The sequence below is a fragment of the Nicotiana tabacum genome, chromosome 2, assembly GCF_000715075.1.
Source record: "Nicotiana tabacum cultivar K326 chromosome 2, ASM71507v2, whole genome shotgun sequence".
In the NCBI taxonomy this organism is placed as follows: Eukaryota; Viridiplantae; Streptophyta; class Magnoliopsida; order Solanales; family Solanaceae; genus Nicotiana; species Nicotiana tabacum.
In genome coordinates this window covers 58009450-58081538 of record NC_134081.1, presented here as the reverse complement: position 1 = coordinate 58081538, position 72089 = coordinate 58009450, and the positions used below count along the sequence as shown (strand labels likewise).

The following is a 72089-nucleotide window of genomic DNA, read 5'->3' as shown; positions in this document are numbered from 1 at the left end:
CAAACATTTGATAGTAAGCGATTCAATTAATTAAATGAACCAAATGAAGTTTTAGTGGCGGCATGTCATTTCCCAAAACTACCAACCGGTCGTGATGGTGCCTAACTCACTTGCTAGACAAGCAAAACATAACGAAGGCGAAATAAGATAATAGAATTAACGAAAATAGTATAAATCCAAAGCCAACTGACATAAATAAACTGCGTCAATACATAAAATTTTCCATAACTAGTAGTACGGAGTCATGAGCTCTACAAACAAATACTAGCCTAGAAATATGAAATACCAATACTGTCTGAATAATAATAACAGCAACTGAAATGGAGTGAGACACCATGGACTGCAGTCAGAATGCAGCTCTAACTTGTCTCTCAGCAAGTTTCAGCAGAATACGGACAATTCTGAACTGGGTCCAACACCTGGATCTGCACAATTAAATACAGAGTGTAGTATGAGTACAATCGACCCCATGTACTCAGCAAGTATCATAACTTACCTCGGCGAGGTAATAGCAACAAGAATTATCAATGAAACTCGCTAATAATCTTCTCAGTTCATAAATTTCACAAGTACACTACAATAATACCATCTAATCACAAAAACATAGATAAAGTCACCTTGGTACACAAAGAATAATGTACCAAGTCATGTATCAATTAACAATCCGGCATATAGAGAAGATATGCATCTACTATCAAGTCTCGGTGCACATATAGACATATAAAGAAGATATGTACCATGCTCCGACTAATCAAACCAAATAGCATAGACAGAAGATATGCACAACGAGGCATGTATACATTCCGGATCTAGCATATAGAGAATATATGCAAATAAAACATGTATACATCCAAGAAAATTGCAAGTAGAGAAGAAATAAAATAACCAAACTCTGATCAGTTTTTCTCATACCTCGTGTACATCATAAAGAGAGAAAGATGAGAGGGTGACCCTAGGGGATGGATCCTTATCCACACGTTGCACGGATTACTCACGTGCCAAATATAATAACCGCATGGACCACTCACGTACTATCATAACCTAGATCTGCATGGATCACTCACGTGCTATCAACCTAGTATATATCACATAGAAATCATATACAAGAATACATGTACATGATCAATGGATATCAAATTACATACTCATGGACTGATATAATTGGTATGCTAAGGTGCAGGCATGTGCAAAGTATAATACCATAGTTCAAATTAGGCGATTATGCCACAAAAATAGCAATTAACATATTTGGATAGGATATTAAGCTAAGAATAACCTCTAACATGATTCAATTATCTCAAAGAGGGTACAAACATGACAAGCATGATAGCGTGAAGCTTAGCAATCAATTCAAGGCATACCATAGTCTAAGCGCTACCCCGAGCATAGATAAAACCTCAAGGCACGCACATAGGATCAACCCCTCGCATGTGCGCCACCCATAGCACGTAGCCAACACTAGTAACTTAGGCAACTAGTGCCTCAACCAAGTTTAGGTAAGATACTTACCTCATGTAAGCCAAATCAATTCTCTAGAAATCCCTTCCCACGCGAATCGACCTGCGAACGACTCGAATCTAACCAAAAATAACTTAATAACATCAATAAAGACCATAGAAAATAACCCCCAAACAATAAGGCTTTGATCTTGATACAAATATACAAAGTCAACTAAAGATTCAACTCAGGTCCGTATCCCCGCAACCCGACAAAAGTTACAAATCTTGAATACCCATTTGAATACGAGTCCAATTATACAAGTTTCATCCAATTCCAACTCCGAATCGGGGTTCAAATCCTTATTTTTCATTTTAGAAAAGTTTTGCCAAAACCCTTAATTTTTCTCACTTAGATCAACCAACAAAATACTAAAATCAAGGATGGAATCGAATAATAATCAAATCCAAGTAAAGAATACTTACCCCAATCCAATTCGTGAAAATCCCCTAAAATGATAAAATGTGTAAAAGTGTAAAGGTCACGAAATGCGTCCCGAAATATGATAAAATGTGTAAAAGTCCCAAAATTCGTCGCTTAAAAGGTCTGTCCAGGTGTTCCCTTCGCAAACACGGCACGTGCCTTGCGTTACTGCCTCTAGAAATGCCTTCACGTTCACGGACATGACCTCGCAAACGTGATGAAGAACCCACCTAGTCCTATGCAAACGCGACCATGTCCTCGCGAATGTGCAGTCCAACCACCTCCAACTACTTCGCTACTTCGCGAACGTGGAATCCAACTGTGAATGCGATAACGGGCGACTGACCAACTCATACTTCGTCACAACACAAAATCCTAACCTGTCGTGATGGCACCTATCATGGTACTAGGCAAGCCGACATTTATGAAATAACTCCAACACTTAACAGAAAACGAATTTAAAATAGTTTAAATGATAACAACTTCCCATAAACAGGATAGAAATCCAAAATACAATGCGAAAATTTCGAACACCGGGGTGTCACTAAGTACATGAGCATCTATACATCATAAGTCCAAAAAATACTGTCTATAAAAATCTGAAACCAAATACAATAAGTGGAAAGATAGGAAAGGAGAAACAAGGTCTGCGAAACGCCGACAGCTACCTCAAAATCTCCAGAAGATCAACTATGCGCGGAAATCAACACCCACTGTGTCCGGGAACATCTGGATTTGCACACAAAGTGCAGGGTGTAGTATGAGTACAACCAACTCAGCAAGTAACAATACTAAATAAAGAACTAAAAGTAGTGACGAGTTTCACAATTATAGTTCAACTACAGTGATTTCAACATAAGAAAGTAGGCATGCTCTCAAGTTCGATAAATTAGGTCAACAGTTATTCCATGACCAGTTCAAGTGAAATAGAGTGTAATATCTTTCAGAAATTTCAAACAATGATACATGGCAGTTAATGCAACAATAATAAAATCAAATGCATCCTCTCAGGGCCACACTCACTCAACCTTCCCATTCACTCAGCACTCAGCACTCGCACTCAATAGGTACCCGCGCTCACTGGGGATGTGTGCAGACTGCGGAGGGGCTCCTTCAGCCCAAGCGCTATAATTCGCACGGACAACTCACGTGATGCACGGACAACTCACGTGCTGCACGAATAACTCATGTGCTATAGTATAATATCCGGATCCGCATAGACAACTCACGTGCTATAGTATAATATCTCACAACCAGGCCCTCGGCCTCACTCAGTCATCAACCTCTCCAGGCTCTCGGGCTCTCAGAAATCATAATAAGCATCCCAGACAACAATAATATGATGCATAAAAAATGAACAATAGAGGCTGAGATGTAATATACAAATAAACTGTGACTGAGTACAAACAACAATTAGCAGAAAATCCAACATGTACGCGACCTTTATGGGTCCCTATAATGCACACACATAGTCTAAACATGATTTGTGGTTCAATTTCTCTAATAAATGGAGAATAAACAGACAACAACAGATTATTCACTACACAGTCCCATGGCATTTGACCGTGTTACAATTCCTACGGTGCACGCTCACACGCCCGTCACCTAGCATGCGCGTCACCTCAAAACCAAATGCATGACACGTAATATGAGATTTTATACCCTCAGAACCAAATTTAGAACTGTTACTTACCTCAATCCGAGCAAATCTCTACTACAACATACCCTTGCCTCACGAAACGGCCTCCGAATGCCTCGAATCTAGCCATAAATAATGCGATATAATCAATACGGGCTAAAGGAATCAACTCCATAAGAAAATTCTAAGATATTAATCAAAATAAAAAATCGGCTCAAAAGCCGGCCCCCGGGGACACGTCTTGAAATTTGATAAAAGTTACAAAACCCGGAAGCCCACTCAACCACGAGTCTAACCATACTAAATTTATCAAAATCCGACACCAAATCGTCACTCAATCCCCCAAATCAATCTCTTCAAATCACTAGCCTCAAACTCCCAATTTACACCTTAAATACACACCAACTAGGTGGGAATATCAATGGGGAAGCAATACTATTGATAAAAAATGAGCACAAAGGACTTACCTCAAGAATCCCCTTGAAAACCCTCTCAACAATTGCCTAAACTGTGCTTGAAATGTTAGAAATGAAGCCAAAATCGTGAACCCTTGCTTTTAACATTCTGTCCAGTCTTTTCGCACTTGGGACCACATATCCGCACCTGTGGAACCGCTTCTGCAGTAAATTCTCTATTTATGTGGAAGCCACTTAAATCTACTAGGCCTGCATCTGCGCTCCATGTTCCGCACCTGCGAAGCCTCTTTTGCGGCCTTCCATCCGCTTCTGCAGAAACAGGCCCCCCTCTCAATTCCACATCTGCCTCGCTCGCACCTACGGGCTCGCAGATGCGGTAAATTCCTCGCACCTGCGCCCTTTCCAGGCCAGCCTAACTCCGCTTCTGCGTAAACCCAACCACATCTGCAGTATCGCAGGTGCGGAAATGACCTTGTGCCTGCAACCTCTACTCACCTCCTCCCTTGCCGCTTCTGAAGTTCACCTCTCACTTCTGCGAGATCGCACCTGCGATCCCCACTCCGTAGGTGCGATTACACCAGAAGCTAGTAAGCTTCAGCACTTCCCTCAAACTTCAATTTGTTCCGTTAGCCATCCGAAATCACCCGAGGTCCCCGAGACCTCAGCAAAACATACCAACAAGTCTTAACACCTCATACGAACTTAGTAGAGCCTTCAAACAACCTCGAACGACATCAATAACACGAATCACACATAGATTCAAGCCCAATGAACTTTAAACTTCTAGTTTTTACAAACAATGTCGGATCCTATCAATTCACATATGTTTACCCCAAATTTTGCACACAAGTCATAAATGATACCACGGACCTACTCCAACTTCCAGAATCGGAATTCAATCCCGATATCAAAAAGTCCACTCCCGATCAAACTTCCTAAAAATTTAACTTTCGCAATTTCAAGCCTAATTCAACCACAGACCTCTAAATCACAATCAGGACACGCTCCTAGGTCCAAAATTACCTAACGGAGCTAACGAAAACATCAAAACTTTGTTCTGGAGTCATTTACTCAAAGATCAACATCCGGTCAATCATTTCAACTTAAGCTTTCAACCTTGAGACTAAGTGTCTCATTTCATCTTGAAATCACACCGGATCTGAACCGACTACCCCGACAAGTCACATAACATCTATAATGTATAAAATGAGCAGTAAATGGGAGAACGAGGCTACAACTCTTAAAATGACCGGCTGAGTCATTACATACTTACTCTCCGCGGACACGACTACTTTGTCATGAACACGATAAAGAATCAGACACCAGCAAAATCTACATTTTCCAAAATGCTCTGGGTGGTCCGAAACCCACCCGAACCTCCCGAAATATCATGACCCAAACTCCCACCGGAGCCGTGATGGCACCTCACAATGCTTTCTAGGCAAGCCAAAACTTTTACAATAACAATAAACTCAATTAACAGAAAATAATAACCTCAATAGCGAAATAATCATAAAATATCTAAAAATAGCAACAATAACGCAACTACAACCATCCAATGATCTGATGTCAACAAGTACATGAGTACTAAAGAATCTCAAAATACAAAGTCAAATCCTCAATATAGAACTGTCTGAGTGATAGAACAATGATAACAGAAATAAACAAAATAGAACTTCAAGGTCTGTGAACAACATATCAGCTACCTCGTAGTCTCCACAAGTTAGAACCGCTGCAAACTCTAGCAATCACTACGCCCAGTAGTACGTGACTATGCACATAAAGTGCAGAGTATAGTATGAGTACAACCGACTCCATGTACTCAATAAGTAACAAACCTAACCTCGGGCTGAAAGTAGTGACGAGCTCGGAAGAAGGTCAGTGTCCAACACCAATAATCAATAACAACACATAATATAATGATGACAGTAAAAGAAAACACTCAAGAGATAACATATTCAACTCGTTCACAAATACGGAAAATTATACATGCTTTCCAAGTATAACAGTTAAAACCCCAATCTTACCACCAAAATCACTAAAACATGAACGTATTACGAAAAACATTTCAAAACTTACAACAATAGATAAGACATTTTATTTTCCATCTAGCATGAGGAAAATACATCTCTATGCCTACATGTCAAATGTATATATCAATTCAATAAAATCACAATGAAGCTATCGGGTGTACTCTCACTCAGCACGTTCACGGTGCCTGGCACAAGTGCCCCTCACTATCACACTCACAACCACACTTAGAATTGTATGGGTGCCTAGCATAAATGCCCCTCACCAAAGCACATATATGACCATGTGTATGCGCTCACTGTAAATACCAGACTCTGGAGGGGCCGATCCATGCCCAATCGCTAATTGAATATAAGACAACCATCAATATAACCATTGCGGCATGTAACCCGATCCAAATATAAGTCACAATACGGCTCCATGGCCCACATAAGTCATCAACCGCTCAAGTCTCAATTAACCACATCTCACCATACTAAGTTCAACAGTGTTACACATATGAGGCATCAACAACATGTGAGAAATCACAATAAGAACACAATGAGACAGAGATATCATATACGGATATAGCATTATGATTGAGAGTATGTCCACAGTTAAGGAAAACAACTCAAAAACAGAAAGAATAGCCCTATCATGTCTCAAAAAAGTAAGCACACAACCTATACATGATTTCAAATATGAATCATAGCTCAAGTAATCATACACGTAGAGAAAATACGGATATGATGAGGCATGACAGAAACCAAGTCTCATGGTAGCCTAAAGTCTGCCTGGATTATGAATACCCCGGTGTATGCACACACGCCCGTTACCTAGCCCGTGCGTCACCCCCAACACATCTCATGTATCTTATTTCACGTGGATAATTACCCTCAAGACAAGTTTAGATATATTACTTACCTCAAATCGTCTGAATCAATATTCCAAAAAGCCCTTCCCACGCGAATCGACCTCCGAGCGACTCAAATCTAGTCAAAATAACTCAATATCATCAATAGAAGACATAGGAAACAACCCCAAATAATAAAGCTATGACCTTGAATCAATTATGCAAAGTCAACCCGAAAAGTCAGCCCCGGGCGCGTACCTCAGAACCCGTCAAAACTCACAAATCCTGAACACCCATTCTGATACAAGTCCAAATATATGTGTCTCATCCAAATCCAACCTCAATTCGACTTTCAAATCATCAATTTTCACTCTCCAAAACCATAGTAAAACCCCCCCCCCCCAATTCCACCCTTAATTCACATAAACTAGTGTAATAATCTATGAGTAATAAATATCTAACAACAAAATCGTGTTAAGATTACTTACCCATTCAATTGAAGTGAAATCCTCTCGAAAACTCGCCTCTAGTCGAGCTCCACAATTACAAATAATGCAAAATGACCAAAGCCTCGAACTCATATAGTCTACCTAGGGATTCCGCGTTTGCAGTCCAAATTACTACATCTGCGATCAAAATCTCGCATCTGCGAGTTCCACTTAAAAACCGACCAAGAGCATTTGTGGTCCTCCAAGCGCATATGCACTTCCTCTTCTGCGGACAAACGTCGCATTTGCGGACCTCCTAATGCCAAGTTAAACTTGCACATGTGCATCAAAGGCCGCTTATGTGGCTATGCATCTGCGACAAAAATTTTGCAGATGCAAAAACATCATACTCAAAAATCTTCAGCCATGCCAACTTAATCAAAAATGATCTGAAACTCATACAAAACACACCTGAGGCCCCCGGTACCCCTTCCAATCATACCAACCAATCCCAAAAATATAATACGGACCTACTCGAGGCCTCAAGTCACACAAAACAACATCAATACCATGAATCACACCTCAATTCAAGCCTAAGGAACTAATAAACTTTCAACTTCCATAACTCATGCCGAATCACATCAAATCAACTCAGAATGACCTCACATTTTGATACAAGTCCCAAATGACACAACAGACCTATTCCAACTCCCGAAATCACAATCTGACCCCGATATCATTGAAGTCAACTCCCGGTCAAAATTATGAACATTTCAATTTTTGCCAAATAGAACCAAATAAACCTATGTAAATCCAAATTCAAAATCCAGACATACACCTAAGTCCAAAATCACCATAGAAACCCATTGAAATTATCAAAATACCATTTCGGGGTCATCTACATAAAAGTCAAACTCCGATAAATTCTTACAACTTAAGCTCCCGGCCAAGGGACCAAATTTCCTAATTAAATCCAAAACTTCCCCGAAAGTACACCAACCGCCCCGCAAGTCAAATAACAACAAATACACACGAGGGCATCAAATAGGGGAAACAACGCTAAAATACCCAAAATGACCGGTCGGGTCATTACATTCTCCACCTCTTAAACAAGCTTTCATTCTCAAACATGTCTAGAATTATACCTGGGGTGTCAAAAAGTGAGGATATCTGCTCCGCATCTCTGGCTCGGCCTCCCAAGTAACCTCTTTGACCGACTGACCTCTCCAATGAACCCTTACCAATTCAATATTCTTCGACCTCAACTTTCAAACATACCAGTCCAAAATAGCCACCACACCGTGCTGAAGTCTAATACATACTATTTGGACTTCATAATCATTCAAGAGCATGGAAACATGAAACACTATTTGGACGGATCCCTATAATACTTCTAGAGCATGGAAACATGAAATACTATTTGGACTCCCAATAAACTAGGTGGCAAGGCAAGTCTTTAGGCTACCTCTCCAACTCTATTTAGAACTCAAAAAGGCCAATATACTGAGAGCTTAACTTTTCCTTCTTTCCAAACCTCATCACACCCTTCATAGGTGAAATTCTAAGTAGAACCTTCTCACCCACAATATATGCCACATCACAAGCCTTTCTTTCAGCATAACTCTTCTCCCTGGACTGAGCTGTACAAAGCCGCTCCTGGATCAACTTCACCTTTTCTAAAGCATAAGGAATCAAATCAGTGCCCAACAACTTAACCTCATCAGGCTCAAACCAACCAATCATAGAACAACATCGCATCTCTTATAAGGACTCATATAGAGCCATTTGGATACTCGACTAATAGTTGTTGCTGTAGGCGAACTATGCTAACGGCAAATATTGATCCCACTGACCCCCAAAATCAATAACACAGGCTCGTAGCATGTCATCCAAGATCTGAATAGTGCGCTCAGTCTGCTATCCCTCTAGGGATGAAATGTTGTACTTAGCTCGACTTGTGTGCCTAGATCAATACTTATCTTCAAAAATGCGATGTAAACTGCATGCCTCGATGCGAGATTATAGATACGGGAAAATCATGATGATGAACAATATCCCGAATATAAATTTGAGGCAGTTGTTTAGAAGAGTAACTAGTCATTACTAGAATGAAGTGTGTAGACTTGGTCAGTCTGTCCACAATGACCCATACTGCATCAAATCTGCTCAAAGTCTATGGGAGTCCAACTACCAAATCCATGGTGATACGCTCCCACTTCTACTCCAAAATATCTAGCCTCTGAAGCAAACCTATCCGGTTTCTGATGCTTGTACTTCACTTGCTGACAATTCAAACACCGAGCAACATACTCAACAATATCCTTCTTCATGCTCCGCCACTAATAGTGCTGCCTCAAATCATGGTACATCTTTGCGGCACACAGATGAATGGAATACCGCGAACTACAGGCCTTCTCTAGAATCAACTCTCGCAACTCATCCATATACGGAACAAAAATCTGACCCTGAAGCTCAATACCCCATCATCTCCAATATTAACCTCCATATCACCACCGTGTTGCACTGTTTCCCTTAGTACAAGCAAGTGGGGATCATCATACTGACGCGCCTTGATGCGCTCCAACAAGGACGATCGTGATTGATTATTGGCTATAAATGTATGTTTGTAGTGTATTACTTGCCTTATATTTTGGTGTTTTAATTATAATATGTGCGACATTTTGGTCTTAATTTTGTTGTTTTTATGTGTTGGATAGTTGAAGGATGAAAACGAGTGAAGGTTGCAATCAAGAATGTCAAAAATACATAAAATGAGCACGATAAGGCACAAATCGGGACAAGGACAGGAACCAGGCGCCAGGACAGCAACGCCTACCTCCAAGTGAAGAAGACAAGGTGAGGAAGCAGGCGATGCGAACTCTAACGTATGCCCCAGGTCAGGCCTCGCGAACTCCGAGGCATAGACCATTTCCAGTCCGTGCATTAAACGTTTCCCACTTGGTTTTGAACTTGGGGACTCCGACCCTAGCCTATAAATAACTCTTAAACGTTATTAGTTAGGGGTTGGTCAATTTTCGAAGGTGGCAAAGGCTTAGAAATAAAAATGGTGCACGGAATTCATTGAATCTTACATCCTTCATCTAGTATTCATAGCTTTTATGTTTAAAAACAATACTTTGATTATTATTATTATGAACACGAGTGGCTAATAACCTCATTATTCTGGGGTTATGGGTTGTTATTGACTATTATTGTTTGATGGTTGATTATTTTGCTTGAGTTATCATATTAATTTTCTTATTCAATCTTGCACTTAATTATTATATTACGTAGTTAACAATAGAATAGTATCTACGAATTTATAATTGAACTCAAAAGTGGGAACTATAGATTGCATATAAGATTGAGTTGAGTTAGTTATTGAATCTGGGCATCAGAGAATAGATTCGCGATTAGGATATATATATTCTAGTTGCCTTACTTGGTTATTTTCGTAGGAAATATACATGCAATTCTTGTTAATTCTAATTTTATAGACATATAGTATTAGGTTGTCTTGAATAGGCGAGCGAAGCGTCGAAAGAACTTCGTGAGTATAATAAACCTTATTACCCAATAAATTAGATAAATCAAGTAATTAAATCAACAAGAAGACTGCAATAAGAGAGACGTTAATCCCATAACCCAGGAATATTCCCATCTTATTGAACTCTTCCCAAGTGTCGGCATTTTTGCTTTGCACCGTTGAATTTATTGCTTGTATAGTAATTTCGTAGTAACTTTTAGTATCAAAAATCACAAACATCTTCTTCACAACCCCTTGAGAAATTACTTATAATTGTTTAGGCTAGACGAGAGTTAATCATAAATCTTCGTGGGACGATACTTTCTCATCACTTTTTTACCTGTCGACCGCGCATACTTGCGTGTGCGTTCGGACCCAACAAGTTTTTGGCGCCATTGCCTGGGATTTAGAAATTAGCTACTTGTCTGAAATAAGATTTTATTTGTTGTTGTTCGAGTTTTAATTTGTTTTATTGTTTCTGACTCTACATGTGTTCACATTGAATGCTAAGAAGAAGTAACAATTTGAACAATCTTTCTTTCCCTGATCCTAAACCCGAAAGACTTTTTCATATGTTAAGAAGGGAGGCACAAGAAAGAGCAAGAACTGCAGAGTTGGGCATCGTAGTCCAACCACAATCAATAAAGATGGTAGAGAATGATGAGAGACCGGTGATTGAGGCCACAAGGACTAGTCTCACAAACATGACTCAGGCTATCGTGAAGCCTGACATAACTGGTTACTTCGAGCTGAAATAGTACATAGTGCAACCAATTCAATCCACATGGCAATTTGTAGGTTTATCGAGTGAAGAACCGCAAAGGCACATATAAATTTGTTTTGGAGATTATAGATACATACAACTATTTGAATGTCTCCAAGGACTCTATCAAACTAACCTTGTTTCCCTTTTCTCTGTTGGGAGAAACAAAGGAATGGTTGAACAAAGAGCCAACAAACTCAATCCACATATGGGATGATCTAGCACGGAAATTCCTCATCAAAATTTTTTTCACAAAGAAAACAAAGTCACTGAGAAGCCAAATTCTGGGGTTTGAAAAAAAATATATGGCGAGACTCTATGTCAAGCTTGAGAGAGATATAAAAAACTACTCAAAGATTTCCCGCATCACTGTCAAACAAATGAAGTGTTGGGTCATACTTTTGTGGATACGTTAGACGAGATTTCCAAATTGAATCTAGACACAGCTTGTGGAGGTAGTTTCATGCAAAAGCCATACAGTGAGATTCAGACTCTACGGAATAACATTGTGAACGATCATAACTGGCAAGGTGAGGGTGAACCACAAAGAATTATAAAATAGAGAGTAGTAGGTACAACTGTGCTTGATGAGTTCTCAACCATGAGAGCAGATATAGAAAAGTTAGCCAATCAAGTGAATAAGATGTCGATGCAACAAGCACATTAGATGCAGCATGTGCAACCGATGAATGCAGTTTGTGAAGTTTGTGGAGATGTTCACATGAGTTACTAATGTCCGATAAATCCAGAATCTATTTATTATGTGGGACATCAGGATAGAGGTCTAATGAACCAAATGCACAATATGGGAACACTTATAATCCCAACTGGAGGAATCACTCAAACTTCTCATGGGGTGGAAATCGGGCTACTCAAAATCAATACAGACCCCAAGGAAACTATATTCTGCCCCAAAAGCCACTACAACAGGTAGAGGAAAGCACAATGATATGTTGAAAATGATGTAATTGACAACCAATAGTTGAGGACTAATTTTTGAAATTTAGAGAGGCACATTGGGCAGTTGCCCGCACATAAAAATACTCAACCTGCAGGTGTCCTTCAAAGTGATACATAGATGAATCCTCAAGTAAATGCTATATCTTTAAGGAATAGTGGAGAATTGAAAGAAGTACCAAAAAAAAAAAGAAAGAATAAGTCACTCCTGAAGGCGAACTAGTTCTTAAAGCTGTGGTGAAAATTGGGAATGATACTGAGAAAAGTGAGAAAACACCAATTGCAAGGCCACCACCCCTTCCCACAAAGTTTGAAGAAGAAGAGTGATGACAGAATGTTCAATAAATTTCTTGATATACTGAGCCAAATCCAACTATATCTCCCATTAGGTTATGTGTTACATGAAATTACGAAGAATGCTAAGTATGTCAAGGATATTGTGGCAAACAAAATATGATTGATGAAGTTTGAAATAGAATCACTTACTGCAGAGTTCACTTTACGAATTGAAAGAAAGTTGCCCTAAAAGTTGAAGGATCCTAGAAGCTTTACCATCCCTGTTCAAATTGATGAGATGGATGTAGGACGGGCACTTTGTGATTTGGGGGCTAGCATGAATTTGATGCCTCTCTCGATTTTCAGTCAGTTGGGTTTGGGGGCCCAAAGGCAAACCACTTTCATGGTACATGTTTCTAATAGATCTATTGATCATCCCGGGAGGGAGGGGGTGATAGAAGATGTGCTACTACAAATTGGTTTTTTATTCTCCCGGCGTATTTCATCATATTGGACTATGAAGCTGATGAACATGTTGCAATTATCTTGGGACGATCCCTCTTAGCCACCGCCAATGCTATGATCTCAGTGGTTGAAAAGGAAGAAGAAAATAATGACGTGGATGCATATCTGGATGACTCTATAGAGAAAGCACTTATGTTGTTCGACATCATTGACTTGGATGATGAGGTTAAGGAGACGGTGCACTATCTTGATGCATGTGCTTAAATCAAAGGGATGATTAATTTCGAGCCTCTAGATTGACAGCCACCATCCATGCCGTCCATCGAAGAATCTCCCAAATTGAAGCTCAAGTCCTTTCTGTCTTACCTTCATTATGCTTATTAGGGTGCTAACGAAACTTTACCTATTGTTGTATCTTTTGAGTTGTCTATTTTGTAGGATGAGAAGCTACTTCGCATGCTTAGAGAGCACAAGCGTGCGATTGGATGGACCATGGATGACATTCGTGGTATTAGCCCAATGTTTTGTATGCATAAAGTTCTCATGGAGGATGGGCATAAACTAAGTGTGAAACATCAACGCCTCTTGAACCTAGTCATGAAGGAAGTGGTAAGAAAGGAAGTCATAAAGTAGCTAGATGCAGGTGTGTTATCTTTCCCAACTCTGATAGCAAGTGGGTAAGTCAAATAAAGTGTGTGCCTAAGAAGGGTGGAATGATGATAGTCATAAATGAGAATAATAAATTAATTCCAACTAGAATTGTCACATATTGATGAATTTTCATAAATTACCCGAAATTAAATATTGCTACTAGAAATGATCGCTTCCCCCTTCCCTTCATTGATCAGATGTTAGATAGGTTAGCCGGACAAGACTATTGTTATTTTCTTGATGGATATTCCAGCTATAATCAAATATTAATTGCACTAAATGACCAAGATAAGACCACCATTACTTGCCCTTATGACACTTATGCTTTTAAGAGAATGCCATTTGGGTTGTGCAATGAACCTGCGACTTTACAAAGGTGCATGATGGCAATCTTCACTGATATTGTAGAAATATTTATTAAAGTATTTATGGATATTTTTTCGGTCTTCAGACTATCTTTTGATGAATGCATAATGAATTTTAGTAAAGTGCTTGATAGATGTGAAGAGACAAACTTGGTACTGAATTGGGAGAAGTGCCATTTTATGGTACGAGAAGGGATTATACTCGGGTACAAAGCGTCCAAACATAGGTTGGAAGTGGATAAGGCAAAAGTGGAAGCAATTGATAAACATCCACCTCCAATTTATATCAAATGAGTTAGAAGCTTTCTGGGTCATGCAGGTTTCTATCGCAGATTCATTAAATATTTCTCTAAGATTTCTACTACCTTGTGGAGGTTGCTTCAGAAGGACAGACCTTTGAAGTTTGATGAGGATTGCTTGAAGGCATATGAGGAGTTAAAAAAGAGATTGGTGACTGCACCGATTAACACCGCCCCAAATTGGGGGAGCCGTTTGAGTTGAAGTGTGATGTACTGACATGGAAATTGGGGTCGTACTAGACCAGTAGAAAAACAAAGTGTTCTACTCGATTTACTATACTAGCAAAATATTAAATCCAGCATAGATAAATAACACGGTCACAAAAAAAGAGTTGCTAGTGATATTGTGGGCGTTTGACAAATTTAGGGCCTACTTGGTGAGAACTAAAGTCATCGTCTATACAGACCATGCAGCCATCAAGTATTTATTTGAGAAAAAAGGATACTAATCTTAGACAAATTTGATGGGTTCTTATTTTGTAGGAATTTTATGTGGAAATTAAAGAACAAAATGGGATTGAAAATCAGGTAGCCGATCACTTATGGCATTGGAAACTTGCACGCATGCCGATGAAGAGGGCGAGATTCAGAAAACCTTTCCTGATGAGAAACTGTTAGCCGTTATGGCTAGCGTAGCCCCATGGTATGCTGAATATGTGAAATTCATTGTAAGTGGGGTGACGCCTTCAGAGTTTTCAACGGATGGTAAGAGTAAATTCATGCATGATGTTAGATTTTATCTTTGGGATGAGCCATTTTTGTTTAAGCATTGTGCAGATCAGTTTGTGCGCCGATGTGTCCCTGAGGAGGAGATGGAAGAAATTTTTCATGAATGTCATGCATCACCTTATGTAGGGTACCATGGTGGAGACAAAACTGCGGCAAAGGTGTTGCAGTCGGGATTCTATTGGCCGACTTTGTTCAAGGATACACATGCTTTTGTGAAAAGATGTGATAGGTGTTTCCCTCTGTTTTCTCGCGAGAACGGGTTTCGACATGTGACAACTCTCTTAAACAGGTATTAAAAGAGAAAAGTCTCCACCTAATAATTTTTTAAGGTGCGTTATTTGTAAATAACTCCGTTTTAACTAGTCTGTGTTACCAAAGATCGGGTAAGGGCTCAAATTACCTCCAAGAGAAGGTGTTAGGCACTCTTCGAGGTCGACAACTGTATTTCCCGTCCAAATTATAAAAGATGTGGGAATGATCAAATTGTAAATAATTATTCTTAGTGAGCATGCAAATTAATCCCTGGTAAAAATAATGGAATAAAAGAGTCTAAGTAAATGATTAGTTACTCTAGGTGGAATAGGTGGAATAGGATGAAGTAATTAATCAAAAGAAATAATAAAGAAGTAATATAAAGGAAATAATTTGAAAGAATAAACTAATGGGTACAACTCTTTTGGCTACAAGATGTAAAATTTAGATAAACCTAAATTCCTCAACTAACTAAAGGGGCAACAACATTTAGACATGACGGGGGGGAGGAGGGGGAGGGGGGTCCGAGATTTCTTTAGGCTAAAGGATCACACCGTGAAACATAAATAATACTTTTTAACACTTAAGTGCAATGGTTTCGCATATTATCCAGCAAGCACAAACTATCATTTCTAGCTACCCGATTACTATCTTCAATTGTTTACCTAAAGCGCACTAATTCAATCTAAGTTGTACCCTATATATGTCTACCTATCCCATGCCTATGGTCCAGGAGGTATTGGACCGCTATACAAGTGGTTCTCGACTCATCCTAGGCTTTTCAAAATTAAAATACTAGGTGCCACATAATTAACAAACTGAACTTCATAAAAAGTACAGTTAGCACAAATGGCTCATGTTTACCTCCACAAAAGACCTGCATGAATGTCAACAAATATCGATTAACAGTTATGGAGAAATGGCAGAATTGATAAGTGAATTGCCCTATGAATATGCTCTTCTAGTCGCAAGATTAAGTCGGGCAGTCATGAGCTAATGCGCATTGAATTAATTAGTCCTAAAATACGGTTTCTATGTGGAATCGCAGACGACCAGTTGCAACTAATTAAATTCAGAACTTATACATGGATAATCAAAGAAGACAAACTTCATTATTTAAGTACTATGGGCAAGATTTCTAAATGATTATGATTCAGACTGTTTTTAAAATGACACAGGAGTTAAGTGATACAAGTTCTTATTTATGGGACCTATAGCCATTATTCCTAGGTATGAAGTATTAAGAGCATAGTTTGTAGTAGGATCAATTGAACTAATTAAAAATCCCATATGCATGATACTAAAATATTAAATCCTAATACATGATACTATATGCATGCTTTTAACCCATTTATGTAGTAAATAAACTACCCCAAGCCCCTCTTAAGACTATATTCCCCATCATCTATTTTTACAAGTTATTACAGATCAAATAGAATAGTTACAGGCACAATTATAAAACAACCCAATAACGCATCTGGGCCTTCAAATAGACATAGAACTTCATGCGGGCGGCAAGCCCAAACTCTAGGTGCAAAGGCCACGCTGACAGTGTATTTCTGACCTAATACCAAACCTGGCCCAACAAACCAGTCCCAAAAGAAGCAACTACTTTGTTTACCCATTATTATTAACAAGCAACAGGAACGCAAAGAACATAAGTGAAAGCCTACGCAAATCAGTTATTTAGGCGACTTCAAATTTAGGAAAGAACATATGCACATTGGGTCCTTATTTTTACAACTAACAAAGAACAAGAACCTTTAAATAATATCATAGGATGTGATATTTAAGAGGTGAAAGAGCACATAAATAAGGAAAGGACACCTTTGAAAGTCTATTAGCCTCATAAAATCTTATGAAATGGTAGGAACATGAAGGGGGTATACAAAACATATAGGTTAGAACAAACATACATCTGATGGCTTTACCAGGTACATAGAATTAGTTCACAATGACAGCCTCACAAAGATAGACCTCCTAGAGTAGTCAGTACTTGAACGCAAAGAACATAACAGACACGAGTCCTTCACAGGAAAGACTTAGCATGAAAGTTTAACATGGTCATGAACTAATCCTAGGAGGGTAACTAAATACAAGCACTTACAGGAAAAGCTCTAACATGAAAACCTAAAAATAAAGCATGGTCAAGGACTAATTCTGAGGAGATGGCAAATACTAGTTCATACATGAAAGGCTTAGCATGCAAATCTAAGATAAAAAATATCCAGGAAATAATTCCGAGAAGATAACAATAGCAGTCCTCACGGGGAAGACTTCAGCATGAAAATCTAAGGTAATACATAATCAAGAACTTAATCCTGAGAACATAACAAGCAGAAGTCCTTACAGGAAAGACTTTACATGAAAATTCAGGGCAGACATGGTCATGATTTAGTCATAACAAAAAATAAATCCTTACACAAAGACTTAACATTAACATACATGGATCCTCAAAACAATATTTGACTATGAAATTGCAGCAAATCATACGACAAAAGTGCAATATTAGAGTTCACAAATAGCAGGGTTACCTAAGTCATGCTCGTCTATTTTGATAGGTGTTTACACAGTATTGGCACACAAAATACATGTAACATGAACAAGTAGAGAAGTAAGAATTAAAACTGTAAGAGTCAAGAGCACTAACCAGTTGCAAAGATAAAAGAGCAAAAGAGTAAGAAAATTAGCATTTCAGTAGTGGCTCAGTAGTAGCAATTGAAGGAGGATAGTGAGAACCCCAAGTCTCCGGTGCTTCAGAGTTAACAAGAGCCTCGAAAGGGCTTCGAGAAGTGCTTTCACTAGAGGAGGTAATTAAGAAATACCACGGTGGCCTTGTCCTTTAGCCGGATAAGAACCAAATCGAACACAATAGTTTCAGAGAACCAGAACACAATATAACAATTTGCGAGTGTTCGGGAGTAGTCAATAAAGTATGTTTAGGGGAATTGCGGAAGGGGTTTATATAGTGTTAGATTCACATAATCAGAAAAAGAAAAAGATCAATCAAATAACAAAATCGAATAAAACTCATGTAAACCTTAATCGAGAAGAAATCGACGGAAATACGCAGGGACATAGAAATATTCTCCCTTTCTGGATTTACAGAGCCACAATCGTGTCCGGATCCATAAGGTTGAAGTCATATCAACCCGATTCAGGAGAATCATACTTTCCATAGATGGATTGGTAACGAATGTTACCATAACTGAGCGAGTGAGCACGAATAAAGTATGTGAGCCTGCGTATGGACGCGTAAAAAGGAAAGAACAGAGAAAATCTTCATGGCCGGCTAGGGTTTCATCGTGAGCTATGAAGAGAGTGACTGAGGGTGGCCGAAATGGGAAAATACGGGTTAGGGGTGGGGTTTGGTCAGATAAAAGAGAGGGATGGATTGTGAGCCGATAATCTTTGAGATAAACGACTAGGATTAAAAGGGAGCCCCGGGTCGGGGGCATTAGGTGCAAGTCATTTGGTTTTGGGTCTGGAGTGTTTGATTTGGGCCTCAAATGGATTAAAATGATTAAAATGCTATTTTTCAAATTAATTTTAAAATAATAGATTGTAATAGTAAAAATATAAAAATGCTATTTTGACCTAAATAGCATAATAAATATAATTATTGAAAACTATTGGCTATTATGTAAAATAATATGCAAATGGTATAAAATGCAAATGCAATCGTATGAAATAATGTAAATATTATGAGATATGCGTAAAAAATATAAACGACTAGTTTGGACAACTAATCACTCAAAAATAATTTTGAGGGAATAATAAATAAATATTTATCAATTAAAATACATGAATTGATTAAAAATGCTTATAGTGAATAAAATTATTTGTATGCAATTTTCATAATAATTTGATAAAAGTATTATGAAGATAATGAATTGATATTTGAAACATTTCATGAAATAGGCAATAAAATATTCTATAGATATTATTAAAAATATATAAAAATACATGGTAAAATATAATGGTTAAGGGTAAAAAGTGAGCAAAACGTTGAGTATCAATAGTTGCCCCTCCTTACCCAGGAATAATGAAAGAATTGTCGGGTAAATAAATCGAGATGATAATCAATTTTTCCGGATAGATGAGAATGGGGTATGGGATGTTAAAAATATCGGGGCTAGACCTTGGTTCTTGAGCTGTCTACATATCCCTGGTTCACAGGAATCAAGCCATGTATAGTTCTGGATCCAAAGGCTAATGAGATCGATGGAGTCATTATGGAAAGATTGCATGCTTTAAAAAATGATTTTCTCTGGATAGGGAGGTGTCGTGAATAGTTGATATCAAAGACGGAGAGTATAAATGACAATAATGTTGAATTATCCGTTACAAATGCATGAGGTGATGTAATTGGGGAATGATTACGGAAAAGAAATGCTCGGCTATTGGTTGGCGGTTTCTTGGAGATATCAAAGGAATGTGAACATCTGAACGGAAACCGGAGCAAGAATTGCTCTTGTTTGAAGAATGGTTACCTTTCGAGTTACCTACAAAGTGTAAAATGCAGCGAATACGGAATCATATACATAACATTTATAGTATCATTGTTGCGAGTGCGGAAATTTAAACATGATGCAAATTTCCTTCGGACCATGAAAGTTGTCTTCGGACGATGAGGATGATATCCTTAGACCACGACATCCTGGGCCATGGAACGTGTAATAAAGGGGTTCGCATGCAATGAAACGGTGTTCTCGGGCCATGTGGATGGTGCCTTTGGACTATGATGCCTTCGAATAATTATATGCAGCTTTGAGATCCTTAGGCCATGGAATGGTGTCCTCGGGCCATGAAAATGGATCCTTCAGACTATGACGCCTTTGGATAATTTGGGGATAATTCAGCCCATAAAATGCAAAGGTGTGGTGATATTTGACTGTTCGACAGAGGAAATATGCAGTGCTTAGCCATACACAGATAACGAAGGCAGGGTTCAACCTTATATAGGAATGAAGGAAGGCAATGATTATCCTTGTGTGAGATGGAGGCAGAGCTTAGCCTCATGAAAGTATGAGCGAAGTGTTTAGACCTATACGGGTGATGAGGAATGATGGCAATACTTAGCCCTTATGCAAGTAGAAGCCAATTCTTAGCCTTATGCAAATATAAAGGCGGTGCTTAGCCCTATACAAGTGATTAGGGTAGTGTTTAGCCATATGCAGAGGAAGGTAGTTCTTAGCCTTATGCAATAATGGTGACAGAGCTTAGCCTCTTGCAGGTATGAGGGCAGTGCTTAGCTCTATGCAGGTGATGAGGGCAGTGCTTAGCCCTATGTAGATGTGGAGGGAGTGTTTAGCCTCATGCGAGTAATGAAGATAGTGCTTAGACCTATGCAAAATGAAGGCAATGCTTATCCTTATGCGATGATAGAGGAAGAGCTTAGCCTAGTACAAGTAATGAGGGGAGTGCTTAGCGCTATGCAAAATTAAGGCAATGCTTAGCCTTATACAATGATGGAGGCAAAGCTTAGCCCATGCAAGTAAGCAGTACTTAGCCCTATGAAGATAATAAGGGCACCGCTTAGCCCTATGCAATGATGGAGGCAGAGCTTAGCCTTATGTAAATGCGAGAAAGGGAAAGAAATTCTTAGCTTGACACATTTAGGCTTGGTAGCATTTATCTATGTAAAGATAGCGGTCTTGTCATATATCCCTTGCAGATACTTTTGATAGTGTTGTGTCTGTAATACATTTATACAAAGAAAAAGTCGTAAGTTTGGGGGGAAGGTTGGTTCTTGCTTTGATTCCTTGTTCTGTCCTTACTTCTAACTTTGTTTTCCGAGCTTGACACTTCTGTGCTTTGAGCTAGCCTTGGGTAGCATTAGGCTATTACAAAATATTAAGTTTTGAAAATATGCATTTTGTAATTGATCAGTCATAAATAATGCAATTTTTGAATCATGGATAATGCATAAAAATAGATAGTTTTTGTCGAATCATGGATTGTGACACATTTGGGACATCACAACGTCCTTGTCCTGAATGGAATATTGTGGGCTCACTCAAAATTCTACCCTAGTTCTAACGGATACTTTCCGGCAATATTCATTTGGCGACCCTTGGTGCGACAATATGGAATCTGATGAAGCTCAAAATCTAGCCTCTGTTTCTGACCACTGAGGAAAATGGAAATTTTATTATAATGTGACCGAACTAACAGGGCTACCTACGTATCCCCTCTTAAATGGAAATCAGATCAAGCTTAGTTCATGTTACATCAAGAAGAAAGTGTGAATGCAATATCAGACATTGTATCTTTTGACGGCGTCTAAATTGATAGGTTTTGGCCATATCTCTCCATCCATTTCTGCTAGTATGAGTGCTCCTCTTATCAACACTCGGTGAACTATGTAAGGACCTTGCTAGTTAGGTGAGAATCTACCCTTTGCTTCATCCTGATGTGGGAAAATTTATTTCAAAACCAGTTGCCCCGATATGAGCTTTCTTGGTCTAACCTTCTTATTTAAAGCCCTTGCCATTCTATTCCGGTAAAGTTGGTCATGGCACACTGCGTTCATCCTTTCCCATCGACGAGAGCCAACTGACCAAATAGACTTTGTATCCATTCTGCATCACTAAGCTCGGTTTCTTGTATGATCCACAGAGAAGGAATTTCTACCTCTGCGGGTATAACAACTTCAGTGCCATAAACCAATAAATAAGGAGTTTTCCAGTTGATGTTTGGACCGTAGTGAGGTATCCAAGCAAAGCAATTGGTAGTTCTCGTTCCACTATTTTTAGTTGTCCACCATCTTTCTTAGTATCTTCTTAATATTCTTGTTGGTGGCTTTAACGGCTCCATTCATTTGTGGTCTATATGCAGTGGAATTCGGTGTTTGATCTTGAATGTATTGCACATGGCTTGCACCAGATAATTGTGGACGGCATTATCAGTGATAATTGACTCAGGCACCATGAAATGAAAGACAATACGGTCCCGAAAAATTCTGCTACGACCTTCTTTGTCATGGCTTTGTAGGAAGCAACTTCAACCCATTTGGTGATGTAATCAATGGCTACCAAGATAAATATATGTTCATTGGAGGCGGCAGACTCGATTGGGCCAATAACATCCATGACCCATGCGGCAAAAGGCCAAGGCGAGCTCGTCACATTGAGTTCATTGGGTAGAACTCGTATCATGTCAGCATGTACCTGACACTGGTGGCATTTCTGCACATACTTGATGTAATCCGTCTCCATAGTCATCCAGAAGTATCCCGCCCTTAATATCTTCTTGGCTAAAATGAACCCGTTCATGTGATATCCACATGTCCCGACATGTATCTCTTAGCAATCCTTGGCATCAACACATCTTAGCAATCCTAACTCAGGGGTTCTTCTGTACAAATTCCACCACTCTAGAAGAAGTGATTAGCTAACCTTCGTAATGTGCACTTTTGAGTGTGTGTAGCATTTTTCGGATACTCTCCCTTTTCCAGATACTCCCTGATATCATGAAACGATGGATTCTCATCAAATTCCTCTTCAACATAAGCACAACAGGAAGGCTGATTATGGGTATCTATTGGGATGGGGTCGATATAATTCTTATCTGGATGTTGTATCATGGAAGATAGGGTGGCAAATGTGTCTGCGGGGGAACATTCTTGAATTCTATCTTGATGAACCTCTTGATCAATTCATGCACACAGTGTAAGTATGGAAGTATCTTGGTATTCTTGGTGGCCCCTCTCAGAGTACCTGATGTAACTCAAATCTGAGTCTTAGATTACCAATAATTCCTAGATGTTTATGTCGATGGCCAACCTAAGTCCCAAAATGCAAGCCTCGTATTCTGCCATATTGTTGCTGCACGGGAACTTGAACCTGATCTTGGCAAATACTGGATAGTGTTGGCCGGTTTTCGATACTAGGACAGCTACGATGCCCACTCCTATGAAGTTTGGGGCTCCATCGAAGAACATTATCCAACCATCATAAGCTTCGGCGATATCTTCCCCTATGAAAGAAACTTCCATGTCGGGAAAATACATCTTCAATGGTTCGTATTCTCCACCCATAGGATTTTCTAACAAATGATCGGCCAATGCTTGCCCTTGGACTGCCTTCTGAGCCACATAGACGATGTCGAATTTGCTTAGCAATATTTTCCACTTCACCAACTTGCTAGTAGGAATTGGCATCTGAATAATATACTTTAAGGGGTCTATTCTCGATTTGAGGTGTGCGGTGTGTGCGCAGAAATAATGCCTAACTTCTGGGCCATCCATGTCAGGGCACAACAAGTATGCTCTAATAAAGAATACCAAGCTTCGTAAGGCGTGAACTTTTTACTCAGATAGTATATGGCTTGCTCTTTCCTCCCGGTCTCATCATGTTGTCCCAAGATGCATCCAAATGCTCTGTCCAACACGGACATGTACAACAGTAGATGTTTCCCGGGCTCCGATGGGACTAGGACAAGGGGTTTGGGCAGATACTCCTTGATTTTATCGAATGCCTTTTGATATTCCTCAATCCAACTTGTTGTAGCATCCTTTCCTAGCATCATAAAGATTTGTTCACATATAGCCATCGACTGTGTTATGAAACGACTGATGTAATTGAGACGGCCCAAGAAGCTCAATACATCTTTCTTGTTCCTTGGCGGAGGCAAGTCTTGGATAGATTATATCTTTGACGGGTCTAACTCAATCCCTCAGCGGCTGACAATGAAACCAAGTAGCTTCCCGGCAGGCTCTTCTTAGATTTGATGATGACGTTATCCACATAAACCTCGATCTCCTTGTTTATCATGTCATGAAAGAGGGTAGTCATGGACCTCATGTACGTAGCCCCGACATTCTTTAAGCCAAACAACATCATTTTATAGCAATATACACCCCATGGAATGATGAAGGATTTTTTCTCCGCATCTTCTTCATCTATCCAGATCTGCTGGTATCCAGCAAAACAATCAACAAAGGGCCGGAGCTGATGGTTGGCGCAATTATCGATCAAGATATGTATGTTTGAAAGTGAAAAATTATCCTTGGGACTTACTCTGTTCAGATCTCTATTGTCAACACATACCTTGACCGTCCTATCTTTCTTCGGTACATGTACGATATTGGCTAACCAAGTCGTATACTCGACCACCTGAAGGACCTTAGTATTGATCTGCTTAGTAACCTCCTCTTTTATTTTCAAACTCATGCATGGCTTAAATTTCCTGAGTTACTGCTTCACTGGTGGATATATTCGATTGGTAGGTAGTTTACGGGCTACTATGGATGTGCTCAGCCATGTCATATCATTATACGACCAGGCAAAGATGTCTTTATATTCTTTCAAAAATCTGATATATTATTCATTGTCGGATGGTGATAGATGGATATTAATACGGGTCTCTTTGACTATTTCGGAATTTCCCAAATTAACTATCTCAATTTCCTCTAAGTTGGACTTTGGTTTGTTCTCAAAATCCTCTACTTACCTGACTGTTTCCTCGGGTATAATATCATTTTTTCATTCTTCTGAATCACTCTCATCATGTTGTGTTATCTCATTACATGTCATAGTTGTAACTCAATAAGATAGGAAATATTTATGCTGAAAAGAATGTAGAGATATGAATGTAGAACACATCTGGTGCATTCTCTGTGTTTAACCTAAATCTGTCCATAAAATCGGTCCCCATACTCACCCAATTAGACCATTTCTTCAGGTTTTGACTGATGTACCATGACAAAGCATCTCATGTGAGACTTCACATGAACAACTTTATGCGGATTTGTTCATTTTTACCTACACCCACGAGCATGTTTCAATAAGTCCTCAAGCACACTTTGGGATCACCATTGCCATCAAACATTTCAAACTTTGGGGGTTTGTAACCTTCTGGCACTTCTACATCTGGTTGAATGAACAAGTCTTCATAATTCAAGACTTCAACACCCTTTCCTCCTTCGACACTCTTGACCCTTCTGGATAACTTCTTCAACTCTTCAGTTATGTTCTTGATGAGCAGGTCCTTTTTAGTAGGTTTGGGTGTGTATAAGGTTTGTTGTGGTGTGTATGGTAGAGTGTCCATGTATATAGGGTTTCTTTGGTGGGTACCAGGGACTTGGGGGTATGGATGATCATTGATGGATGCCCGGGGTAGATCGTGGGTAGGTTGTTGTATATTTTGAGGAGTGGGATAAGTGGCGGTTTGAGGGTATTGAGTTGTGTTGTGATAGTGTTGTTGCGGAACCTGTAGTGGTGGAGGGTTCAGGTTTTGCGAGAGTGTGGTATTATGGTACTGTTTAGTGGTAGGGGGATTTTGTGGAGCTTGAGGTTGAGTATTCTGAGGTTGAGTATTCTGGGGTTATGGAGGACTTTGAGTAGTAGCATTTTGGTGATTGATATTAGGGATGTTTAAGGTGAGGGGTAGTTGGCGAGGTTGCAGACCTGCTCGAGTTCGCCTTGCAATTAAAGAATCTTTTGCTCTAATCATAGAACCAACTCGTTCTGCCCCGTTGTACTTCTCCCATATGATGTTTCTACGTTCTCTACCAAAGGAGTATTGTCTTTCCCATCACCACTAAAGTTATCCATCTTCCCTTTACTTTGCTTTTGATGATGCTATGAGGGGGAGGAGGCGTAGGACCTCTAGATTTGGTGTGGTATGTGTATGTTTCCAGAGTGCACGAGCCAGCATTTGAGAATAGAAATAATCAAAAGAAAGAAAAATAAAAGGTAGACAAGTCAGTAAGCTAAAAAACGAAAGATCATTGCGGTATTTAAACATATAAAGCATTGAATAACTGACATCCTAGTTTGGGAACGTCGTTGTGTCCGAGGTAGGCCTAAGCGATAAGTAAACTTGGAGAAATTTTTGCCAACATTGTTTCATCCCATTACACGAAATACATTAAATCATTCTATCACTATAACAAAATAATAAAATAGAGTCACTAGTGAAACAAATCCTTATTAAAGCAATTCTTAACGAAATCAAACTATAAAATATTAAAGAAAAATCTCCTATTCTACTTGATCTCAGATGGCCCTCCTCCATCACTTTTTTCTTCATTCCATCGATCATGTACCAGAAGTCACGCAAGTCATGCAACAAGTAGGCCATTGCTTGTTTTCCCCCTTCATCATAACTCATACCCTGGTAGTCCAGAGTCTTTTCCTCATTTTCCCCTCAAACTTCATCAATCCCTACTCCAAATACTCCAACCTCTCCGTCGCTTTGTTTGCTATCTCTCTCCATTCTTTTATCGCTTCCATATATGTCTTGTATTGCTCCATGTGCTTGGCTTCAGATGCGAAGACCCTTTTGCACAACCTTTTGTACTTCACCTGAGCTTTAGCCTCTTCATCTATAATCCTTCCCTTTAGATTGATTCATGTTTTGACATCCCCGGTTATGTCATCTTCTATCCATGAAAGGTAATACTACATGTGTCCAACATGATACCTATCGGGCTCTATGATCTCCTTTTCCACAATGATTTTCTGATCCCACATATGCTGAGATTCAAACTTAAAAGGGATGACGTCCCCCTTCTTGGAGCGGATTATGAACTACTTGCTTGTAACCCATTAGAACATCTACTGTACCTATTCATCGGTTAGATTGTTGAAAAATTGTGCCCACCTTTGAGCATTTGTGGGCCTTGCAAACCTTTCAGGAGCAAAATTGCATCTTCTTTGGGTGATGGCTGGCAATATAGTCATTCATCAACCAGCAAAGGAATTCATGACAGTAGTTGCCCTTTTAGAGGTTCTCTATCAACCATATTTGCAACAGAAGGTTGCTCCCCTCAAAGTAGCCTTCCCCATACTTGCATCGGTCCAATGCTCGATACTTTTCTGCCAGTATCATAGGGACAATAGTGTAAGTGTGTCTCTTGATTCTCTCCATCATGGCTCTGGCAACCATGGCTAGCCGAGTATGAGTTTTCCCTCCTTGCATCGGGAAGATCAGCAGCCGCAAAAAACTTACAATGAAAATATTAACCCTACGATGAATCCACCCAACATAAGTGATGGCCAATTCTTAATGATACAACCGGTATTATTTGCTATGTCCATACCATTCATACAGAAAGTCAAAGAGAATTTAAGACTTCTTCAGGTAGCCTAGTTCATCATTCTTCTTGATCCCACACATATTTTATAAACCGCAAGGTGTACGATTTTTTTGTACCAACAAACCTGGACTATCCGAGAAGAGTCTAGCTAAACCTCCAATTTCCTCCAAGAGCGGGGTCATCTCCAAGTTTCCGAATCAAAAGACGGCTCTTTTCTTATCCCAAAATATTGTAGCAACCTCGATCAATTCCCTGCTCGGCCGAATGTCCATCAGGGATGGGAAATTACCCATTATCCTTCTCACATGATTCCGATCACACTGAGGGAGGTCGTTCCACCAATCAATCAACTTGGGTGGGATGTTCTCGACCATACCGAACCAAGGAATGTCGTGCTTTATTTTTTATATTGAAGAAAATAGTTAGCCCTACCCCCTCCTAATTTGATTAGTTAAGCGACAATAGTCAACATGTTACCACATTTTCTCCAAGTAATACACATAGTATGAATGTATCTCTCAGGAATCCCTTTGGACTTTGGACAAGGTTTATCTAAACGGATTTAATACGTCATGGGTATTTAATGCATCCTAGGTTTAACATGATGCATGTAAAATTTCTGTCATAGTGGATTTCTAAGGGATCTAAACCACTACTCTCAAGCGAACAACTTGAGAGGGAAAGGAACGGGACTGTCGACTACATTGTTGATTGACTAGTCTATCGCTAATAAGCCTTTTCGATTTAAAAAGGGGTATTTTCAGAAAGTACAGACACTCATCAAGTGCCGCTATGTTGATAATAGGCACGAGTGAAATATGATGTTGAAAGCATGCTTATGGAAAAAGCGATAACATAAAGTCAAGTAATTTTGCATGGTAAAAAACACATAAAGACAGTATTTGATAATGCGATAAAAATGAGTAAGGAGGAAAAGGAAAAGAAAAGACAAGGAAAATAGTTAGCATGGTTCACAAAATGCAAAAGCATGATTAAATCAATAAAGCAAATAAAGGATAGCAGAAAGGGACGGTGAAAGGGAGGTACATGAAAGAAACCAAATAAAGTAATTCAATAAACAATTTCACACAGGCAAAACTTTGTTATGGTAGAAATCTAAGTATATCCCCAGTAGAGTCGCCATGTTGTCACACCATGTTTACTCATGAGAACGAGTTTCGACACGAGAAAACTCTTTTAAACGGGTATCAAAAGAGAAGAGTCACCACCTAACGATTTTTTAAGGTGTGTTAGGTCACCTATTTACAAATAACTTTGTTTTCACTAGTCCGTATTACCAAGATCGGATAAGGGATCAAATTACCTTAAAGAGAAGGTGTTAGGTACTTTTCGAGGTCCACAACTGTGATTTTCGGCTGAATTATAAACTATGTGGGATTAATCGAATCGTAAATAATTATTCTAGGTGAGCATAAAAATTAATCCATTATTAAATTAAGGGAATAAAAGAGTGTAAGTAAATGATTAGTTACTCTAGGTGGAATAAGATGAAGTAATTGATCGAGTGAAATAATACACAAGTAATGTAAAGGAAATAATTTGAAAGAATATAATTCGTCAAGAATAAACTAATGGGTACAACTCTTTCAGCTACAAGATATACAAATTTAGATAAACCTAAATTCCTCAACTAACTGTACAAGGAACAATTAGACACAATGAGGGGGGAGGGGGGGGGGAGGGGAGGGCTCGATTTTTTACCATAAAGGATCACCTTGTGCAACATAAATAATACTTTCCAACCTTTAAGTGCAATGGTTGCTCATATTATCCATCGAGCACAGACTATCATCTCCAACTACCCGATTACTATCTTTAAGTTGTTTACCTAAAGTGCACTAATTCAATTCTAAGTTGTACCCTATATATGCCTACCCGGCCCATGCCTATGGTCCATGAGGTATTGGACCGCTATATGTATGGTTCTAGACTCATCCTAGGCTGCTCAAAATTAAAACATTATGCGCCACATAATTTTAAAAAATAGGACTTCACAAAAAGTACAATTGTGCAAAGGGCTCCTGTTTACCTCCACAATAGACCCGCATGAATGTCAAACAAATATCGATTAATAGTTATGGAGAAGTGGCAGAATTGATAATCGAATTGCACTATGAACATGCTCTTCTAGTCGCGAGATTAAGTGAGGTAGTCATGAGCTAGTGCTCATTGAATTAATTAGTCCTAAAACATGATTTCTATGTGGAATCGCATACGATCAGTTGTAATTAATCAAATTTAGGATTTATACACGGATAATCAGATAAGGCAGACTTCACTATTTAAGTCCTATAGGCAAGATTTCTAAATGATCATGTTTCAGACTGTTTTCAAAGTGACACAGCAATTAAGTGATACAAGTTCTGGTTTATGCCTCCTATAGCCATGATTTCTATGCGTGAAATATTAGGAGCATAATTGGTACCACGAGCAGTTGAACTAATTAATAAAATTCTGTAGGCATGATGTTAAAATGTTGAATCCTAATACATGATTTCTAAGTGTAGCTGCAAAGAGTTAATGAGTGAACGCAAAATAGGTCCTATAGGCATGTTTTTTAAACAATAGCGTAAATCACGTAGGCAATGTTTAGTTGCCAATTGTTTGAGGTCCTAAATCATGATTTCTAAGTGAGGAAGTTAAAATTGAAAATCCTATAAGCATGGTATCGATTAACAGTTCATACGCAGAAGTAAAGCATGATGGAAAAATAACAGGTAAGATTATTTGGTCCTATTGGCAAGCTTTAAACCCATTTACGCAGGAATTAAACTACCTCGAGCCCCGCTTTAAACTATTTTCCCCATCATCTATTTTTAAAAGTTATTATAGATCAAATAGAATAGTTACTAGAGATAGCACCAACTCTTTCCACTTCTACATTGTAAAAATAAATAGACTCAGTCTTCTCAGGGACAATACCAATAGTTTTCAGTTGCTTCATTTTATCCTCAAGCACTTTAAACCGATCTTCCATGTGCTGTTCTCTTTGTTCAAGCTCTCTAAATTTCACCTCAACCTATTTCTCTTTAAGTGCTACATCTTTCAGTTTTTTCTTGAATAATCCTTGTTCTGTTTGGAATTTTTCCTTTTCTAATTGAAACTCACCATGAACCAAATCCAGTTTCTTCTCCTTAGAATCAAGATCTTCTGATCGCTGCCTATATGCCTCTTGAATAGAATTGAGCCCTCCCTCCCTTAGTTGGAGTAATTCCTCGAAAAAAAATCAAGTCCTGCTCGCGGAGTTCAAGTTTCTTCTTAATTGTATCCAGACCCTTGTCCTTGTCCTCCAGTTCCTTCTTCACTGAGGTCAGGTGGTCTTCCTTGATAGTAAGTTTCGTCTTTACAGAATCCAAAGTAGTTTCCTTCTCTCTTAGTTCCTTCTGAATGGAATCTAGGTAATGTTCCTTTTCTCTAAGTTCCTTCTTCACGGTGTCCAAGCTCCTTACTTTTATTTCAAGTTCCTTCTCCGTCGATTGTAAATTATTTTCCTTAACTTGAAATTCTTCCATTCGTTCAGCGAATTTTCTCTCTTTCAACTGAAGGACATCTGATTCTTTGCGAATCAAACTCTGAATCTTATTCAACTTCTCCAAAAGCTCCTCAAACTCCTTGGCCTTCATACAAATCTCCGTAAAACTAGACTTGCAAAAATTCTCCAACTGCTTATGCTCAAATCCTATTTCCTCCAAAAGGCGTTCCCCAATCTTCTCTTGCTCGATCAGCTTTGGTGTGTGTACTACCATGGTGGGAGTGTGGCTAGGTTCCTTTTACTATTAGCATTGATCTGGGGCCACTAAAGCTTGATCCAAAATGACGAGGAACTAGTAGATTGTGTTGCAACTGTGAAAGAGAAATTGCTCTGACTTTAAGTGGCCAATTCCTCTGGAAGTGTTGAGTTTTCTTAACATTGCGTTTTTTTCCATCTTCAAACAGTTGAGATGCCTTGGTAGAATTGTTGATTATTGTATGGCTGCATTGTGGATATTCGTAGAATGGCATGTTATCGGGTGATGGATTAAATGTGAGCAGATTATTGTCATTCCATTTATTCAAAGGTAATTAGGAAACTTTGACAACTAAATCATATTCATGATAGGTTTCATCCAGAACCTCATAGCCAAGCAAAAGCATCTTGAAGCTGTTGAATATGCTTATGCTTTTGAGCTAACAGGCCATTTCCTACCAATACCTATTCTCAAAGACTACTTGAAACAAGTTATGCAGATTTCTGAGTGCGTTTGTATTGGAGAAACGTGCTCAGTCAAAGAAAAGGTCTTTTACCACATTTGTCACTTCTCTTATAATATCTTGCTGGATAGATCTTTTCTTTGAAATGCTTGATCTTATCTTTTGCGTACAGAATGAAGCCATTGAACAGAGTGTAGCTTCCATTAAAGCTGTTATCAGATGCATTATGGATCACGAGCTTCAATCTCAATACCCGCCTTCACAGCTTGAAGAGTGTATAGAATCTCTCACAAGGCAGAAGGCAAATGTAACCGCATCATCTGTCATTTCTGAGGCTCAGCTGAAACAGGTGGTATCAATTAGTCCATCTGTCCCCACTGATACCAAGGCCCTCAGCTCTACCTCATTCTCTGGAACGGCCTCCACTTGCATGTTAGGTCATTCCGATGCTATGGCTGCCATCCTTGTGAGCATGGGCGGAAAGAATTTGCAGAATTTTTTATACAATCATTGGAATGAGCATGAGTTGTTGCGCATTGAAATATCTAGAGCTCTCAAAATGTCATGTGACTCAGGATTACTTGTATTGGAAGCACTTGAAGGATTTTATACTCCAGAACCTCATAATGAAGAAATTTTATTTGATCGTAGTGTTATCAGGAAAAGTTGCATTCTTCTACTGGAACAGTTGATGAGGCTCTCACCAGAGATTAAACCAAAAGCCAAACTGGAAGCACGCAAGCTTGCATTTGACTGGAAAGCAAAGATGATAGCTGAAACAGAAAACTATCTAGCAATATTGGGTTTTTTGCTTCTAGTAGGTGCCTATGGCTTGGCATCTTCCTTCGATAAATATGAGCTTGAGAGTTTGTGCCACACTGTAGCACAGGATGAGAATGCATATCAGAATTTCTGGGTATTGCAGGTAATACTTCTCATAAGAATTCATATGTGGCCAGTCTTGTGTGGCACATTTATTATTGTGGAATATTAATGACATCATGTGTTCTATTCTACCTTCTCAGGAGAAAATCCCCAGATTGAGAAATCTATGGATCCCTCTAAAACTGAACCTCTTTGCGACAATGTGGAATTGAAAAGCAAGGCACGCGATTTAACCTCTGCTTGTTCCTTAAGTTTTATTCATTGTGCATCAGATCCTGCAAAGGTTGTCTTAGATGCATTGCGGAAATGTCGTTCTGCCAACTTGCGGAAGTGTAAATATGGCCCATCATCACTTATGAAGAGGTTCTCTGATTTGTTGGAACATCTGAGAGAAGTTTCTCCAGAAATAACAACTCAGGTTAAAATAGAGGCAATTGTGCTTGCTATTGAGTGGCGAGAAACATTGACCGGATCGCAGCTGAATCATTCAGAGGTCATTGGCTTTTTGCAACTTTTAGCTACTTTTGAATTGTCATCCTCTTATGATTCAGATGAGCTTCTAGGTCTATTGGAGATTGTTTACCAGTCTAGAAGGGCAATTAATCTGTTCAAAATCCAAAGATTAGCAGATAAGATCCCAGGCATGCTCTCTCTCTCTCTCTCATGCATATGCACATACAGACCAAGTATGATAACAGCTACTGGTTATAGGTTGGTTTTCATTTCAACTTTATTCAGCTCTCTCACGCATTACTATTATATTTTGGTCAACCAGTTCATATTCTTATGGCCTTTTGGATATGTTCTCTATAGTAAATAGTTTGATCATATTGTGTTCGTTCTCGAAGAGTCTTAATTTGAAGGGGAGCCTTGGCGTAATTGTTAAAGTTGCTGCCATGTGACCAGGAGGTCACGGGTTCGAGCCGTGAAAACAGCCTCTTGCAGAAATAAGGGTACGGTTGCGTACGATAGACCCTTGTGGTCCGGCCTTCTCCGGACCCCGCGCATAGGCTTAGTGCACCGGGCTGTCCTTTTTTTTCTTTTTTTCAAAGAGTCTTAATTAGTTGGAAGTCTTTCAATATTTTATAGGATGTAATTTATTACCATTTCGCCCCAGTTAGGACTCTGAGTAGGTATGAGATATGTTGACCTTGGTGGATATGAAGAGAGGTAGAGGTAGGACAAAGAAGCATTGGGGAGAGGTGATTAGGCATGATATGACGTTGCTTCAGCTTACCAAGTGATAGGAAGGTGTGGAGGTCGAGAATTAAGATAGAAGTCTGGTAGGTAGTCGAGAGTGTTGCTTTCCCATACCAGTAGTATTAGTGCTAGTCTTGTATTCTTTTATTGTTAGATTTCTGTTACCTTGCTCTTCTGCGTACAGTAGGTAGAATCTTCGGTGATACTCTAATTAACTGCTCTAATAGAAGAATGCAAGTCTGCTTGACAACACTGCCCTCAAACTATGTTTCTCCGTTCATCAAGTGGGGAGGATAGAACCCTTCCATTGCATCAAGCACCAACTGTGCAGGGTTGCGAGACAATTGAAGGGACTTCAAAACATCATCAAACAACGAATCTAGCTTGTTTGTGTGCTCATTTAAGAATATCTGTAAAGTCCTCCCGTCCATTGTCTCAATTACAAATACAAAACAACCCAAAAACACATTTGGGCCTTCAAATAGACTTATAACTTTATGCGGACGGCATGCCCAAACTCTAGGTGCAAAGGTCATGCCGACAGTGCAATTCAGACCCAATACGAAACCTGGCCCAACAGATAAGGCCCAAACATAGAAGCAACTACCTTGTTTACCCATTATTATTTACAACCAACATGATCACAAAGAAAACAAGTGAAAGCCCATGCATACTAGTTATTTAGGTGAGTTCAAATTTAGGCAAGAACATATGCACATTGGATCCTTAGTGTTACAAATAACAAAGAACAAGAACCATTAAATAATTTCCTAGGATGTGATATCTAAGAGGTGGAAGAACACATAAACAGGGCAAGGACACCTTTGAAAGTCTATTAGTCTCATAAAATATCATGAAAGGGTTCCTAGAACATGAAGGGGTATACATAACACATAGGTCAGAACAAACAGACATCTGATGGCTTTACCAGGTTCATAGAATTAGTTCACAATGACAACTTCACAAAGATTGACCTCCTAGAGTAGTCGGTACTTAATCAAAAAGAGCATAACAGATAGGAGTCTCTCACATGAAAGACTTAGCATAAAAGTTCAAGGCAAATATGGTCATGGACTAACCCTAGGAAGGTAACTAAATAGAAGCTCTTATAGGAAAGACTCTAACATGAAAACCTAAAGATAAAGCAAGGTCAAGGAAAAATTCCGAGAAGATAGTAAATACAAGTTCATACATGAAAGGCTTAGCATGGAAAAATAAGATAAAATATCACGACCCAAACCGATGGGCCATGACGAGTGCCCGAGTTCTACCTGTCGAACACCCCTAAGCATACATCTAAGATATAAACATGAAATAAGTGTAGGTCATGCATAACGTCTAGCAATAAACTACTGATTCATGTGAATAATATGCGCGGGAAAACATGCCCAAAAGACATATATACATATATATATACGGAATACGGTAGGGCGAGCCGACAAGGCCATATACTATCCAACTATACATGACTGTCTACAGACCTCTAGTAGAGTGTACAACTGTATAAATGATGGGATTGGGCCACATCATACCCATATATGTATAAAAAAGTATAGTACCAAAATACAATAGCAGCTCCAGATCAAATAGAGCACACCAACTCTCTCTGAGCAATATCCTATGAAGGGGGACCGTCGCCTGTGCACCTACACCTGCGGGCATGAAACGCAGGCCCCAAGCAATAGGGACGTTAGTATGAATAATGTACCGAGTATGTCAGGCAGAAAAAATCAGTATATAAAAGACATGAAAGAAACATAGAGTAAAGGACTCAACTTGTAAGTCTGAATAGCTCTGTGAATCATGAAACATTTATAATGTCATGCATATGCGTATAAATGTCATATCATGTATAGGTATATGCGTACATAACATCATCAAGGCTCTAAGGGCATCCCATCATATCATCTCGGCCTCAGTGGGCAAAATCATCAAAGTATGCCAGCTGATCAGGTGTTGGTCCGTATATAACACCATAACATTTTTCCATACCCCATATATATATATTATACATGTATATAACGCCCTCTGGTCATGGGTCAATATACATGTATAAATGAATGCAATGCATAATGAAGTAATTCAATAAGATCTCTCAGAATGTCATGAGACTCATGAACAAACGATATGATTGTAGCACATATGAGGAATCAAGAACATAGGAAACCCTAGTACTTGTAAGAATAGAATCATTTGTAAAAGTTGTGTGCTTGCTCGTTTTGTTGTATCATATGGATCATGCCAAAAGAAAATAAGGTATAGCCTTAACATACCTCAAGACGTCAATGCAACTCAACAACAAGCTTATGATAACTAGTGCTCCAACCCTATAACAAAGAAATACATGTATAACTTACATGGCGCTACTATATCATGTATCTCGAACGATAACTCGATTCTAAAATAAAACGGGCAGCATTTTCCCTGATTTTACTGCTCTCTCAAGCTTACTATAGCAGAGATAACAACACAATACAACCAAAAACTCAAAAACAAACTAACTACAATTCGGGACCTTTAATACAACAAAAAACACAAATATACCATAACACACCCAATCAACAAGTTATCAATTAGCCTGAAATTGTAACGACGACCGACCAGCCCACTACCCTACCACATGTGGCATTTCTCCATGCCCTTTATCCTTCCAAACTCCATAAATCAGCAGCACAATAAAGCCAACACGAGTGGACTACAAAATAGTCCACTAAAAGTGAAATAAATCGAACTCATGGCTTCCGATCACCGTCCAGTGATTTCTAACTATTAGGAAACGAATTTATCAACCTTCCTTGATATTTAAAAGCTTAAATACAGAAAGTATACATTTTATTAACTATGAAGTACCTTCCAAAACTCAAACTACAAAGAAAACGAGAGGCGATATAGCGATACTTACATCGTAGGGATCGTTCTAATGTTATCGCTTCTTGATTTCGTACCAGGGATGTTAATCTTCTTTGAAACCCTTGTAGAGAGATTAAGGGTAAGTCTATGGTCTTATTTCGGTCGTGGTCTGTGGAAAAATAAATAAATAGATGACACAAGGTGATATATATATATCCACTTTTGAAAATTCAAAGAGGTGCTAGTTTGGCACCCTAGCATTGGCCCTTCTTTCAACACTTATATCTTTATATCCAGATATCGCATGAACGAACGGTTAAGAGAGTTGGAAACTACATTACAAGACTTTCCATTTGGTATATAATATGTACCAAGAAGACCTTATATAACGTACGAAATGTATTGCTCCAAAAAGCTTCATTAAAAGGCAAATCCTTAGTCGGGTTTTTTGCAACTTAAATCCGATTTTTTCCAAACTTTGTATTTTATATCCAAACATCATATCTAGTCATATTATGACTTTAAACTCATTTAAATCATGATTACTAAGTCTCATATTCATTATACGTCACCTTGGGACGCACAGGGTGTAACATACAACATGTTCAGGAACTAACTCTGAGAAGATAACAATAGCAGTCCTCACAGGGAAGACTTTCGCATGAAAATCTAAGGTAAGAGATAGTCAAGAACTTAATCATGAGAACATAGTAAGCAGAAGTCTCTACAGGAAAGACTTAACATGACATTTTAGGGCAGACACGGTCATGATTCAGTTATAACAAATAGAAATCCCTACAGAAAGACTTAACATTAATGGATAGGGATCCTTAAAACATCATTTGACAATGAAATTGCAGTAAAGCATACAACAACAGTACAATATTTGAGTTCACAAATAGCAGGGTAACTTAAGTCATGCTTGTCTATGTTGATAGGAGTTTAGACAGTATTGGAACACATAATACAGGTAACATGAAGAAGTAGAGAAATAACAATTAAAACTGTAAGAGTCAAGAGCACTAATGTCACGCCCCAAAACCGGGGAGCGCGACCGGCTCTCAACCGAGTGAACTCGGTCGAGCAAGCCTATTAGACTTCCTTCTACCCAAACTCATCCATGAATGGAGATAATAGATTTTCGTTAATTAGACAATAAGATGATCATGTTTGCAGTACAAACTTCTTACCATAAGTTTCATCATTTTTAAAGTCTCAAATGGACAAGTAATACAACCACAACATAACATAGTTTGACTTTCCCAGCACCAATACACAACCCACACTATGTTTACGGAGCCTCTAATAGATACAAAAGAGTACTATGATAATGCCGGCAACAAGGCCCCAGCTATACCTCAAACACAATACACGAGGAGCAAAAGATACATGACCCCAAAATGAAGTGGGGCCCACCAAGTCAGCTGGGAAGAGGATGTACCGCTGTCACTGATTAATATCTCCTGCTGTGGAACCACCTGCATCTATTGAAGATGCATCGCCCCCGACAAAAGGGACGTTAGTACATATGGAATAGTACTAGTATGAATGACAAAATACCCTCTTAATAGAATGATAAATAATACAAATAAGGACATCATAATATTAGTGGAAGCCTTAAACAACATCAGACCTCAATGTAGGATCGAGACAGTGTTCAAATTAATTTCCATATCTCACATTGGGAGATTTTTAGTATCGATATACAATTGTTCACAATACCATTATTCACAATACCAATGCCACCGTACTCTCATCACAGAGTCCGATCACGACCCGATCGGCTAGGCTATCTCATTAGAGACATCAACCACAATTACTCTCTATATCAATACCGCCGTCATTAACACGGAGTCCGATCACGACCTGATTGGCTAGGCTATCCATTAGGGACATCGACCACAATCACCATTTCAATTACAATTTCGAGCACAATCACCACCCTGTGTGCGGCATGATGTACGATCACGACCAGATCAGTTAGGCTGTCTTATTCGAGACATCAACTTTTTTATATCAATCATCGCATCTCATACTTCTTTCATATCTTTTCATTTCATTGGCACTAATGGCCATAATTATAAAATCATTCTTGGCATGTTGGCCGCATTTGGTATTTCATGCTCACCTTTTCACTTTCTAACATCAACATCATCAACAACAAAAATAACATTTCAAATCAAGGCATGTAGTACATATGTGAGCAATTAAGAATCTAAGGCACATAGAGATTCTTCACAAAATTTGGCATAATAGCCTTCGTTTGAACTTGACTTGAGGTCGAACATTTTTAATGCACAACCCATATTTTTAGCACATCCTCAATTGATAACATAACATAAATAAAGTATTTGGGATACTTGTTGAACATATATCTTTCAACTCAATCTTACTCGGAATAGTCAATTTTATAATGAACCACTCAGGACTTACATAAATTACATGAATGTTGTGGGATTCAATTCTAAGAGAAGAGTTTAGCCAACATACCTTAATGTGGCTTCCTTAAACTCTAAAATATTTCGCAATTCTTAGCAACTTCAATTTAGTTTAGAAATATAACAAATTGAACCAAAATTAGGAAGATGATCATGGTTCTAGGTCATTTGAGCATTTTATCAAACACTAGGTGTGTGCATTAAGGTTTCAAGGTCCTTTTATGGAGGATTCCTTCATCTCACAACCCATTCTTTACCATTCTTAGCTCAACAATCTTCCTACACCCTTTGATAACACATGCATGTAAGATGGACAACTTTCATGCCCAAAATTATTTTGCTAATTACTCAATTCTAGACAAAATTCAAAATTAAGGGTTAGGGTGTAGAATCTTACCTTTAGATGAAGACCTAGTGAGTTTTCCTTGTTAATCTTCCAAGATTCGAGTAAGAATTGAAGAACAAATTGTTGAAAAATACTTTCTCACTCTAGGGCACTCTCTCACTCTAAAAGTGTTAGATTTTAGCTCAAAAATAGCCAAAGCGTGTATTTAACGAAGTAGGGTCGGGTTTTAAAAACACAAAAATGAAGCTCCGAAACAGGGTATGCGGTCGCATATGCGACTGCAGAATGGATATGCGGTCCGCATATCGGCCGCACAATTTGGTACCAAAAACTAAAAAGAATCTGCCTGGGTCTGTGGTAGTTATGAGGCCCGCAGACCTGTTCAGCGGTAGCATAATGCACCGCAGAACTGATCTGTGGTCGCATAATGCACCGCAGACTTTTCCCCAAACTGCCTTGCCCCTGCTTCATTCTGCGACCATTATGCGGTCCGCAAAAATATATTTTTCTGCCTAAATATTTCCTCCACTTTTCAGTGCATTGTTCAACCCAAAAAGTCCAAGCTACAATCCCCAAACACATAAGCCTAGTCTGACACCATAAAATATTATTTTTCCTTTGCGAAATTTTACGGGGCCTTACAACTAACCAGTTGCAAAGATAAACGAGCAAAAGTGTGAGAACATTAGAATTTCAGCAGTGGCTCAGCAACAACAATTGAAGGAGGACAGTGAGAACCCCAAGTCCCCGGTGCTTTAGAGTTCACAACTGTCTCAAAAAGGCTCCGAGCAGTGCTTGCACCAGAGGAGGTTATTAAGAAATAACATGGTGGCCTTGGATTTCGGCCGGCCAAGAACCAAATCGAACACAATAGTTTCAGAGAACCAAAACACAATGGAAATATTTGCAAGTTAGGGAGAGTAGTCATTAAAGTTTGTTTAGGGGAATCTGGGAAGGGATTTATATAGTGTTAGATTCATATAATCAGAAAAGGAAAAAGGTCAATGAAACCAAAAAATTGAATAAAACTATTGCAAACCAATTCCGAATCGGATTAGGGTAAATCATACACAAACCATAATTGAGAAGACATCGATAGAGATACGCTGGGATAGAGAAATGTTCTCTCTTTCTGGATCTACAGAGCAAAAATCGTGTCTGGATCCATAAGAATGAATTCATATCAACCCGATATAGGAGAATCATACTTGCCATAGATGGATTGGTAATGAAATTTACCATAATTGAGCGAGTGAGGACGAATAAGGTATGTGAGCCCGCGTATGGACGCGTAAACAAGAAAGAACAGAGAAAAGCTTTGTCGTCGGCTAGGGCTTCGGTGTGAGAGATGAGTAGATTGTTTGAGGGCGGACGGAATGGGAAAATAAAGGTTAGGGTTAGGGTTTTGTGAGATAAAAGAGGGGGATGGATTATGAGCAGTTGATCTTTGAGATCAACGGCTGGGATTAAAAGGGAGTGTCGGGTCCAGTGTATTGGGTGTGGGTCGTTTGGTTTTGGGTCTGGGGTATTTGATTTGGGCCTCTGATGGCTAAAACGAAGTGGGCGTGGTGTCTTGGGCTACTTTTAATCCGATTTTCACCTCACATTGGGCCAAAATTTAAAAATACACAAAAATTAATTAAAAAATAAATAGAATTGGCTATAAAATGATAAAAATGCTATTTTTGAAATTTGTACTTGTAAAATAATAGATTGTAATTGTAAAAATATAAAAATGCTATTTTGACCTAAATAGCATAATAAATATGATTATTGAAAAATATTGGCTATTATGGCAAATGATATGTAAATGGTATAAAATGCAAATGCAACCGTATGAAATAATGTAAAATATTATGAAATATGCATTAAAAAATATATAAATGACTAGTTTAGATAACTAATCACTCAGAAATAATTTTGAGGGAATAATAAATAAATATTATCAATTAAAATACCATAATTGATTAAAATGCGTATAGTGAATATAATTATTTGCGTGCAATTTTCATAATAATTTGGTAAAAGTATTATGATAAAAATGAATTTATATTAAAAAAAAATGTCATGGAATAGTGATGCAAGAAAATATTCTATCAATATTATTAAAAATATATAAAACTACATGGTAATATATAATGGTCAAGTGGAAAATCTGAGGGAAAAATTGAGTATTAACAATAGGTGCCAAAGAACGGGCAATATTTCAAGGAGGCATGAGATGTCGTTGAAGGGCATACTTAAGGTCGAAATCTTCGATGTTTGGGGAATAGAGTTCATGGGATGGTTTCCGTCATCCAATGGCCATAAGTACATCTTGGTTGCAATTGATTATATCTCAAAGTAGGTAGAGGTTGTGGATTTTCCTATAAATGATGCTAAGGTTGTGGTGAACTTTGTGAAGAAAAATATTTTCACGAGATTTGAAACTCCGTGTGCTCTAATTAGTGATGGTTCACTTTTGTAACAAATCCTTGGGAAACCTCTTGGATAAGTATGGGGTGAAACACAAGTCAGCAATAGCCGATCATCCGCAAACCAATGGTCAAGTCGAGTTTTCAAATAAGGAGGTGAAGCAAATTTTTAGAAGACAGTAAGCGCAAGTAGAAAGGTTTGGTCTAGCAAGCTGGATGACGCTCTATGGGAGCATCGAACTGCATACAAGACTCCAATTGGCACTTCGTCATATATATTGGTTTATGAGAAGGCTTGTGACTTGCCCGTTGAGCTTAAGTACAAGGCATATTGGGCGATTAAGAGGCTCAAGTTTGATACAGATCTATATAGGGAAAGATGAATGTTGCAACTCAATGAGCTCGAAGAGTTTCGATTTCACGCATTTGAGATTGCGAAGTTGTACAAAGAGAAAACAAAGAGATGACATAACAAACATATTTTTCATCGTGAGTTTGAACCAGGTCAAGTCGTTCTCTTGTTCAATTCAAGCTTGAAGCTCTTTCCTGGGAAGCTCAAGTCTAGATGGTCTGGGCCATTTGAAGTGGTGTGGGCTACGAAGCATGGAGTTGTTGAGCTACGGGATCCCGAAAGTGATGGCATATTCTTGGTCAATGGGAAAAGAGTTAAACACTATTGGGGTGGTGGCATTTGTCGTCACAAAATTTTGATAGACTTGGTGGATGCTTGAGGGAGCATTTTGCATCATGCCATGATATTGAATCAGGCGCTTTATGGGAGGCAACCCATGGTGATGTTGTAAACATCGTGTCGCGATATTAAATCAGGCATTTGTTGGAAGGCAACCCAATTTGTAGATTAGTTTAGCTTAATTAGATTTTTCTTTTTGTTTTTAGGTACTAACTCGTTGAGTTTTGGTGTTTGAATAGGTACAAGAGCCTATTAGGAGGTCAAAACACATGAAGGATTCCAAACGCTGAAGTGGAAAACACTTGAGTGCATCCTGGACGTGTAGCGAGGCAATAATCACGACATAGGCCAGGCGTCGTGCGCCCTAATGCGAGCTGGCCTTTGCCTTTAACCTGATGCTGCACACCCCAACGCGCGCTCCTGCTCGCCTTTCCTTTTGCCCCGCCAAACTTCCAGCTCACACCACCCCCCGCGTCGCCCCATCTTCTGCAAGATGGGCCTTGCGTCCAAGCTCACGATGCCAGGTAAGTGGTTTTATTTTTTCTCTTTTTCAAACCCCACGCCCCCTTTTAAAAGACTCACACACTCAAAATTAAAATTCTCCCCCGTTCTCTCTTTCACTCATCCAAATCTCTCAAATCTTCTCTCACACACTCATACACCCAAGAAAACCACTAATTGAAGATAACTCCTCCCTCTTTCAACATCTAAGGTATGAATTCTTGTCTATCTTTATTCTATTTTGGGATTGATTGAGGTAAATTGCAACATGCAAACTTTATCAATGTATTGTATGTGAAATTATGCATGCTTGTCCCAACCCCATGAACATCATAGGATTGATATTCTTGTTGCTCAAATGTGTTTACACTCGAATCCCAAGCCGATTTGGGAGGGTGAGGCAATCCCTCATCCAAACAAAAGCTTCATCTTAACTAGTGCATACAATGTGTTTGATAAATTGCCTCAAAGGCACTTTTTGTCCCAATTGAAGCCCGAGTCTCCGGGATTCATACACTAGTGGGTTGTGAGCTTCCCAAGCACGAAATTTAAGTGTAAGGTGGCTCAGTGGAGCGGGATTGATGGTTAAAATATTAAGTGTGGTGTGGCTCATGGGTACCCAATGTGTTGTTGTTTGATTCTAATATTAAGAGGTGAAGTCTGAGTAACCTCGGAAAGTTACGCAAGAATGTGCTAATCCCTTAAGTGTGGGGTTGTAAGACCACGTTCTGAATTAATTCAATACCCTCCAAAGTTGACTAACATACACTTGTGCATGTACAAATATTGTATATCCAAAACCAAATGCACCACCAACAGACAAGGGAATGGGCAAAGCTATTGTCCTCACTAAAGGCAAGACATCCTCTGCACTGCCACCGAAAAAGCGAAAAAGAGAAGAGGCCACTTCTAGGCATGCTGAGGGGTTGTACGCAGTTGCAGCCATGGTAGTCTCATGCCCAAGGCAAGGGGAGAGCATGAATATGGGCTTAAAAGTATATCCCCATCCACCAAGGTATGGCACAAGATTTGTAGGCCAAAGCATATGCATCCGGATTTAGCTATGGATGAGCGCTGTTAGCGATCTAAGTATCCGGTAATTTGGAAGTCTATTCATGAGTTAAGGTTGAGCTATGTTTTCGGGAACCCTTGGGACATCAATGTGAGTATCGTTCGCGACTTATATTATGGATGGGATCCGGATGATGATGAGCAGTTGTTCCTCCTTTGGGGAAGGTTAATTGATATCTCTTCATCTGCTCTATGTGCTCACTTGGGAACTCCAGTGTTCCACATGAGCCTTTGGGTAACTTTATTGCCCGACCAATATATCGAGATCTTCGTTACACTTTATGTGGTATAAATTATGTGGATGTCTGGGTTCATGATAAAAAGACTCACCACCGCAGAAAGTTCAAGATAAAGCTGAAGGCTCAAGTCTGATTGAAATTGATCAATGCTTGATTCTTTCCATGCAATCATGATACTCTTATTGGGTGTGAGAGAGTGTGCCTGGTCTATTTCTTAATGACCAACCAAAAGGTAAACGTGGGCCATTTGATATGCCAACAGATGGCACAGGTGTGAAGGAGCAAGAGGATAGATAGATTATTCTTTGAAAATATGTTGACGCAATATCTGAGAAAGGAGGAAGTGGATGAGGAGCCGGAGTTTGACGTGATCATTCCGATACCACCCTGAGGGACTGACATCACGAGCATCCGGTCAAAGAAGGATAATTATATGGCTACGGGTACTGGTGCCGAACGTAATGCTCGTGATGATAGCTTCATGGCCCATTTTTATGGGATACTCGACTTGCACTTATAGATCGGGGGGAGGGAAGCTACTCCGGAGGAGCGGGCCAACTTACATAAGTGTTATACCCTCAATGTTTATGCCCAACGTCTGGTTGGTCTTGGTGAGGGTCATAGATTGCCTGAGGTCAAAGTTGTTAACACACCTGAATGCTCAGAACTCGAGCCAAAGTAGTGTGAGGAGGAGGCCGATAGGGATGCTAAGGGATAAGATGATGATGAGGACTGGGAGGCCACTAAGACGGCCTTCTATGATGAGGGCGATGATGAAGAATGATCAGGGATCTTTCTTACTACTTTACTTGATTTTTATTGTTTTATATATGCATTTGGGACATTGCATACTTTAAGTATGGGGTAGGGATTCTCTATGGTATGTAAATAATAGATTAATTGTTAGCTTCTTATTTTGCTTTTGTAGCAGTATAGTAATTTAGTAGCTTAATATGTTTTTTTAAAAATTAAAAAATACAAAATATTGGAATTTTTTCGACGATGAATCTCCTATGCAGCTTTTTTGAGGGATTAAACTCTAACCAAAAACACAAAAAAAATTAGAAAATAGAAAAAATCGAAAAACTTATCTTTTAGTTTTCTTTTAGGTAGTAATAATCCCCCATGATTTTTCTTTGTGCCTTGATTCTTTTCTATGGGATGTAGTTTGAACCAGGTAATAATATTTTTTATTTTTAGAGTAGATTAGTATTTAGGAAATAAAGGTAGGAATAATGATGAGATTCCTAAGCGCGTTTGACTTGTTTGATAGTAGCATATTTAGGCTTTGGCATGTGTAGTATCTTACCTATATTTTGAAATTGATCATGATGCCTTTATAAATTGGATAGCATATTTTGTGACACCTATGTCTCATTTTCTTGAATTATGTTCACTTTGCGTTTAATGATTAATATCTCGTGGCTTTGTGAATACTTGCTTTAGTTGAGAATCGAAATGGGACCGTCCTTAGTGAGTCATGTGCCATGTGTAGTCAGGCCTTTTTTTGTATAGTTCATGTTATTCTAATTGTATCTAAAACTTGCTCGGTATGTGAGTTGAAGAGAAATTCTAGGTGATGCTCGTTTGAAGAATGATTTTAGGCCTTCTTTGATCTTTTGAGCTTTAATGCCTATCACAAATAAAATTTATACCTAATTAGCCCTTTTGAGCCTATAGGCTTTTATTTGACACCCACATTACAAGCCGATATATTCTTTTTATTCTTAATTGGTATTATTTTGATCCAATTACCACTTAAAGCACTTTAATTATGAAATGAGCGCTAAAAGAAGTAAGGAGGGAACGTGGGAGGCTTTTGAGTGGAACCAATGAAAGGAAGAAAGGTGAACTTGTTTTGTAAAAGAATTCACCACTAGCGGAAATTGTAAAGAAGAAAGAAAAGGGTGATTGCAAAAGAAAGAAATTGCTGAAAAACAAAAGAGATGAAAAGAAAAAGAAAACAAAATATAGATGAATAAAGTGATATCTTGTTCTTGCTAGTGGGGTATGAATTAAGATAGTACTTAAAGAAAGAGGGAACATTGTTGGGGGTGATTTTAGTTGTGAAATTGAATTGGGATTGAAGGATTTGTGCTTAAAGTTAATTTTGTGATGTGTTAAAATGCTTAGGAGGGTGAACCATTATTCCTAAAATATATCCTGCCCATCCCTTAGCCCACATTACGATCATGAAAATTTCTAATTGATTTTAGATCGAGTGAGCCTACATTATTAGAGATTTGCATTATGGGCAAGCCTATGGTACCTATTGTATGCATGTGATTTCTTCGTGAGAGTGAGCGATATTCTTTGATATATGTGAGTCCTTGAAATATACTTGAGCATTTGTTTTGAATGTGTGGGTTCAACTTACTCTCTTGTTCTTGTTGTGAGGGTATGGTTTCATGAGGGATAGGTAACGTTATTAGACTTCTCTATGATGTTGGGTATTCAAGTCATGAGTGAATATTGACATTGAGTTGGTTTTTTGAGGCTAGTATTGTTATGAGCATGTTGTCTTTGTTGTAAATATTTTTGAAGTATGGCATGAGAAAAGGGAAGTGTATGGGATTGCATATGCTGAAGGTTTAATTGTTGCTATCAACCATGGTCATTGGTATAGTATTTTTTAAATGTATTAAATATAAATTTCTCAAGGATAGTGTGAATTATTGGTTGACTCAAGGACAAGCAACGTTTAAGTGTGGGGTAGTAATAATTGGCTATAAATGTATATTTATAGTATATTACTTGCCTTATATTTTGGGGTTTTAATGATAATATGTGCAATGTTTTCGGCTTAATTGTGTCATTTTTATGTGTAGGATCGTTGGAATATGAAAACGAGTGAAGGTTTCACACAAGGATGTCAAAAATACACAAAAAGAGCACGAAAAGGCAAAAAACAGAAAAGGCCAGGAACCAGGCTCCAGGCGAGGAAGCAGGCGACGCCTGGCTCCAAGCGAGGAAGCAGGCGACGCGAGCTCTAATGCTCTTCCTCAGGTCAGGCCTCGCGAGCTCTGAGGCCTGGACACTTTTGCAGTCCATGCATTAAATGTTTCCCACTTTGTTTTGTACTTGGTTACTCTGACCCTAGCCTATAAATACCCCCTAAATGTGATTAATGAAGAGTTGGTCAATTTTCAAAGGGGGCAAAGGCATAGAAATAAAAACGGAGCATGGAATTCATTGAATCTTCCATCTTTCATCTAGTATTCATAGCTTCTATGTTTAAAAATAATACTTTGATTATTGTTATGAACATGAGTCGCTAAGAACCTTATTATTCTGGGGTTATGGGTTGCTATTTACTATTTGTTTTTTATGGCTAATTATTTTGCTTGAGTTATCATATTAATTTGCTTATTTAGTCTTGCACTTAATGATTATATTGCATAGCTAACAGTAGAATACTATTTACAAATTTATAGTTGAACTCAAAAGTGGGCACTATAGATTGCATATAAGATTGACTAGAGTAAGTTCTTGAATCCGGGCATCAGAGAATAGATTTGCAATTAGGATAGACAAATTCTAGTTGCCTTACTTGATTATTTTCATAGGAAATATACATGCATTATTGTTAATTCTAATTCTATAGACATATAGTATTATGTTGTCTTGAATAGGCAAGCGAAGCGTCGAAAGAACTTTGCGAGATTAATAAACCCTATTAACCAATAAATTAGATAAATTAAGTAATTAAATCAACCGGAAGAACGCAATAGGAGAGATATTAATCTCATAACCCCGGAATATTCCCATCTCATTAAATGCTTCCTAAGTGTTTGCATGTTTGCTTTGGACCTTTGAATTGCTTGCTTGATTGGTAATTTCATAGTAATTTTTAGTAGTAAAAATCACAACCATCTTCTTCACAACCACTTGAGCAATTACTTATAAATAGTTTAGAGTAGATGAGAGTTAATCATAAATCCACGTGGGATGATACTTTCTCATCACTTTATTACTTGTCAACCGCATATACTTGCATGTGCATTTGGATCCAACAGTGATACAACACAAGTGAGAACCCTTCTAGGCTCCAAAATATCCAACTTCACGAACATGTTGGCCAAGGCCTGAACATCCAAAGCTAATGATCTCCCCACAACTGGAATAAAAGCAAGACTACTAATGCCCTCAGCCTTCCTACTAAAAGCGTCGGTCACCACATTGGCCTTTCCCGGATGATAAAGAATGGTGATATCATAGTCTTTTAGTATATCTAACAACCTCCATTGCCTCAAGTTCAGATCCTTTTGCTTGAATAAGTGATGGAGACTTCTGTGATATGTGAACACCTCACAAGACACGCCATAAAGATAGTGCCGCAAAATTTTAAGCGTGTGAACAATGGTTGCTAACTCCAAATCATGAACTAGGTAGTTCTTCACATGGAGCTTCAACTGCCATGAAGCATAAGCAATCACTATTACCTCCTGCATCAACACGTACCCAATGCCAATTTGTGAAGCATCACAATAGACTGTATAAGAACCCTATCCCGAAGGCAAAACCAAAACTGAAGTTGTAGTCAAGGTAGTTTTGAGCTTCTAAAAGCTCTCCTTACACTCATTAGAACACCTGAATGGGTCACCCTTCTAGTCAATGGGCCTGCTATAGATGAAAACCCCACCACAAAATAGCGATAATACCCAGCCAACCTAAGAAAACTCTGGATCTCTGTAGCAGTAGATGTTCTAGGCCAACTTTGAATTGCCTCAATTTTCTTTGGATCTACCTTAATCCCATCACTAGATACCACATGACCTAAGAATGCCACCGAGTCTAAGCAAAAATTGCACTTGGAGAATTTAGCATATAGCTTCTTCTCCCATAAAGTCTGGAGCACGATCCTAAATATTGCTCATGATCCTCTCGACTGCGAGAATACACCAATATATCATCAATGAAAACTATGTCGAAGGAATCCATATAATTTGAACATTTAGAAATTTCATAGGTTTGACCATGGGTTGGCTTTGTGGCTATCGGGTTCGCATTTTTGTTTCGCGACTTGAAGTATGTCTCTTTTATCATTTGGAACTTCTGTGTGAAGTTTGTTGTCATTCCAAGTTGGTTTGGTAGGAATCAGACGCTTGGTTGTGAATATTGAAGTTCTTGAGTTTCATAGTCTGCATGATGCATTTTGGTATTCGATTCTTGGTTTTATATATTATTTTGTTGCTCTAAGCGTGCGAGCGAGTTCGTATGATGTTTATGCACTTGTGTGAATGGTTTGTGTGGGGGTCGATGTAACGACTCGGTCGGTCATTTTGAGTATTATAGCCTTATTTCCCCATTTATTACTTATTCTATGCTCATTTGAATTTATGTGACTTGATGGGGTAGTTGGTTCGGTTGAGGGGGATGTTTCGGAATGAATTGGGAAGTTGAAAGAGTTGATCGGATGTTGACTTATGCATAAATGACTCTATAATGGAGTTTTGATGATTTCGATAGCACCTTATGGTAATTTTGGACTTAGGAGTATGTCCGAATATTGATTTGGAGGTACGTAGATGATTTAGGCTTGAATTGGCGAAAGATGGAAAAATTTGAGGTTTGGAGAGTTAAGAAGTTTGACCGAGAGTTAACTTTGTGGTTACAGGGCTCGCATTTTCTTTTTCGTAAGTTAGAATAGGTCCGTTGTGTCATTTATGGCTTGTGTGCAAAATTTGAGGTCAATCAGAGTTGATTTGATAGGTTTCGGCATCGATTGTAGAAGTTAGAAATTCATTAGTTTCAATAGGCTTGAATTTGGGTGCGATTCGTGTTTTTGATGTTCTTTTATGTGATTTGAGTCCTCGACTAAGTTCGTATCGTATTTTACGACTTGTTGGTATGTTTGGTTGAGGTCCCGGGGGCCTCAGGTGTATTTCGGATGGTAACGAATCAAAAATAAGACTTGGAGCATTGCTGAAGCTGAGGGACCTTCTAGTGTGATCGCACATGCAAGAGCATTGGTCACAGATGCGATGCCGCAACTGCGGATGGAGTGGCGCAGAAGCGAAGTTGGTCTGGCTTGGAGTATATCGCAGGTGCGGAGGGGGAAGCACATCTGCGAGTCGCAGTAGCGTGCGGTCTCGCTGGTGCGAGCCTTTGGCCGCAGAAGCTGCAGGTTAGGGGTGGAGTGTAAATCCACATATGCGGAATTTTGATCGCAAAATCGAAACTGCATAAACGGTTAAATGGTCCGTATAAGCGAAATGTCTGGGCAAAATTTAAATTCGAAGGGTTTCAAGCTTTTCTCATTGTTAGACTTCGGAAGCTCGGTTAGAGGCAATTTTTGAGAGGGGTTTCACGAGATTTCTTAAGATAAGACACTTTTGGTCATTTTTATATAATTATATTGATTACCTATTGAATTACCCCCATAGATTTGGTGTTTTTGAACTAAAAATTGCGGATTTTTGACCCATGTATTAGAGAGTAAAAATTGGAGGTTTGAGTGACGATTTGGTGTCGAAATTTGGTAATTTTTATATGGTTGTACTCGTGGTTGAGTGGGTGTTCGGATTTTGTTAATTTTGTCATATTCCGAGATGTGGGCTCGGGGTTGACGTTTTGAGTTGACTTTTTGACTTTTGTTTAAGAACTTAGCTTTATCACATGGAATTGATTCATATATCTTATGTTGATTCTATCGAGTTGTTTGTGGCTAGATTTGAGTCATTTGGAAGGCTGATTCACGAGGCAGGGGCTTGTTGGAGTAGAGATTTGCACAGGTTGAGGTAAGTAATACTTCTAAACTTGATTCTAAGGGTATGAATCCATGAATTATGTGTTATGTGATTGGTGTTGAGGTGACTCATATGCTAGGTGACGGGCGTGTGGGCATGCACCGTAGAAATTGTGACTCGGTCTATTTTGTGGAACTGCGTAGTGATCTAATCTAAGTATTATTTATGTACTCTTCATGTGTTAGAGGAATTGAGCTTTGATTCATGTTATAAATCATGCTTAGGCTATATGCTAGTACTGTTGGGACCCATAGAGGTCGTGTTGCTGTTGAATTACTTGCCTAATTTGCAATTATGTACTCAGTCAGAACTATCATCTGCATATCATATCTCAATCTCTACTACCATTTATTGATACACCATATTATTATTGTTTGGGATGATTGTCATGAGATTTGTGAGCCCGATAGACTGGAGAGATTGATGACTGAGTGAGGTCGAGGGCATAATTGTAAGTGATGTTTAAGGGATCAGGTTGTATGCTGCAACAGGCTTTATTGATTCATGCCATAATGGGCTTATTTTAGCACTTGGGCAGGATCCGCCCCTTCGGAGTTTGACTTACCAACAGCGAGCGTAGGTACCTACTAAGTGCGAGTGCCGAGCGATTAGGAGGACTGAGTGTTTGTGAGGACTGAGTGACTGTTATGACTGGGTGACTGGAGGACAGAGTGGCTGAGAGGACTGAATGACTAGGAGGACTAAGTGAATTGATACTCCAAGAGTATGCATATGACTTTATCACTGTGTTGCATTATAGTTGGCATGCATAATTGACATGTAGGTATAGCGATGTATCATTCCTCATTTCAGTCACAATTGGCATATTTTATCCGTAAATTTGAAATCCTTCCTACATTTTTGTACTATTAAATTTTGTATTTGGCATGTACCTGTTGAGCTCGTCACTGCTTTCAACCCAAGGTTATGCTTGTTACTTATTCAGTACATTGGGTCGATTATAATCATATTACACTTTGCACTTCGTGTGTAGATCCAGGTACTTCCAGGAACGGCGGCTGCTAGCTTTGGAGCTTTATCGGTTGGAGACTATCGAGGTAGCTGCCTTGGCGTCCGCAGACCTTGACTCTCCTTATTTTTAGTTATAGGTACTATTCTATCTTTCTAGACAATGTTTTAGTAGTTTGACTATGTTGTCATTTAGATGATCGTGTACTCAGTGACACTCAGATTTTGGGAAATTTTGTATTGAGCCACGGTATTTTCTTATCATTTAATTATAAGATTTACTATTTAAGCTTATTTCATATGTTTAAAGAAAAGATGCATGTTAAGTTATGAGTTATCGGTTTGCCTAGTATTGTGATAGGCGTCATCACGACATATGAGATTTGGGTCGTGACAAGTTGGTATCAGAGCTTATGTTACATAGGTCTCACGAGTCATGAGCAGGTTTAGTAGAGTTTTGCGGATCGATACAGAGATGTCTGTACTTATCTTCGAGAGGCTGCCGAACCATTAAGAAAAACTTCACTCTCTTTCATTCTTGTCGTGCGAATATGTTGATTCCGGAAACTAAACTTCTATTATTCTATTCTCTCACAGATGGTGAGGACACGTGCTACCAGATCAGGCGACAACCAACAGTACCACCAGCTAGGGCCACGAGAGGTCGGGGTCGCGGTAGGGGCTGAGGTGAAGCTCGTACGGTAGCTAGAGGAGCACCTGTAGACCCACCAGTTGCTCTAGATCAGGAGCAGATTCCAAAGGTGGTTGAACCGATGGGACCTTCTTAGGCCCCAGCTGTGCCCATTGTGATTCCAGACCTTCAGGAGGCTCTGGCACAGATATTTACTATTTGTACTAGCCTTGCTCAGGCGATTTCAGTTCTAGCCGCACCAGCAACTTCTCAGGCCGGGGGAGGTGCTCAAACTCCCCCCGCCCGTACTCTAGTGTAGGTGGTGCAGGGACTTCACACACCAGAGGTACTACCAGCTCAGCCGATTATAGTTACTCAGACCTAGGTGGGTACCATTATGAGTGATTAGGAGTAGAAGAGACTAGAGAGGTTTGGGAGGCTCAAGCCTCCATCATTCACTGAGGCTGAGTTAGAGGATGCTGAGGACTTTTTGGATAGGGGGCGGATTCTTCGCACGACGGGTATTTGGAGACTATGGGGTCTTATTTACTACTTTTGTGCTGAAGGGGAAAGCTTTCAGATGGTAGGAGGCCTATGAGCAGAGCAGGCCAGCCGATGTTGCACCACTTTCATGGCACGAGTTCTCCGTTCTCTTCTTGGAGAAGTTTGTGCCACCGACCCGCATAGAGGAGTTGTGTAGGTTATTTGAGCAGCTATGCCAGGAGGGTATGTCTATGATCCGATACAAGATGAGATTTTCATGGTTGGCTCATCACGCGATCTGGTCGATTCCCACGGAGAGGGAGAAGATTAGGAGGTTCATTGATGGCCTCGGCTATGGATTGCGTTTTGTTATGACTCGAGAGAATGCATCAGGTGCTAGGTTGGATGAGGTGGCTGATATTGCTCGGCAGCTAGAGCTGGTCCGCAGTCGGGAGCGTGAGGAGAGGGAGGCCAAGAGTCCTCATGGTTCGGGTGGTTTCAGCGGTGTGTCTTTCAGAGGGCAGTCCTACCACAACAGGGGTCGTCCTTATAGGCCCGCTCAGAGTGCTCATCCGGTTCATCGTGGTACATCAGCTAGCCATGGTTCGTACAATGTCCGTCCAAGCCAGTCATCTCTCAGTGCCCTCCCAGCTCAGAGTTCATCCCATGCTCCATCTGTTCAGGGTTCATCTGTGCTAGGTTCTTCTAGCAGTTATTATAGTTCTCGGGGTCTGATTCCATCCCCACCTCCATCGGGGAGTTGCTTCGAGTGCGGGGAGTTTGGACATGTGTGGAGACAGTGTCTCCATCACTTAGGAGGTCCAGCTCAACAGAGGGGTCAGGCTATAACTTCCGCACCAGTTACTTCACCACCCACCCACCCAGCTCGAGATGGGGCTCAGGCAGCTAGAGGTCGCCCTAAAGGGGGAGACCGATCAGGTGGCGGTCAGGCTCGATTCTATGCTATCCCTACCAGGCTAGAGGCCGTTGCTGCAAACGCAGTAATCACAGGTATTGTTTTAGTGTGAGTCCTTAGTTTTACCTATTCATTATCTACGCCGGTAGGCGATACTATTATTGTGCACCGTGTGTATCGATCGTGTGTGGTGGCCATTGGAGGATTGGAGACTAAAGTTGATCTCTTATTTCTTAGTATGGTTGATCTCGGCGTAATTTTGGGTATAGATTGGTTGTCTCCATGTCATGCTATTCTGGATTGTCATGCTAAGACAATGACGTTGGCGATACCGGGGTTGCCGAGGATTGAGTGGAGAGGTTTTTTTGATTATGTTCCCAGTAGGCTGATTTCATATTTGAAGGCCTAACGGAAGGTTGGGAAGGGGTGTTTGTCATATTTGGACTTTGTGAGGGATGTTGGTATTGATACTCCTACTATTGATTCTATTTTGGTAGTGCGAGACTTTCCAGATGTGTTTCCTGCAGACCTGCCGGGCATGCCACCCAATAGGGATATTGATTTTGGTATTGACTTGGTGCCGGTCACTCAGTCCATTTCTATTCCTCGGTATCGTATGTCACCAGCAGAGTTGAAAGATTTGAATGTGCAGCTTCAGGAGCTTCTTGATAAGGGGTTTATTAGGCCTAGTGTCTCCTAGGGGTGCACCAGTTCTGTTTGTGAAAAAGAAGGATGGTACTATGTAGATGTGCATCGACTATAGGCAATTGAACAAAGTTACAATTAAGAACAAGTATCCTTTGCCGCGCATTGATGATTTATTTGACTACCTTCTTGGAGCTAGAGTGTTCTCTAAGATTGATTTGAGGTCTGGGTATCACCAGTTGAAGATTCGGGACTCGGATATCCTAAACACGGTATTCAGTACCCGCTATGGTCACTATGAGTTCCTTGTGATGTCTTTTGAGTTGACCAATTCCCCAACAACATTCATGAATATGATGAATAGTGTATTCCAGCCATATATCGATTTATTTGCGATAATATTTATTAATTATAACCTGTGTACTCACGTAGCCAGGAGGAGCATGCACAATATTTGAGGATTGTACTACAGAGGTTGAGGGAGGAGAAGCTTTATGCCAAGTTCTCTAAGTGTGAGTTTTGGCTCAGTTCAGTGGCGTTCTTGGGGCACGTGGTATCTAGTGAGGGGATTAAGGTGGATCTAAAGAAGATAAAGTCAGTTCAGAGTTGGCCCATACCATCTTTAGCTACTGAGATTCGGAGTTTTCTCGGCTTGGCCGGATATTATCGTCGCTTCGTGGAAGGTGTCTCGTCCATTGCAGCTCTTTTGACTAGGTTAACCCAGAAGGGTGCTCCATTTAGGTGGTCAGATGAGTGTGAAGAGAGCTTTCAGAAGCTCAGGACTGCCTTCACCATAGCTCTAGTTTTAGTTTTGCCTTCAGCATCGGGTTCTTATACAGTGTATTGTGATACTTCTAGGATTTGTATTGAGTGTATCTTGATGCATAAAGGTAGAGTGATTGATTATGTTTCATGCCAGTTGAAGCCACATGAGAAGCACTACTGTGTTCATGATTTGGAGTTGGCAGCCGTCGTTCATGCATTGAAGATTTGGAGGCATTATCTCTGCAGTGTGTCTTGTGAGGTATTTACGGATCATCGGAATCTCCAACACTTTTTCAAACAAAAGGATCTAAATTTGAGGCAGCAGAGATGGTTGGAGCTGCTAAAGGACAATGATATTACCATTATGAATCATCCCAAGAAGGCCAATGTGGTGGCCTATGCCTTGAGTAGGAAGGAGGTGAGAATGGGTAGCCTTGCATTTATTCTGATAGGTGAGAGACTGCTTGCATCAGATGTTTAGGCCTTGGCCAATCAGTTTGTGAGGTTAGATATTTCGGAACCTAGTCGGGTTCTAGCTTGTGTGGTTTCTCGGTCTTCCTTATATGATCGCATCAGAGAGCTTCACTATGATGACCCCCATTTGTTTTTCCTTAAGGACACATTTCAACACGGTGATGCCAAAGAGGTTACCATTGAGGATGATGGGGTGTTGCGGATGCAGGGTCAGATTTGGGTGCCCAATGTGGATAGTCTACGTGAGTTGATTCTTGAGGAGGCCCACAGTTTGCGGTATTCAATTCATCCGAGCATCGTAAAGATGTATTAGGACTTGAGACAACACTATTGCTAGAGGAGGATGAAGAAAGATATAGTAGGGTTTGTAGCTCGGTGCCTAAATTGTCAGCAAGTGAAGTATGAGCATCAGAGGCCGGGCAGTTTGCTTCAGAGGTTTGAGATTCCGGAGTGGAAATGGGAGCGTATCACCATGGACTTCGTAGTTGGGCTCCTACGGACTTCGAGGAAGCTTGATGCTATTTGGGTGATTGTGGATCGGTTGACCAAGTCCGTGCATTTCATTCCAGTTGGGACTACTTATTCTTCAGAGTGGTTGGCTGACATCTATATCTGCGAGATTATTTGCCTTCACGGTGTGCCGGAGTCCATCATTTCAGATCGGGGCACGTAATTCATGTCGCAGTTCTATAGAGTTGTGCAGCGAGAGTTAGGAACACAGATTGAGTTAAGTACAACATTCCACCATCGGATGGAAGGATAGTCCGAGCGCACTATTCAGATATTGGAGGATATGCTAGATGCTTATGTCATGGATTTTGGGGGTTCTTGGGATAAGTTTCTGCCGTTTGCAGAGTTTGCTTACAACAACAGCTACCAATTGAGCATTCAGATGGCTCCTTGTGAGGTTTTGTATGGGTGACGGTGTTGGTCGCCGGTGGGTTAGTTTGAGCTGGGTGAGTCTTCGCTATTGCGTACTGACTTGGTTTAGGATACTTTGGACAAGGTTAAGTTGATTCAGGATTGGCTTCGCACCGCGCAGTCTAGACAGAAGAGTTACACCGATCGGAAGGTTCATGATATTTTTTTCATGGTGGGAGAGAAGGTATTACTCAGAGTTTCACCCATGAAGGGTGTTATGAGGTTTGGGAATAAAGGAAAGTTGAGCCCTTGGTATATTGGGCCTTTTGAGGTGTTTGAGAGGATTGGAGAGGTGGCTTAGAAGCTTGCATTACAGCCTAGTCTATCGAGTGTTCATCTAGTGTTTCATGTTTCCATGCTCCGGAAGTATGTCGATGATCCGTTTCATGTTTTGGACATCGGTACGATTCAGCTAGATGGTGATCTGACTTATGATGTGGAGTCGGTGGCCATTTTGGATCGGCAGGTTTGGAAGTTGAGGATAAAGAACATAGCTTCAGTGAAGGTGCAGTGGAGAGGGCAGCCAGTCGAGGAGGCTACTTGGGAGACCGAGCGGGAAATGTAGAGGAGATATCCACGCCTATTTGAGACTCCATGTATGATTCTAGACCCGTTCGAGAACGAACATTTCTTTAATAGAGGAGGACGTAACGATCGGATGGTCATTTTGAGTATTATAGCCTCGTTCCCCCATTTATTGCTTATTCCATGCTCATTTGTTGTTATGTGACTTGTCAGGGTAGTTGGTTCCTTTTCAGGGGATGTTCCGGAATGAATTGGAACATTTAGTCCCCAGGTTGGAAGCCTAAGTTGAAAGCGTTAACCGAATGTTGAGTTATGTATAAATGACTTCGTAATGGAGTTTTAATGGTCCTGATAGCTATGTACAGTGATTTTAGACTTAGGAGTGTGTCTGGATGTTGATTTGGAGATCCATAGATGATTAAGGCTAGAATTGGCAAAAGTTAGAAAAAATGGAGGTTTGGAGAGTTGAGAAGTTTGACCGAGAGTTGACTTTATGGTTACCGGGATCGGATTTTGGTTTTGGAAGTTGAAATAGGTCTGTTGTGTCATTTATGACTTGTGTGCAAAATTTGATGTCAATCAGAGTTGATTTGATAGGTTTCGGCATCAATTGTAGAAGTTGGAAATTCATTAGTTTCAATAGGCTTGAGTTGGGGTGCGATTCGTGTTTTTATGTTGTTTGATGTGATTTGAGGCCTCGACTAAATTTGTATCGTGTTTTAGGATTTGTTGGTATGTTTGGTTGAGGTCCCGCAGGCCTCGGGTGGATTTCGGATGGTTAACGGATCAAAACTGAGACTTGAAGCATTGCTCAAGCTGGGGGCCTTCTGGTGTGATCGCACCTGCGAGGGAATTGGTAGTAGGTGCGACGCCGCAGATGCGGCTGGAGTGGCGCAGAAGTGAGGTTGGTCTGGCATGGAGTATATCGCAGCTGTGGAGGGGGAAGCGTATCTACGAGTCCGCAGAAGCGGAAAGTTTGTCGTAGATGCGGAGTTTTGAAGTTTGCTCTGGGCGCGTAGGTGCTGACGCGGGGCCGCAGATGCGAGCCTTTGACCGCATATGTGGCAGGTCGGGGGTGGAGTGTAACTCCGCAGGTGCGGAGTTTTTACCGCAAAAGCGGTTAAATGGTCTGCAAAAGTGAAATGCCTAGGCAGAATTTAAATTCGAAGGGTTTGAAGCTTTTCTTATTTTTATACTTTGGAAGCTCGGTTGGAGGCAATATTTGAGAGGGGTTTCACGAGATTTCTTGAGGTAAGCCACTTTTGGTCATTTTTATCTAATTATACTGATTACCCATTGATTTTCCTCTATAGATTTGGTGTTTTTGAAATGAAAATTGGGGATTTTGACCCATGTATTAGAGAGTAAAAATTTGAGGTTTGAGTGACGATTTGGTGTCGGAATTTTATAATTTTGGTATGGTTGAACTCGTGGTTGAGTGGGTTTTCGGATTTTGTTAATTTTGGCGGATTCTGAGATGTGGGCCTGGGGTTGACTTTTTGACTTTTGTCTAAGAACTTAGCTTTATCATATGGAATTGATTCCTATAGCTTGTGTTGATTGTATTGAGTTGTTTGTGGCTAGATTCGAGTCGTTCAGAGGTCGATTCGCGAGGCAAGGGCTTATTGGAGTAGAGATTTGTATGGGTTAAGGTAAGTAACACTTCTAAACTTGGTTCTGAGGGTATGAATCCCTGAATTACATGTTATGTGATTGGTGTTGGGGTGACACACATGCTAGGTGACGGGCGTGTGGGCTTGCACCGTAGAAATTGTGACTCAGTCGATTTTGTGGTTATGCGTAGTTATCTAATCTGAGTATTATTAGTGTACTCTTCATGTGTTAGAAGAATTGAGTTGTGATTCATATGTACTCAGTCATATGCTAGTACTGTTGGGACCCACAGAGGTCGTGTTGATGTTGAATTACTTGCCTAATTTGCAATTATGTACTCAGTCATAACTGTCATCTGCATATCATATCTCAGTCTCTACTGCCATTTATTAATACATCATATTATCATTGTTTGGGCTAATTGTCATGCGATTTGTGAGCCCGATAAACTGGAGAGATTGATGACTGAGTGAGGCTGAGAGCCTGATTGTGAGTGATGTTTAAGGGATCAGGTTGCACGCCACAACAAACTTTATTGATTCATTCCATGATTAGCTTATTTTAGCACTTGGGCAGGATCCACCCCTCTGGAGTTTGACTTACCACCAGTGAGTGCAGGGACCTACTAAGTGCGAGTGTCGAGCAATTGGGAGGACTGAGTGATTGTGTAGACTGAGTGATTATGAGGACTGAGTGACTGTGAGGACTGAGTGACTGGGAGGAATGAGTGAATTGATACTCCGAGAGTATGCATATGACTTTATCACTATGTTGCATTATAGTTGGCATGCATAATTGGCATGTAGATATAGCGATGTATCATTCCTCATTTCAATCACACTTGGCATATTTTATCCGTATTATACTTAAACTATTAAACTTGAAAGCATGCCTACATGTTTGTACTGTTAAATTATGTATTTGGCATGTACCTGTTGAGATCGTCACTGCTTTCAGCCCAAGGTTAGGCTTGTTACTTATTGAGTACATTAGGTCAGTTGTACTCATACTACACGCTGCACTTCATGTGTAGATCTAGGTACTTTCAGGTATGGCGGCTGCTAGCTTTGGAGCTTTATCGGTTAGAGACTATCGAGGTAGCTGTCTTGGCGTTCGTAGACCTTGACTCTCCTTCCTTTCAGTTATTTGTACTGTTCTATCTTTCTAGACAGTGTTTTAGTAGTCAGACTATGTTATCATTTAGATGCTCATGTACTCAGTGACACCCGAATTTTGGGGGATTTTGTATTGTGTCGCGGTATTTTCTTATCAGTTAATTATAAGATTTACTATTTAAGCTTATTTCATTATGTTTTAAATTAAAGATGCATGTTTAGTTGTGAGTTATCGGCTTGTCTAGTATTGTGATAGGCACCATCACGATATGTGAGATTTGGGTCGTTACAGCCCGAGGGGCTCGGGAGAGTTTCGGAGTGTTTTGGTTCGTTTCAGGATTTGCTGGTGTTGCAGACCTCGCATTTGTGATGGCTGCAATTGCGATGGCTAACTCGCATTTGCGATAAGGAGCTGTGTGGGGTGAACCTCATAATTGCGAGGCATTGGTCGCATTTGCAATAGTGGGAAGGCGGCCGGGCTTCGTATTTGCGAAGCAGTGGTCGCATTTGCAACTTAGCAATGGGTTGCAGGGACTTCGCATTTGCAAAGTATATGTCGCATTTGCAACATTCCTGGGGCCAATAGGGTTCACTTTTGTGATCCCTGGGTCGCATTTCCAAACCTCTGATCACAAATGTGACATCTGCAGCTCGTTTTTGCTTATTTCGGGACTTAGTCTTATTTTATTACATTTTGTGCCCTAGGCTTCATTGGAGGCAATGTTTAAGGGGATTTTCACACGTAGCTAGTGGGTAAGTGATTTTTAATCAATTTTGATAATATAACTTGATTTCTTATGGAGTTTTACACAAAAATCATTGAATTTGAAAGGAGTTTTTGGGAATATTTTATTATGCTTTGAAAAATAAAAATCGATGATTTGACAGTCGATTTCGACTCGATTTTGAAAACCAATCACATATTTGAATTCGTGGGGTTATGGGTAGTCGAGATCTACCCCTAGACTCAGGTTTTGACCCGACGTGTCCGGGATTGACTTTTGTTGACTTTTTGGGAATTGGATAAAGATTGGACCTTTATTGTTTGAAATTGATTTCTTTAGCATTGTTTGTGTCACGACCCAAACTCCCACCGGATCCGTGACAGAATCTAACATTGCTTGCTAGACAAGCCAATAATTTTGCAATAACAATAAACTCATATAACAAACCATAATAATCTCAACAGCAGAATAACTATAGTATATCTGAAAAACAACAACAATAACCCAACTACAAATATCCCAATGATTTGGTGTCAACGAGTACATGAGCATTACATAATCTCAAAATACATAGTCAAATCCTTAATACAAATTGTCTGAACGATAGAACAGTGATAAAAGAAATTAACAAAAGAAAAACTTCAAGGTCTGCGAACGACATAGCAGCTACCTCGTCGTCTCCCCAAGCTAATACCGGGGCAATCTCTAGCAATCACCACGCCCGGAAGTACCTGGATCTGCACATAAAGTACAAAGTATAGTATGACTATAACTGACCCCATGTACTCAATAAGTAACAAACCTAACCTCGTGCTGAAAGCAGTGATGAGCTCGGAAGAAGGTCAGTGTCCAACACCAATAATCAATAATAACACATGATATATGACAAAGTAAAAGTAAGTAACTTAAAAGATATCACGTTCAGCTCGTTCACTATTACAGAAAATTAGACATGCTTTTCAAGTATAACAATCAAAACCCAATCTTTTACCAAAATCACTAAATTATGAGTTTATCAAGGAACTGTAATTTTCCAAACTTTCAACAACAGATAAGACATTTCATTTATCATCTAACATGAGAAAAAAATATATCTCTATGCCTACAAGTCAAATATACATGTCAAGTCAATAAAATCACAAAGAAGCCCTCATATATACTCACACTCCGCACGCTCACGGTGCCTGGCACAAGTGCCCCTCATCATCACACACACAACAACACTCAACACTGTACCGGTGCCTGGCACAAATGCCCTTCAGCAAAGCACATACATAATCATGTGCATGTGCTCGCTCTAAATACCAGACTCCAGAGGGGCGGATCATTGCCCAAGTGCAATTTAATATAAGCCAACAATCAATATAAATTTTGTGGCGTGCAAACCGATACAAATATCAATTCGTTGCGGCGTGCAACCCAATCCAAATATCAAACCTTTGTGGCTTGCAACCCGATCCAAATATAAATCACCATACGAATCTATGGCATTACACATATGAGGCATCAACAACATGTGAGAGATCATAATAAGAATGTATTGAGACAGAGATGCCATTAATGGATATAGCATCATGACAGAGAGTATGTCCACAATTAAGGCAAACAACTCAAAAACAACAAGAATACCCCTATCATGTCTCAAACAAATACGCACATAGCCTAGACATAATTTCTAACATGAATCATAACTCAAATAATCATACAAGTTGCAAAAATACGGATATAACGAAGCATGATAGAAAGACAAGTCTCATAGTAGTCTAAAGTCTACCAGGACCATGAATACCCGATGTACGCACACACGCCCGTCACCTAACACGTGCATCACCCCCAACACATCTCATATATCATAGTTCACAAGGATAATTACCTTCAAACAAAGTTTAGGTATGTCACTTGTATCAAAGCGCGTGAATCAATACTCTAAAAAGTCCTTCCCACGTGAATCAACCTCTGAGCGACTCGAGTCTAGTGAAAATAACTAAATATAATCAATAAAATCCATAAGAAACAATCCCAAACAATAAAGGTATGATCTTGAATTAATGATGCAATGTCAACCCAAAAGGTCAACCCTGGGCCTGCACTGCGGAACCCGTCAAAACTCACAAATCCGAACATCCATTCCATTACGAGTCCAAATATATGTGTTTCATCCAACTCCAACCTCAAATCAACCCTCAAATCATCAATTTTCACTCTTCAGAACCATAGTAAAAAAACTCCAAATTTCACCTTTAATTCACATTAACTAAGTGTAATAATCCATGGATAATCAATATCTAACATCAAAACTAAGTAAAATTTACTTACCCCTTTAATTGTAGTGAAAAGTCTCCCAAAAATCGCCTCTAGCCGAGCTCCACGACTCCAAATAATGAAAAATAACCAAACCCTCGAAATCATATAGGTTGCCCAGTGACTACGCATTGGCGGTTCAAAATACTGCATTTGCGAAAAAACCATCGATCCGTCGCTTCTGCGGCTCCACTTCTGTGAGATACTTTGCACTTCAGCGCCTGCGCATCTGCGCTCCATATTCCGCTTTAGCGGACTCAACCTTCCCAGCCACGCACCGTATCTATGACCAACTAGCGCTTCTACCGACTCGCATCTGCAGCCCATCCATCGCACGTACGAAAGCACTAGAACTCATAAATTTTTCAGCAATGCCATCATAGTTAAAAATGATCTGAAATCAATCTAAAATACACCCGAGGCCCCCGAGACCCCGTCTAATCACACAAACTGTCACGGCCCCAATTTCTCACCATAGGATGTCGTGATGGCACCTAATCTCTAAGACTAGGTAAGCCTAACACATGCTGATTTAATAACAGAATTGAACTATTTAATCATTTATCATAAACCATTAAATGATATACATAGCCGCAAGCGGCCAATAGTTATACATTTCTCAAAACCGGTAGTACGGAGTCATAAGCACTACTAAAACACACTACAATTTCTAAACACAATACTGTTTTGAATACAATTTAACAATAGCATAATAAAGTAAGATGGTGACTCCGAGGCCTGCGAACGTCAAGAAGATATACCTTGAAGTCTCCCGCCGTGCAGACGCAGCTCTCAACAACATAATCAGAATACCTGGATCTGCACAAAAATGTGCAGAAGCGTAGCATGAGTACACCACAATAGTACCCAGTAAGTATCAAGCCTAACCTCGGTAGAGTAGTTACGAGGCCAGGTCAAGACACCTACTAGACATAGAAACCTGTTCAAGATATACATAAGCTAATAATGGAAAGAACATCAATATAAGACCAACGGCGGAAAAATTATTGATTTACAACCAACAGTGAAGTAATAGAAACATAAATGGCAGCAAGTAGTGAACGAGTAATAAAGAAATAACATAATGATAACACCGATGAGATGTAAATGAACTCAATTAAGGAAAAACGGATGACAACTCAAATAATCAAATCTCTCCCAACGCATGGACTTACAAGTATTACCCCGAGGCACCACACCTCATAAACCACAAGTCATGAACCATAATTTTCAAATCTTACACATATGGCACCTCGTGCCCACAATAACAATCACCTTCACACGGCAAAGCTCATGTGCTACCATGTACTTTGCAACCGTGATAAATATTAATTTAGATGAACGAATGATATATTTAGACACCATAAAACATAATAACAATCTTGAATAAGGTAAGGTGTCAAATGAAATAATGAGTTTATTTTAGAAATCAAGTAAAGTAAAATAATATACAATTTGTACAAAATAGAGTATAGAATGGGTTTAGTTTAGAAACCAATTAAATTGAGTAAAAGTATCATTTTTAAACAAAGCAAAACATAAGTTAAGTTAATGAATTAAATATAAAATTTGTTAAAGAAAAATATGATAATAGTTTTAAGTAAGGTAAACATCTAACAGGGTGATGCGAATAATTTAAGAACCCAATTATAGTAAAAGTGCGATAACCATTTAGAATAATAAGGCACCGAGTGAGATAACGAGTTCAAACTTAAGAGGAATATAGACTAAAGCATGTTAATAATTATTTTATTTAAACCATTATGTTACCAATAACTCAACAGAATATGATATAGTGACTCCATGCAATTAAATTCACATTGACAATCAATTCACCAAGTTATATTGGAGGCACAGATTGGCATGTTAAAGCAACACAACAAATCACGTAGAATGCATGACTCACACAAGAAACCACAATCGTTCCAACACCAAGATAACAACAAATAATCAAACACAATCAAAATGTGGATGAATGATTGAAGGAAGAACAATGACCGTTTAAATCAACAAGTTGTTCCAACATGGAATGTACAATGAAAATCATAACCGAGGTACCGCCTCGTATTCGCATTTCATAATTTTAATCACAATCTTTCCTTATATCACCGCGTGAGCTTTACATTTAGTTTTGAAAATTATTTTTTCCGAAATAGCTTCACGCGTTATAGCCCACCTTATCTCACCGCATGGCTTCAAGTAGTTCCCCTACTAACAATATGTGTATCAAGCCAACCTTATCTCACCGCATGCATATCAACCCCTATCCTTATACCACCGCATGCGTATCAATATCACAACACAATCACAACTCGCATCACAAGTTCCCATATGCCACAACTTGCCACAAAGTCAAAAGTACCAATATTTCCAATACAAATAGCACATGTATCAACCACAATGTGTACAAGAATTTCAACAATAACAAAATGAATGAGAATGCTCAACAAGGAAAGATATCTCAAAAATTAACAACTTCGCCTCAATATGATAATGGCTTATTAACAACTTCAACACCAATAACTCAACAAGATGATATTCCACAAAATACCAACTTCAATTAAAAGTGATTCAACAATTAAAAGGTAACAAGACAATAAGGAACACAATAACTTCAACTAAAGCATATAAGAGAAAAATAACAAGTAAGAGGTAGAACAAGTGCTAACAACGTCAAATAGAGCATGTAAGAATAGATTAATGATGAGAGATATAACATATTATGACAATTCAATTAATGGCATGGAAAGAGTCTAGATAATCTAAACCGGTGAAATATCACATATAGCCCGTGTACCCACTCGTCACCTTGCGTACACGGTTTTCACATAACACAAATAGTACAATCAACCCAAATCCTAAGGGGTAGTTTCCCCCACACAAAGTTAGGTAAGATACTTATCTCAACTAGGCCAACTCAACCCTCCGAAAAGATAAGTGAGGCTTGCTCAGTTGGTAAAAGCACCTCCAGACTGTTAGGTCCTGGGTTCGAGTCACGCTGGAGGGGAAGTATGGAAACACTATAGATCCTCCTAATTTAGAGGGGTTTTATAAAATTAAAAATAAAAATAACCCCTCCAAAATAGCTTTTCCCCTAAAATTTGTCTCCACACGTCTCAAATCTAACCAAAAATGATTTAATAACATCAAACAATGCAAGAGAATCTAATTACAATAAATAAAGTTATGATCTTTATATTTTTCCAAAAAAGTCAACAAAGGTCAATTTCGGGCCCGCCTTGAATTCTGAATTTAAGCTTACCCGAGCGAAACCCGAACCAGTACAAGCTCACACGAATGAAAACCGACTCAATCGGAGTCCGATAGCTCAACCCATTCTCCAAAACATCGCTCTTGGGTGTTCATAATCCAAGAGTCCAACCCATACTAATTAGGTCTCATATCTCCCAATATACTCCTCCAAAACTAGCCCAATTCGAGTATGTTGTTCTGCTAATATAGGACAACAATATCTGAAAAGGAATCGGGAAATAAATGGCTCTAATGCATTTTCAATTTATAAAATTTAGGACATAATCCTAGGTCTTGATTTAAAGAATTAAATGGGTTTTCAATTAAAATCATGGATTAAAGCTCAAACCAAGGGATTGAATCAAACGAAAATACTTAGGTTATGGTTTAGACCTTACCCCATGGAAAAAACTTGAATAACATCCTTAAATTCTCCCAATCCCAAACTTTCAAGATGAGAAAAACTCCAACAATATTAGTAGCCAAAAACACCCAACTATTATGCCTCATTTATTATGCCAAACAATCTTGAAACTCGCTTGTGATGCCTCCAATGGATTCCTCATAAATTTTCAGTCAAGTTAGGCTTTTGAATCACTCCATCTGACCTTATAATGAAGGAGATATGTTGGTTTCAATATTTGGAAATAGTGTCGATTTTTAAATACGAATTTAATGACAATTTCTTAATTAATCTGAAAAATCTGGCAACCCAATTCTTAGTAAAATGACCATAAATTCATCATACGATATCGAAAACTTGATGATTTTAGTTGCTAAGGTTCCAAAATTATGATACGGGTATAATTTACTTAGTCGAAGCACGAATCAAAGGCCGTTTGCTCAATATGGTAACCTTTATGCTCAAATCGACGTCGAAATCAAAAACAATCACCATACAACCCAAACTTATCCAAAAATCATCGGAATTTAACCAAACTTTGTGGACATTTTCAAAATCATCATAAAAACTTTCTGGAATAATTAAACCCCGATTCCGAGTCTGTTTACCATTGGAACACTTAAAGACCATTCTAGGGTTGTTTCCACAAAAGTCAAACCTTGGTAAACTCTCACAACTTAAGCTTCCAAACAAGGAACTAGGTGTTCCAATTCAATCCAAAACCTTCTTGAAACAAAACCAACCATCCCTGCAAGTCAAATAACAATAAATACACATACGGGAAGCTTCAAAAAGGAAAACGGGGCTCAAATACACAAAATGACTGGTCGGGTCGTTACACCGAGCCCCTCGGGCTCCAATCCAAATATTCACACACGTGTAATACATCATAGTAACTCGCTCGCAAGCTCAAATCCTCAAAATAACATCAAAATTCAAGAATCGGTCATTAAAATGCAAGATTTTCAAGTTCAAAACTCAATTTCCCAATTGTTTACATAAAATGCTAAAATGGCCTTGGGTCACTCGGGACCCCAAATAAACATGCATACAAGTTTCAAATCATCATACGAACCTACCAAAATTATTAAAATACTGACCGAGGTCATTTACCGAAAACATTGATCGTGGCCAACTCTAGCCACATTTAAAGTCAAAAATTACATTTTCTTTAAAATTTTACATATAAACTTTCCGTAAATCAACACGGACAACGCACGCAAGTCATAAATAATAAAATTGAGCTATGAAAAGTTTCGAAACTTAGAAAAGGGAGCTAGTACTCAAAATAACCTATCAAGTCATTACATTCTCCACCTCTAAAACAAACATTCGTCCTCGAACGGACATAGAAATATACCTGGACTGGAAAGAAGGTGTGTGTATCTACTCCTTATATCGGACTAGGACTCCCAAGTAGCCTCCCCAATCGACTGATCTCTCCATCGCACTTTCACGGAAGAAATATTCTTAGATCTCAACTTCCGAACCTGCCGGTGTAGAATAGCCACCAACTATTCCTCATAGGTCAAATTCTCATCAAGCTGCATCGTGCTGAAGTCTAAAACATGTGACCTATCTTCATGGTACTTCCGACGCATGGAAACGTGGAATATCGGGTGTACCTCTGCTAGACTAGGAGGCAATGCAAGCCTATAAGCAACCTCCCCAACTCTCTTCAAGATCTCAATGGGCCAATAAACCTCGGGCTCAATTTGTCCTTCTTCCCAAATCGCATAACACCTTTCATAGGCGATACTCAGAGAAGAACCTTCTCACGTTCCATGTAAGCCACATCTCGAACCTTCCGATCTACCTAACTCTTTTTCTTGGACTGAGCTATGCAAAGCCGCTCCTGAATCACTTTCATCTTCCAAAGCACCATGAACCAAATTTGTGCTCAACAATCTAGCCTTGTCGAGCTCAAACCAACCAGCCAAAGAACGTCATCGCCTCCCATATAAGGTCTCGTACGTAGCCATCTGGATGCTCGACTAATAGCTATTGTTGTAGGCGAACTCCGCTAGAGGTAGAAGCTGGTCCTACTGACCTCGAAATACATATAGCATGCCCGCTACATATCCTCTAAAATCTGAATGGTCCGCTCGGAATGCCTGTCCATCTGAGGATGAAACACGGTTCTCAACTCAAGCTGCATGCCCAACTCATGCTGCACCGCTCTCTAAAAGTGTGACGTGAACTGCATGCCACGATATGAAATGATAGAAATGGGCACACAGTGTAGGTGGATAATCTCCTGGATGTAAATATGAGCCAATCACTCTCAAGAATAGGATGTCATCACCAAAATAAAATGTGCGGACTTAGTCAACTGGTCCACAATAACCCAAACAACATCATCCCCAAGGTCCGTGGTAATCTTATCACAAAGTTAATAGTGATGCGCTCCCATTTCCATTGCGGTGTCACTAACTTCTGAGTCAATCCACCCGGTTTATGATCTTCATATTTCACATGTTGACAATTCAAACACTTAGAGACATGTCCAACAATGCATTTCTTCATCTTTTGCAGTGATGCTTCAAGTCACGGTACATCTTCATGACACTTGGATGAATGACATATCGTGAACTGTGAGCCTCCTTAAGGATCAACTCTCTCAACCCATTAACGTTTGGAACAGAAATCTGGCCTTGAAGCGGCATTCAAAGTCGACCATGAAATCCTAATCGAAACCCAAATAAATGAAGGGTACTGCATTTTCTCAAATTAAACAAGTTGATTTCTTAAAGAAAGAGAAAAGTCTTATAGCAATTGTCAGTTTGTCACTTATATACAATTGCCAAATAGACCACTTACAATTTTGGATGTAAACCAAAAAAAAAAAAAAAAAAAAGCACAAGAGAAAGAGGGACACAGAAAAAGAATAAAAACAGCCCCACCTACAACCGTTTGGTCCAGGTTCAAGTCATTTGGACTAAATAAAGAAATCATTGTTGATTCTTTTGGTAAAAATGTAAAAGAACAAATTTTAAAAAGTCCCCAGTTTCTTTAACTCTCAGTAATTATTAAAAATATAAGCATAAAGAAGCTCATTCCAAACATCAGGAACTCCAGGAAGACACCAATGTATACAATCTGCATAACTATTTGGATTTGCAATCTGTTCTTCAGTTAGAGAGTCCCATTGTTTCCTATAAATAGAAGGGTGGCCTTCTTTTCTGTACTCTGATAACTGTGTTATGTTGAGTAAGTGAACATTCAATCCTCTATGTTTAAGTTCATGCATAGTTGATTCCACTTTTTTCATCATCTTTGGATCTGATCCATTTCCTTGGTATCCTTCTTCTTGTATTTGCTCTGTTTCACTGTAACAATTTTCACCTTTCGCTTTGCCCCATTCTTCAGCCCTGTAATCAGTGGCGGAGCGACATATAAAATGGTGGTTAATTTAATACTCTTTGTAAAAATGCATATATAATGTGTATATAGATCAAAAATTATATTTTTATATATATATATATTAAATTTTGAACGCCTCTAATGAATTTTCTCATTTCGCTACTAAAATGCAAGCAAACACCTAAAAAATCACCTTATGCTAATAATTGGGGTTTCCAACGTTGGTGGAGCGAATGAACAACCCTTTGGTCTATGAGGGTGTTTTAGTAAGTTTATAAGATTGGTAAAATCAGCTTATAAGTAGTTTTTAGCTTATAGTGTTTTAGAGAATAAAAAAGGCGGTTATGTTGAAGTAGAGCTGGAACTTTTCATAAAGAATTAGAAAGAGTCAGTAAGAATAGTTTAGATAATACACCAACTTTTATTTAATGAGTACCATGAATCCAAACAGGTCTCACTTAAACATTCTTGAAAGCAACACTATAGACGCTGTGATCTACTTGACTATCATTATATGAGAAAAGGTAAAAGCAAAAAAATTAAAAATACTTGAAAGGACACGCAAGCTGACTCAAACACTATCATTATCAAAAACCAAGAAATTGAAGGGTGAGTGTGTCTTTAGATTACCTTTCATGAACTGGTGACATGCTCATGAAGAACAATTGGGTTTTGGAGCGATTGACATGGATTTCCAACCAGTCAGCCCAAGTCTTCAAGGCCATTTCATAGCTTCGTAACATTTTTACTTCCTTGTAAATTCCATCTGACCTCTCAAATGAACCCCACCTGAGATGATGAATAATGATAATTATAAGTACTCCTACTTAGTAGTTATTTTGATCGTTGACTAGTCACTACCATGATTCTTGAATCTGTCTATACACTGACTGTATAATTTTTTTATATATATAAGATCACTTGAAAAGCAATTATACGTAATTGTTCCTGTTCGTAATAAGTAGAATTAACCTTAATAAAGTAGATCATATGCTACAACCAGGTTCAGATACATTGACAATAAAAATTCTTTAAATTGTCAGTTTATATAAGTTAAATCTTAAATTTACTCACAAGACTTTGATATGGGGGCGTCTCCACCAAAGGTAAGTGTTGAAGACAATAAAATCAGCATTGGTCCAACGGCTACCATGCTTTTCAATGGCATTTGCTCTAACAATTCTCTCAGGGAGACGATGGTGCACTGGGTCATCTGAGTTTGATTCCACCAATAATGGTTCCCAGTAGAATTCTATTGTTGCATTGTAATCCTGCACTTATAATGCGGACAAGTTTTTACTGTTGGATTAGCTAGTATTCGATAGATCACTGTCATATATAAAATTTAAAATATTTAATTTTTTATACATAGATAGTATAATTCTTTTACACGTTTCAGTGAAATACTTTATCTTATTTATCAAGCTATTAATCCGATCAATTATATGGACGATCATTCGGTGAAATTTTTTTTAAATTCATATATAGGTGCATATTGGCCCCCTATCTCCACAAGACATTCTTGATTTAGTAAGGCAAAATATTTTTCATAGTAGGTATAAATTAATGAGAGACAACTTATGAGTATACATAGACACTCCTACCTCAAATTAACATGAACTAAGTTGACTGCACAGTCAACTATGAAATCTGATTATCAAACTTAATCATTCGATAGGATTTCTATCTCTTTTTGACAAGTGTGAACTTCTAGAGTTTAAAGAATTAAGGTTAAAGTTTGGTCATAAGAGTTGGTCAGACAATTAAAGTAACCTTATGACGTGTAAAATAGGACA

The 72089-nt window shown here is 39.2% G+C and overlaps 2 protein-coding genes and 1 long non-coding RNA gene across 4 annotated transcripts in view; 1 reads left to right on the top strand and 2 right to left on the bottom strand.

The window, feature by feature from the left end:
• Nucleotides 1-15913: 15913 nt before the first annotated feature.
• LOC107796697 (uncharacterized) lies at nt 15914-18937 on the bottom strand. Its single transcript, XR_001650467.2, has 2 exons — nt 18200-18937; nt 15914-16426 (listed from the first exon to the last, which is right to left on the bottom strand). It is a non-coding gene; the product is annotated as an uncharacterized LOC107796697 (long non-coding RNA).
• An 11555-nt stretch (nt 18938-30492) lies between these two features.
• Nucleotides 30493-47733, top strand: LOC107796695 (uncharacterized). Of its 2 annotated transcripts, XR_001650466.2 has the most exons (4): nt 30493-31891; nt 31980-32732; nt 32833-33403; nt 47271-47733. XR_001650466.2 is itself a non-coding variant. In XM_075233354.1 (3 exons), the coding sequence occupies exons 1-3, from the start codon at nt 31709-31711 to the stop codon at nt 32902-32904; spliced, it is 1008 nt and encodes a 335-aa protein (XP_075089455.1). In that variant the 5' UTR covers nt 30493-31708; the 3' UTR covers nt 32905-33479. The 2 variants fall into 2 exon arrangements, 1 of the variants encoding a protein (XP_075089455.1); XM_075233354.1 differs by lacking the exon at nt 47271-47733 and having other exon boundaries at nt 32833-33479.
• Nucleotides 47734-69673: 21940 nt separating this feature from the next.
• Nucleotides 69674-72089, bottom strand: part of LOC107796696 (protein trichome birefringence-like 34) — a 4324-nt gene continuing 1908 nt past the window's right edge. The window contains exons 3-5 of the mRNA XM_075233349.1: nt 71368-71564; nt 70924-71082; nt 69674-70301 (exon numbers count right to left, since the gene is read on the bottom strand). Coding sequence (XP_075089450.1) covers nt 69950-70301; nt 70924-71082; nt 71368-71564 — 708 coding nt within the window. The 3' untranslated portion in view covers nt 69674-69949. The remainder of the gene's footprint in view (nt 70302-70923; nt 71083-71367; nt 71565-72089) is intronic.

Bases quoted from the DNA above. Each gene is read 5' to 3' on its own strand.
- LOC107796695 (XM_075233354.1), top strand. From the start codon at position 31,709: ATGATAGGTTTCATCCAGAACCTCATAGCCAAGCAAAAGCATCTTGAA. The intron at 31,892-31,979 runs GTCTTTTACCAC...TTTTGCGTACAG, and splicing joins CGTGCTCAGTCAAAGAAAAG to AATGAAGCCATTGAACAGAG. The intron at 32,733-32,832 runs GTAATACTTCTC...CTACCTTCTCAG, and splicing joins AGAATTTCTGGGTATTGCAG to GAGAAAATCCCCAGATTGAG.